Raw genomic sequence first — 72,089 nt, 5'->3', positions numbered from 1 at the left:
GCAGAGTAGTGCATGTGTTTGGAGTTCCTCTGTAGTGGCTGGAGGCCCTGGTGTGCCTTTCTCTTTCTTTCTCTGCTTGCAAATAAATAAGTAAATAAAAGTATTTTTTAAGGGGGCTGGAGAGATGGCTTAGTGGTTAAGGCGCTTGCCTGCAAAGCCAAAGGACCTCGGTTCGATTCCCCAGTACCCATAAGCCAGTGCATGCATCTGGAGTTCATTTGCAGTGGCTGGGAGCCCTGGTGTGCCCATTCCTTCTCTCTCTTGCTCGCTCTCACTCTCGGTCTCGCTCTCCTCCTTCTGACTCTTTCCCTGTCTTAAATATAAAAAAAAAAAAAAAGTATTTTTTAAAAAGGGTTATGACATTTGGGATTCTGCTGATCCAGAACACACACACACACACACACAGACTTCACAAATGTAATCACATTAAACCCATCTGTTGTCTCCAACATTTCTTTCACAATTTTGTGGGCACTTAGTTACTGGCCATGCTGTCTTTTACACTATGGTCAGCACTTCTTGCACATGCACACTTGTTCTGCATCAGGAGTCTACCAGGCCACTGAGGAAGTTGGGAAAATATGTTTTTTAATTTATTTGCAAGGGGGGGGGAGAAGAGAGAGAGAGAAGACAGACAGAGAGCACGGGTGTACCATGAACTCCAGATGCATGTGCCACTGTACATCTGGCTTTATGTGGGTACTGAGGAATCAAATCTAGGTCATTAGGGTTTGCAGGCAAATGTATTAACTGCTAAGCCATCTCCTCCAGCCCCCAAGTTATATTTTAAATCTTTACTTATTTCCTGTGTGTGCACACATTCGTGTGTATGAATGCAGGAGCACATGTGCCATGGTGAGCATGTGGAGGTAAGAGGCTTTTGGGTGGGTCCTCATCTTGTGAGGTTTCTCACTCATCACTGTTCCCAAGCTTTCAGGAAATTCAACCTGTTTCTGTATCCCTTTTCCCCATAAGTATACTGAGATTACAGAAGCCCACCATAGCTTCTGTCTTTTACATGGGAGTCTGAGGGCGCAAACTCAGAGCTGCATAGCAAGCTTTGTATGAACTGAGCCATTTCCCCAGACCCCTTTTTCTTTTTTCATGTTATTGACTATTTGTACTTCATCTTTTTTTGTTTGCTTGTTTGTTTGTTTTTCAAGGTAGGATCTCACTATAGCTCAGGCTGATCTTGAATTCACTATGTAGTTTCAGGGTGGCCTCAAACTCACAGCGATCCTTTGACCTCTGTCTTCAGAGAGCTGGCATTAAAGAAGCATGCCACCACACTTGGCTTGTATTTCATCTTTTGAGAACCAACTTTTCATTTTATTCTTACCTTGATTGGTTGGACTGCTTCATTTACACACACACACACACACACACACACGCGCGCGCGCACATGCACACACACCCTAGAATTAATCCTGTCAGATATATGATTAGCAAAGATTTCCTATTATTCTATTTATTTTACTTCCTTTGCTTACAGTGGCCAAAGTGTGAATTGTAGGCATTATTTCTTGAGTAACTAGAGTCTTTTCAGAAAGTTCTTGCCTATGTGTATACCAGCTTTAGGTTTTACATTAAAGTCTTTGGCCAATTTGGAGCTAATATTTGTTTATTTATTTTGGTTTTTTGAGGTCGGGTCTCTAGCCCAGGCTGACCTGGAATTCACTATGGAGTCTCAGGGTGGCCTCGAACTCACAGCGATCCTCCTACCTCTGCCTCCCAAGTGCTGGGATTAAAGGTGTGCGCCACCACGCCCAGCTTTGGAGCTGATATTTATTTACTTGCATGTGCACATGTATGTGTACAACAGAGCAGGAGTTGAGGTTACAGGACAACCCTTGAAATGTCTATGAGCTTCCTTCTTTGAGACAGGGTCTCTTGTTATTGCAAACAAGCCTGTCCCGGGAACTTCTGATCCTCCTAGCTCCACCTCCCACTGGGATCACAGATACATGTACCACTTTGTGTATAGCATGGTGGTACACACCCTTAATTTCAGTGCTCAAGAAGCTGAGGCTGGACAGATGGCTCAGCAGTTAAGTTGCTTGCCTGCAAAACCTAACAACCTGAGTTCAATTCCACAGTACCCATGTAAAGGCAAATGCACAAAGTCACCCATGCATCTAGAGTTCGCTTGCAGCAGCTAAGGGCCCTGGTGTGCCCATTCTCTTTCTTTTTTCTGTCTCTCTGTGCTTGCAAATAAATAAAAATAAAAATATTAAAAAAAAAAATAAGCTAGTGCTGAAAGACCATGAGTCTGATGCCAGCCTAGGCTATACAGGCAGAACCAGTTTATAAAACAACAAAATGCAAAAAAAAGACAAATGCATTTACTTATTTTTAATAATAATTACACTTTAAAAACAATATATTGCAATATTTACCAGCATATTTATATAAATATGAGTCAACAATCTATATACATAGGCTACATATACTTTGTAATTATGTACACAATCTCATATACATAAATTTATACAGTATCTAACAATCTCCAGAGAAGTCACCTACAATCCATGTGCCTGGACTGAGCACATTTTTAACATAAACAAAAATAAAAAGATTCTTACTTCTCAGAAACAAATGGTGAAAATATAAATATATGAAGATGAGGTATACTAAGGAACTTGTTACATCCAAGATATTTAACTTTGTTCCATGCCAGCCATAAGTGACAATGCTAGAGATTCCACTGTGGAAGAATAAAAATAAAGTTAAAAATAGGTATGTGTTCAAATGTTTAAAAAATGCTGGAAACATTTTTATATTAAAATGCTAATGTTTTACTATATATTACAAGACTCCTCACCTATTAACTATAAGTGGAAGTAGTCAATATGACATTTCTATTTCAGATAACTTTAATTTTTAAAATTAAAAAATGGTATTTCACTGAAAAAAAAACATTTGTTCCATATAGCATTAACACCTGGAGCCAGCTCATAGCACAATGGCATGTTTTAATTTATAAATGGCATTAACTTCCATAACCCTCACCCAGTGCAAATATGGACAAATGCATCACCCACACATAACACAGTATTTATTCAATGTCTGGTTCCTCTTAGTGAGGAATCAAAATATGCAATCAAAATATGCAGAATGGAGAACAGATTAACATTGTATACATTCTTTACAAAAAAATACTCGGCAGAGTTATTACTTAGTTTTGCTTCCAGACTAATCACTTTCTTTTCTTTATAACTCACCCCATAAGCCTCTCCTGTCTACTTAACACTTTGTGTTCTGAATTGTAAAGTTTACTACCTGTAATGAGAGGAAGCCTTGAAGAGTTTTGAAACTGCTAAAAAACATCCTATCTTTTGGAAAGGCTACACAGGATAGTAGAGCGACACATTTAGTCTGCGACCTGCTGCATTCAGCTTTAGGAATCACTGGTGTAGCCAGTCATGCATTAGAAAGCATGATCTTCAGGCTCAGTGATATTTGATATTCACTTCAGTGTCATTCTGAAACACTTATCAAAGCATGGCTGAGGGACTTTGCAGTTTTGAAACAGTGGGAAATTCAAATTCTTCATCTGATCAAGAAGAAACAATGACAAAGATATAGCTGCAAGAAAATTCTAGAACTAGCAATATTGTAACATACTCACAATGGGGAAAAGATCCTCTACAGACAGCTTTGTTTAAAATGGTTACAAGAAACATGTGGCAGTTTTTAAAATCAGATTCCATTTTCTCAATAGATTCCATTCTAAGAAAGAAAGAAAATTTCAACTTATGTTAAGCTCACAGGTACTAATATACAAACTACAAAATAATCTTTTCGTTCTGTTCTGGTTTTTTGTTTTGTTTTGTTTTGTTTTTGAGGTAGGGTCTCACTCTAGCTCAGGCAGACCTGGAATTCACCATGTATTCTCAGGGTGGCCTCTAATGCACAGCGATCTTCCTACTTCTTCCTCTTGAGTGCTGGGATTAAAGGCATGAGCCACCACAACCAGCTTAGCATGTATTTTTTTTTGGGGGGGGGGCTCCTGAGCCTCTCTGACCAACAGGGTGGCCTCAAATTTGTGGCAATCCTCCTATTTCTGCCTCCCAAGTGCAGAAGTTAAAGGCACGTACCATGACACCCGGCTAATAATCTTTTTGTTGTTGTTTGGTAGGGTCTTTTTTTTTTTAATTGTTTATTTTTTTATTTGAGAGTGACAGACAGAGAGAGAAAGAGGCAGAGAAAGAGGCAGAGAAAGAGAGAATGGGCATGCCAGGGCCTCCAGCCACTGTAAACAAATTCCAGATGTGAGTGCCCCCTTGTGCATCTGGCTAACGTGGGTCCTGGGGAATCGAGCCTCGAACTGGGGTCCTTAGGCTTCACAGGCAAGCGCTTAACCGCTAAGCCATCTCTCCAGCCTTTTTTTTGGTAGGGTCTCAACCAGGCTGACCTGAAATTCCCTATGTAGTCTCAGGCTTGGCTTGAACTCACATTGATTTTCCTATCTCTGTTTCCCAAGTGCTGGGATCAAAGGTGTACACTACCATGCCCAGCTTTTTTTTTAACATGGGTGCTAGGGATTGGACTCAGGTCCTCATGCTTGCAAGGGAAGCACTTTACCCACTGAGCTATCTCCCCAGTCCCATAATAATCTTTTTAAAATAGCTTTTTATTATTTATTTACGCACGCGCGCGTGTGTGGAGGTGCACCAGGGCCTCTTACTGTTGCTAGCACAAATGAATGCCAGATGCTTTGTCACTTTATTTTTTTATGACAGGAAGAGAGAGAGAGCAAAAGAGAGAATTGGCATGCTAGGGCTTCCAGCCCCTGCAACCGAACTCCAGAACACGTGTGCTACTTTGTGCACATGTGTCGTAGCTTCCTAAGTGGCTAGAAATACATCCTACCTAACTTTAGGATAAACATTTTCAGTCTTATGGAAAGGGGCTGGGAATGCAGCTCAGCTGGTAGTTTTCTCAGCATGCCCAGAGCCCAGGGCTCAGTCTCTAGCACCACATAAAGCTGGGTGTGGCAGTGCATGCCTATAATCCCAGGATTCAGCAGGTAGAGGGAAGGTAATCCTCACCTATATACCATATTCAAAGCCAGCCTGAGATACATGGGATCCTGTCTCCAAAATTTTAAAGAGGGGCTTGTTAGTCCTTGAGAGGCCCGGACACAAGGCCTAGTGGGACTTCCTGAGCCGAGCTAAAGTTTGGCGACCTGTCTCTGGTCAGCTAGGACTCAGCAAGACGCCTAATGGCTTCTTGCCTGCTATCTCCGTGCAGAAGTTGGAATTATCATTTCAATAGTCACGGTTTACTATTGGCCCTTACCTCTCCCCCATCCTAGAATCCCCGCCTTCGTTCCCAACATTATATAGCCAACCACATGTAACAATAAAGCGAATTTCTGCTTCAAGAAGACTCCCGACGCAGTGTGGTTTTTCTCCGGTGACTAGGAGAGGTTCTGAGTCGTCCGACGTTCACCCTCTTCCTCAACCCCTTGGGAGGAACCAGCGGGCCTGGTCCTTCCTCAGCACTACCCATCAGGGGCTAAGGAGATATTTCAGTGGTTAAAGGTGCTTGTTTGGATGCCTGCTGGCTCAAATTCAACTCCACAGCACCCATGAGAAATGAAACAAAGTGGCACATCTGGAGTTCATTTGCAGTGGCAGAAGGCTCTGCCACACCAACTCTCTCAAATAGATAAATATATATTTTAGGTTTTTTTTTTTCTATTTTTACTTTATAGAAGGGGTCCAGGGCTGGAGAGATGGCTTAGTGGCTAAGCGCTTGCCTGTGAAGCCTAAGGATCCTGGTTCGAGGCTCGATTCCCCACAACCCACGTTAGCCAGATGCACAAGGGGGAGCCCGCGTCTGGAGTTCATTTGCAGTGGCTGGAGGCCCTGGTGCACCCATTCTCTCTCTCTCCCCGTCTCTTTCTCTGTCTGTGGTTCTCAAATAAATAATAAAAATAAACAAAAAAAATTTAAAAAAGAGAAGGGGTCCAAACAACAAAACAGTAGAGGAGGTCTTATTAAGTAGAAAGATTTCTTGGGTCCTTAACTATCCACTGACTTTAGGACATAAGCCTTTCCACACAACACAACTGAATACTAGCTTAAAAGTAAAATATGTAGTATCTTTTTTTTTTTGTAAACATGTGTAGTATGTGCAGTGGTGGTGGTGTGTGGCATCTGTATATGTATGTTCAGGTACTCTCACAGGTTCATGGAAGCCACAGGAGAATATCTGCCTAGCACATTTTCTTGAGAGGGGAGTCCCTCTCTGAATGCAGAGCTGAATGTTTGTGAGCCCCAGCAGTTCTCTGATCTCTGCTCCCCACAGGTCTGTGGTTACATGCATGGCCATGCCCTGGTGGGTCCTAGGGAATCAAACTCAGCTGGTCTCATGTCCTCACACTTGTAGGAAGCAGTCGCTGATGTTTCTCCCCAGATCCACAGTATGTTTTAAAGCCCATTTAGCATAGAACTTTGGACAATAATCCAGCATGATGCACAAAACTGATTTTAAATGATTTAGCAAGTGGAAAGCAGGTGGGAGGAGGCATGACCTAAGACTGGTCATCCTCAGACACTGCTGCAGGGGCCACACCGGATTGTTATGCTGCCTTCTCTACTGCTGCACATGTTTGAAGGTATCGATGATGAATATAATTTAAGAATATTTGCTCTCCAACATTCTTTGGGGGGGGGGATGGGCACCTTGGGCCTCTTGCTGCTGCAAATGAACTCTAGGTTCACATGCCATTTTGTGCATCTGGCTTTACATAGGAAATTGAACCTGGGACTGTAGGCTGAAAAAGCAAGTGGTTTTAGCAGCCAAACCATCTCCATGTCCCTATTCCAGAACTGCACAATTCTTGATGCTTATAGTTCAAGTTAACATATTTAAATCTATTTTTTCTTTGTCTCTCTACCTCTCTCCTTTTCTTCCCTTCCTCTTTACTTTTCTTTAAAAAAATATTTTTATATTTTATTTATTTGAGAGAGAGGAAGAAAGAGAGAGAGAAACAGAGAATGGGCATGCCAGGGCCTCCAACAGCTATAACCCACTACAGACTCATGCACCCTTTGTGCATCTGCCTTACATGGGTCCTGGGGAATCAAACCTGGGTCCTTTGCCTTTGCAGGCAAGCACCTTAACTGCTAAGCCATCTCTACAGCCCTTATTTATTTTGTTTCTTGTTTTTTAAAGTAAGGTCTTGCTCTAGCCCAAGCTGATCTAGAATGTACTATGTAGTCTCAGGGTGGCCTCAAACTCACAGTGATCCTCCTACCTCTGCCTCCTAAGTGCTGAGATTAAAGGCGTGCACTACCACAATCAGCTTATTTTTTATTTTTTAGTAATACATTGAACTCTGGGCCTTCCTTCTTTTCTTTTAAGGCAGGGTCCAAGCTGACCTAGAATTCATTCTGTGGCACAGGCTGGCCTCAAAAACTTTATCTCAAGCTGGAGAGATGGCTTAGCAGTTAAGGTGTTGGCCTGCAAAGCCAAAGAAGCCAGGTTTGATTCCCTAGGACCCATGTAAGACAGATGCACAAGGGCACATGTGTCTGAAGTTCATTTGCACTAGCTACAGGCCCTGGCATGCCCATTCTCTCTCTTTCTTCTCTCTGTGCTTGCAAATAAAAATAAAAATAAAAATAAAAAACTTGATCTCCTACTAGGAATGCTGGATTTGATCTACTTCCCCCAGCTCTCAAATTATATTTTAAATCATTCTTTACAGTAGTATATGATGTTCAAGATGGTGGTGAAAAAAGACTCTGTAAATGAAACTAGTTAGAAGGGAAACTGAACAGTCATGATACAGATGACCACAAAAGACATACTTACTGCCACGTGCCCAGGCCTGCCTGCCAACCTTCTGCAAACATGAGTGCTAAGTTCAAAACCTTCATGATGGCTTCCTTTACAAAGCTGACCTGAAAATCAAAGTCATGGGCAAAACATGGGATTTGTAACTATGTTTGGATACCAACACCAACACTCACCTAATTAAGTCACAGTAAAAGCACGTCACTGCAGTGACAGTCTTCTATCTGTATGGAAGGGAACTAGGATTGGAACTAAGCCTGCCTGGGGTGCAACCCTGCATGACTCTGCACAGTATACAAGGGACTAGAAGTATGGGGGGGGGCAGTAGAACAAGCTCCCATCCTGGGATGCCTTTTAGATTGACAGTGAACTGAGAGCAGGTAGTTCCAATGGTGGTAAAATTTCTCAGTCCCACATATTCATACTGAGTGGGCACACCTTTACTATACAACTGCAGACCTATGTTTCTGATTAGACCAAAGTTCAATACAGTTCTCAAGGTTTCCTTAGACATAATTCCCAGCAGTGAGATAGACATTTGTAATCTTGTTTAATCTGGTCCTTTCTAAGAGAAAAATTTACAGGGCAGTAGCTTTATAATTTAGGATTCCAAAGCAGGCAGACATTCCCACCTGCCCAACTTCCCTTCCACCTAACTGGGCACACCTGAGCTACCTTACATACCTTTTCTCTCAGTAGACATCGATCATGGATGGTTGATAAATATCTGTAATGAATTTTAATCAACTGATCTAAATCCTTGGCTTCCTCGACTTGATGCTGAAACTCCAGTCCTGTACTGTGAAGAATCTTGGAAGTTAAAAAAAAAAAAAAAAAAGCTTAATTAGCCCCTATCCGCTAAACACCAAACTTTCTAACAGCTTCTTCTATTTCTGTCAAACTCTTCCTTCAATTATCACACCCTTCTTTCTTCTTTTTTTTTGTAATTGTATTGGAATTGAACTCAAGACTTCATACATGCTAGACAACCATTTTACCACAGAGCTTCACCCCGTCCCATTATACCCTTCTTTAAAAGATGACTGAACACTTTGCTGTTCAGATCCTTGCACACTGGTAGGGTCAGTCTTTGGACAGCCGCTTGCACACTACCTTTAGATTAAGACATCCTAGTGAGAAGGGATAAGTTCATCAAGCCATACAGAAAATGCACTGAAGAAAAAACACTGTTCATCTGGTGTATACCTAAGTACTCTTTTAACAATATAAATAGTTCCAATGAACTTAAGTTTTAGTATGTTCCATTTTTCATACATGGCACTGGTCTTTCTCTAAAAGAACATAATGTACTTCAAGCAGGAAAAATGCAGACTAGATAAAAAATATTATGCTCCGACTTACTGCTTTTCATAATTAAGTGCTTGAAACTGACTTTGTGAAGCCCTACTAGGATGGCAGCTGGGTAAGCAGAGCTCTTGGGCTGCTTCTTCATGTCTAAAGTACAGGCTTCAGGGTCACTTCATCTTAACAAGATGGGTTTAGAGTTTACACAGCAGAGGTGGTTTTTTTCTGGAAGTAGGGTCTAACTCTAGCAAAGGATGAGGTGAAATGCACTTTAGTCCCAAACGGGCTTTGAACTCAAAGTGATCCTCCTATCTCTGCCCCATGAGTGCTGGGATTAAAGGTCTGTGCTACCACACACCTTTATTTTTTTTAAAGCAAATTTTAAATTCCAAGTGATCACTGTCCTTTAATAATATGCTACAGTTCTGAACTCCACTTTCAGAACTTCATCTTGTACTTGGTTTTAGATGTGTAAGAAAAGCAGTTTCATTAATTTTGTAGAAAATTATTATTTAAAAAAATTTTTTTAAAGTGACACTCTTTTTTTTCAAGGTAGGGTTTCACTCTAGTCTAGGCTGACCTGGAATTCACTCTGTATTTTCAGGGTGGCCTTGAATTCATGGTGATCCTCCTACCACTGCCTCCTGTGTGCTGGGATTAAAGGCGTGCACCACCAGCACGGCTAGAAAATTATTTCTTAAGGAAAAGTAAAAAAAAAAAAAAAAAATCTGGTTGTACTTTCATCTAACACAACATCCATACTGATGATTTTAGCTATTACTAAACACTGACACTACTATCTATCCAGTGCCAGCTGTCAGCAGTGATGGATTTATTAGCATGATATGGAACATATTCTGAAGAGGAGCTTTAGTGCACCCATCCTAATGGGTAGGGACAGAAAGAACTGAAGTTTTCAGACATCTGTATTGTTAGGTTTAAAACTCATTACCTAAGTGCTGGGATTAGCACTTAGAAGAGGTAGAAGGATCTCTGAGTTCAAGGTCAGCCTGGAATTAGAGTGAGATCCAGGTCAGCCTGAGCTAGAATGAGACTCTACTTGAAAACAAAAGAAAACCATCCCCCCACCCACTGTCATGCTGCTTTATGATCAATTAATATGTCCCATTTTTTCATAATCTATATTTTGTGGCTCCTTTGTATTATTAAACATAAAAGTGATTCTTTTAAGAAAACAGAACTGGGCTGGAGAGATGGCTTAGCAATTAAGCGCTTGCCTGTGAAGCCTGAGGACCCCAGTTCGAGGCTTGATTCTCCAGGACCCATGTTAGCCAGATGCACAAGGAGGCGCACGCATCTGGAGATCGGTTTGCAGTGGCTGGAGGCCCTGGTACACCCATTCTCTCTCTCTCTGTCACTCTCAAATAAGTAAAAATAAAAAAAAAAAAATTAAAAAAAAAAAAAAAGAAAACAGAACTGTGGTGATGGACAAACACTAACCCTGGTCATGATGTAGTTATGTAGACTGTTCACAAAATGCATGAGCTTCACCCTCAGGAGGAACATGCGGTGGATCTGCTGTCTTATTGGTTCTTTTGGTGGGCCAAACTGGGCAAGTGTGTCTTGTTCATGTGACATGCCTTCTTTGACTTGGGGTCTTTCAGCAGGATTAGCCAGTTCTACAAAAAAAAAAAAAAAAAAAAAAGAGCAAAATAAATAGAAAGGGAATTAATTGAAGCCCCGGTGCACCATTACATGAGAGGGAATTTTAAAGGAAGAGACCTTAGAAGTGCTGGGAACACTCTAGCAGGAGCACGTGAGGGACTCAACATCAGTATTCTGGGAAGGTGAGATGGAAAAAGTTCCCTGTGGCTGGGGATACAGGTCACTTGATAAGAGTGCTTGCCTAGCATGCACAAGACCCTGGATTCAATCCCTAGTACCACATAAAAACCAGGCTTGGTAGTGTATGTCTATAAACCTGGCACCCTCAAGACAGAGGCAGGAGAATGGGTAGTTCAAGGCCAGCCTGGTCTACAATGACTGTCTCATAGACAAGTAAAAAATAGGGACTGGGGTGATAGCTCAGAAGACAAAGCTTGAGTACACAATTTTGATCCTCACACCCCATGTAAACAGCCAGAAGCCACAACAGGCTCCTATAATCCCAGCACACTGATGGCATGATGAGAAGTGGAGGCAGAATTTCCAGAAAGGTCCAAGTGAGCAGCAAAGACCATCACCAGAGAAAAGATCCAGAAAGAAATACCTTGCCTCAAGTAAGGAGGAAAGGTAAAGATTAAACCAAAATTTGTTCTTTGACATCCACATGTGTGCCATGGCAAGCACATACCCACATTCTCATAGGCACATACACAAATAAAAAAAAAAAATCTAATTTTTTAAAAAAAGTAAATAGATGTTCCCTATTACATGTTTTATTACTGTCATGAAACATGTAAAAATCCCATTAACCTCTCATTAAAAATGTTTACACATCCCAAGAGTAATATTTAGAATCAGTTACTGTATTTCAGATGAACTTGATATGAGCTTTTAGTATTTCATTTATACACCTGAAGTGTGCAAAACTGTTGTATACAGGCCAGTTTGGTATTTTATTTTTATGATTATTTTTTCACCAGTAGTGGTGGTGCACGCCTTTAATCCCAGCACTTAGGAGGCAGAGGTAGGAGGATAGCCAAGAGTTCGAGGCCACCCTGAGACTACATGGTTAATTCTAGGTCAGCCTGGATAGGAGTAAGACCCTACCTTGAAACCCCCCCCACCAAAAAAATTCATCAACTTATTTTTTCTAAGACCAAATATAAATTATAATTTACATATTGATGACAAATCTTACCACCAAATAGTAAAACATCCAAACTATATTTTGCCCATTTTATTTGCAATAGGAGAAGGAATACTTGATTATAAATTTTTTGACATTCCAAACTTATAACAATGTCCACAGGCCAGGGCACCTATGAAGACAACAATAGTAAGTTAATATAAAAGGTAGCCTAGTACTTGCATTTTAGTTTTAAAAAACACAATGTTCATCAAAGAAATACTAGCACTTACCTTGTAGCTCAGGGTCAGGCCATCTAAGATATGAACAGGTAGTTTCTTCTTAGCTGTGTCAACATTTTCAAAAGATATAGACAGCCTAAATAAATAAATAAATACAGTTTCAGTTTTAGTTTGTGATATTATGAGTATATAAAAATGCTCTCTTAATATATGGCCACCCTGATACTACATACTGAATTCTAGGCCAGTCTGAGCTACAGTGAGACCCTACCTTGAAAAAAAAAGTACAAATCAGGGATTTGTTAAAGGTTTGGATTCCTAGCACTCACATGAAATCTGGATGCAGTAGGAGCAACTGTAATCCCAGCCCACCTATGATAAGGGCAAGACAGGAGGGTAGAGACAGGAGAATCCTGGACGCCTACAGCTCAGCTGGCCTAGTGTTCACAGTAGAGGACAACAATGGACCCTGCCGCAAACAAGGTGGAGGCTGTCCTCTGACCAAATGTACACTGTGTGCACCTGCGCTTTTACACACATACAAAGATAACTTTTACAAAACCAAAACCTCTAGGATTAATGTGAGGATAAGATGACAAATGTATTGTGCTTTGGGTATATAATATCTTGTATAGATTTATGAAATTATGAATGTTTGGTCTGAATGAGCTATTTTGAGAGGTTTTGGAAGCTTAAGGGTAGGCTGTGCTCTAGTCCATTAGGGATGTGTCCTTGGGGCGTATTTTCCCTGGCCACTTCTTGGCTTGCTTCCTATCTCATCTTTGCATCCTCTCCTTCATGGTGTGAGGTGTTCCCTTGCCATCTGTTCTGAAACTTTGGAAATTATGAACCAAAATGAACTCTTCCCCCCTTGAAGTTTTTTTTTGGTCAGATATTTTGGTCGCATCAACAAAAACTAACTAATAGGGCTGAAGAGATGGTTTAGTGGTTAAAGTGCTTGCCTGTGATGCCTAAGGATCCAGGTTTCGTTCTCTAGGATCCACTTAGGCCAGATGCACAAGGTGATGCATGTGTCTGGAGTTAACTTCCAGTGGCTGGAGGTCCTAGTATGCACCTTCTCTCTCTTTCTTTACCTCATTCTCTCTCTGCCTCTCAAATAAGTATGCATTTTTTTAAAAAACTAATAAAATCTGTAAAACTTCATAGCTGAGGGCTGTAGAGATGGCTTAGTGTTAAGGTGCTTGCCTGTGAAGCCTAAGAATTCATGTTTGAATCTTCAGGTCCCATGTAGCCAGATGCATAGTGACACAAGTGCACAATGTTTCACATACACACAAGGGGACGCACACTCTGGAAGGGGGCTTCACAGTGGCCAAAGGCCCTGGCACGCCCATTCTTTCTCTCAAGACAAAAAGAAAGAAAGAAAGGAAGGAAGGAAGAAAGGAAGGGAGGGAGGGAGGGAGGGAGAAAGGAAGGAAGGAGGGAAAGATGGATGCTGAGTGTGGTGGTGCACACCTTTAATCTTAAATCCTAGCACTTGGGAGCAGAGGTGGGAGGACTGCCATGAGTTCGAGGCCACCCTGAGAATACAACATAGTGAAGTCTAGGTCAGCTTTGGCTAAAGTGAGACCCTACCTCAAAAAACAAAACAAAACAAAAAAATTCGTAGGTAACATCCTGGCACATGGTTTACTTTATACTTCTTAAAGTGAAAGGTATCTTTATATGTTACCGTGAACTGTCTTCAGGGTAGCGCTGGCCTACTGCTTCTTGGAGTTGGACGTTAAGAAAAGACACATTTTGCCAGCTTTCCTTTTCTCGTATTTTATCAAAAATGGATGTGTAGAAGTCATACATGGTATCTCCACCTTCCATCAAGAAAAAATTCCTCATGGCTTGCAAGTACTCTACCAACCTGAAAGGAGAGGAGCAACAGAGCATGTGCTAAGCATCTACGGCAGGTTCTGGAACAATGCCAGGTATGCACAGCACTGACAATCTTTTCTCAGATAGATATATACATGACATTTACTAAAATTAGAATTAATTTTAACTCCACTTATAGTAATTAAAATTAACTTAATTAGCCTAAATTACTTAAAATTAACCCCCCTTAAAAGACTTTTTCAATTATATAAAAGTATGTTTTCCTTTAATAACAAGAACTTTTTTTCCTGCAACACAGAAAACTGGGAAAAGTCAAAAAATGAGAAGGATAAAAATTAGTTCAGCTGGGCGTGCTGGCGAAGGCCTTTAATCCTGGTACTTGGGAGGCAGAGTAGGAGGAATCTGAGGTCATCCTGAGACTACATAGTGAATTCCAGGTCAACCTGGACTAGAACAAGACCCTACCTTGAAAAAACAAACAAACAAAAATTAGTTCAAATACTACTAACCAAAGTGAATTTCTACTTACTTAATATTTAGAGTATTTAATTCTAGTCTTTTCCCCTATGTGCTAGGAAGAAAAATAGACTCTACCATATTATATACCCTGTTTATTACACTCTACATCGACCTAATTTCTATGAACTTTATAAAGGCTATCCATGGTTAAAGAGTGAGTCATCTGTAGTAAATTCAGGTTTTTCTGATAGCATATTTGTGGTGGGCATTTCTGCACATGGATTTTGAGAGTCTCTTTCTTTTGGGATACATTCTCAGAAATGAAGGATTTATAACTAAGTTGAAATTTTGATGTGCTCAAAAAGACTGTTTACTATTCATCTGTTCTCAAAAGTTGACCTGAAATACAGATTTTTAAAAACAGTATCACAAGCATTACATTTAATACCCAGCAACCGAAAATCAGACTGTCTTTAAAGTACAATCAACTACTGAATATTTCCAAAGCTAAATTACTGCTTTTTATTTTACCTGTAATCTCTTTTGAGGGTTTGCATTAGATTTCCACAGCAATGCAGATACTGCTTATCAATATGAGGATAGAGACAAGACCTCAGTGTTAATTCGAAAGTCTGGCATGTCACAGACTCTGACGACCTATCCATACATATGTCACCACCAGCAAACGTCTCATGAAAGTCACTCTGCTCCAAATACAACCTTCAATATTAAAACACAAGTTTTACTTTTAACTACTGTCCACAGAATCCACAGAAATCAATACCCAAAGTCCCAATCTTACAGTTAGTCGTCAGATGGTCAATTATTACATAAGGTGGAAATCTTTCTCCCTAGACAGCCTGTCTTTTCTTTTTTTTTCTTTCTTAAATTTACTTATTTGAGAGAGATTAAGAGAGGGAGGGAGGAAATAGGTATATCTGACTTTCCATGCATACTGAGATATCAAACCTGGACTGGATGGCTTCATAGGCAAGTGCCTTTAACCTCTGAGCCATCTCCGCAGCCCGTGAGACAGCCTTTTGAAATGCTGCTTTAGGGCTAGGTACTTAGTTGGTCCTCCTACTATTGCTGCATACCATGCGTACTAGCCATCAGACAATAAGACATCTCTTGGGCACTGATGACTTATTCTAGGAGTTAAGTGCCTGAAAGTATCCTGATTCCAAGATGGAATCACGGAGGGAGAAACTGAGTCATTGTGTGCCTGAAGCCTGCCCAGATACTGTGGCAATCTGGGGGAGCAGAGGGCACAGAAACAGTCTATTACAAATAAGGAGAAGGTAAATTATGTATCTGAAATAGGAGAACACACCACCTTTTCACTTGCTGTTCATTAGGAATTATATAGGTGAACACAAAACTTTCTTGTATGCTGTTTATTAGAATGGATAGAGTGTTTGTTTTCAAGGCTGGACAGCCCTACCCAGCAGAAACAACTACAAATCATTGCACAGCTGCATCCTGCATGTATGTTATCACCTTGCAAAGTTAATGGCCAACAGTGGATCATGAACATCATCCAGTTCAAGGTGCCTTTCAGCAATGGACTGCATCTTAATTAGGTTCTCTTTGGTAGCCTGTTGCTCAGTAAGGACCTGGGCAGTGGAATCTTCCCCATGCTGAAGTCGCAACCGCACAGATTCCAGAAAAAGGGTATATAAACTTTTTCTTTCAGCATCTGAAAGATAAATAAGTAGGATGAAATTTGTTCTTATAAGTAGTATTAATAAATATTGAATAATTACATCTTCACAGAGTCTGATATTTTTCCTATATAACCTATGTTAAACAACTGAAAAGTACCTGGTTAAATATCATACTATGTAATCTAATTTTATTCTAAAGATAGTAATATTTGAAGTATAGCACTTACAAGTTACTATCACACTACATAAAGCACTATGGTAAAACTTACAGGAGCTAATTCCATTGAAAAAGACACTGCTCACCCTGTCTGATAAAGCTTACCTGCCAGTTAAAAAGAAAATCTTCCACAAAGGAAAAATAAGGTAGATACATATAAAAATATAAAAATAATAAGGTAGATAATAAGATGATGGCAACAAAAAATGATTAGTGTAACACCAAGATGATATATAAGCCAAACAAAGAAGGTGAATACATTTCAAGCCATTTTAGTCTACTAATAAAAGTTTATTAAAATATATCACTTAAACTGCATCCAAAAGGCCAAGAATTATATCAAGATTTTCTTGAAGGGTTGTGGAGATAGCTCCATGGCTAAAGTTGCTTGCTTGAAAAGCCTGCCAACCTGGTTTTCATTCCCCAGTATATACTTAAAGCCAGATGCACAAAGTGGCACATGCATTTGGCATTTTTTTACAGTGTTAAGAGGCCCTGATGTGGGATTTTCATTCTCTCTCCATCATAAACAAAATACATAATTATTTTTTTTGAAATCTATGAATATATCTGGGCTGCTCTTAGCAAATTCAAACCTGCCAGGTTCTACAGTCCTTAAAAGCTAACTATTGTATCACATTGAGAAAGGACAGGTTGGGCTAGAGAGATGGCTCAGCAGTTAAGGTGCTGGCCTGCAAAGACTAAGGACCAGGGTTCAATTCCCCAGTAACCATGTAAACCACATGCACAAGGTAGTACATGCATATGGAGTTCATTGGCAGTGGCTAGAGGCCCAGGCACGCCCATTCTCTCTCTCACAAATAAATATTTCAAAAGATTTTGTGTGTTTGTGTGTGTGGTTTTTTTGAGGTAGGGTTTCACTTTAGCTCAGGCTGACCTGGAACTCACTATAGTCTCAGGGTGGCCTGAACTCACAGTGATCCTCCTATGTCTTCCTTCCGAGTGCTCGGATTAAAGATGTGCACCACCACACCTGGCTCTCAAAAGACTTTTTTGTTTGTTTGTTTTGTTTTCGAGGTAGGGTCTCACTCTGGTCCAGGCTGATCTGGAATTAACTCTGTCATCTCAGGGTGGCCTTGAACTTATGACAATCCTCCTAACTCTGTCTCCCAAGTGCTGGGATTGAAGGTGTACACCAAAAAGGGACCAGTCCTAAAAAACTAAGTGCCAAAAAATAAAAAATGCAGAACTTATCACTAACTTTTTAAACAGAGTATTAAGAGTTTCCATTGACAATAACTGGCTTTTCCGTCAAGAACAGGAAATCATCCAATTATGATGATAATTTCCATTAAAATAAAAGGTTTTCATTGTTTTGAGGCTAGAAAATCATCAGGTATCTAGGAGGACAGAGGTAAACAAGGGCAGTGATTAAAGGCACTTCCTTGCAAAGCCTGCCAGCCTAGGTTCAATTCCCCAGTAGCCACATAAAGCCAAATGCACAAAGTGGCAAATACATCCGGAGTTCATTTGCAGTGGTAAGAGGCCGTGGTGTGTCCATGCTCATTTTCTTTTTGCAAACAAATACAAATATTTAAAATAAAATTGAACAGGAGCAGTTCAAGACTGGTGGAAAAGGGACAGGCTACCTCTGGCTGTGGCCTGACACACAGTGCTCTCCGCACATCTCAGGTTCTTCAGCAGTTGCATGGACTTGCCGGCCATGATGATCTGCTTCAGGACAGGCTTGAGGAAGGACACCATGGTATGCTGCCTACTGGAGGGGCTCTGGTCACTGCCAGAACTCGCACTAGCATTGTCACTCATTTTTTCTTCATTTTCTGTCTTTTCTGATACACTGTACAATGTGTAAGTTGCATACCAGAAGTCTCTGTGATTTACTGGAACATTTTTGTTCCTACAAAGAGTCAAAAGAATTTTAAATTTTAACTTAAATATTCTTTTAAAACACCAGTATACCTTGTTCTAGTGTGGGCATGTTGTTTAGGCATTCCAAATTATAGTGACATCAATTATTAGTAAAATGAAGTGTTCAAGAAAAATGGGCCATTTTCACGTAACCCCAGTTTAACATGGCAAAGTAAATACTTTGAATAGTATGGTGAGACAGAATTTAAGTAGAAATGGTTTCCAAATTATAATTAGTTAAACAAAATATATCTTATTTTATATAAAAGTTTGGTCCTTTTATAATTTCCAGGTTTTCTACCTCATCCCCCACACAGAGGGCAATGACTCTTTTTGTTCTGTTTCTTGTTGCAATACATACTAGAAAGTTTTACTACACAAATTCTTTTTTTTTTTGTTTTGTTTTGTTTTGTGATTCAAGTGCTCACTCTAGCCCAAGCTGACCTGGAATTCACTATGTAGTCTCAGTGTGGCCTCAGACTCACATCGATCCTCCTACCTCTGCTTCCCAAGTGCTAGGATTAAAGGCATGTGCCACTACAACCAGTCTACCTTTTTTTTTTTTCATGCTAGGAATTATACCCAATGCCTTGTACCTGTTAAGCACATGCTATAGCTCTGAACCTCATAGATAAATAACTGGAGTACTTTGTTTTGTTTTTCAGAGTAGGGTTTCACTCTAGCCCAGGCTGACCTGGAACTCACTTTGTAGTCCCAGGCTGGCCTTGAAACTCAGATTAATCCTCCTACCCCTGCCTCTCAAGTGCTGAGATTAAAGATGTGTGCCAACATGCTTGGCCACTAGAGTGCTTTTAGTAATGAAGTGATAGCTACTTACTAACTTAGAACACTTTCATAAATACTGTCATGTAAGATTGATAAAACAGGACCTAACAGACCTAAGACTCCATTGAGCACATGTTAATCTTCCAGGCTCTGAGGACTTACACTTCTCTTTTCTGAGGAGTACCATGGACAGAAACCACATATCTCAACAGGCTACATAACTGAAAACTGAACTAAGAGTACAAACAGTAGGATTGAGAGATGGCTTAGCCATTAAAAGCACTTGCTTGCAAGCCTGCCAACCTGAGTTCAATCCTCTCCAGCAACAACATAAGCTGGATGCAAAATGGCACATGCATCTGTGATCCCAATGTGTCCATGATAATGGGAGGTAGAGCCAGGAGAATCCCAAAGCTCAAGGGTAGATTGGTACACACAGTAACAAAACAGGAGAGATCACGATTCTGTACTTGGGAGGCCGAGGTAGGAGGATCACTGTGAGTTCAAGGCCACCCTGAAACTAGAGTGAGTTCCAGGTCAGCTTGGGCTACAGCAAGACCCTACTGTAGAGGACAAACACCCCAAGATTGTCCTCTGACCTCCACACAAGTGCCATGGCACATGCATGTGTGCACGCACATATACACCCCCACATGGAACACAAATACCCTTTCAGTGAAGTTTATCTGTTCAGAAAAATCATGGTGAATTATCATAAATGGATTAGTTTTCTTTATCAGTTTACAAAATACTATGCTAAGATAAAAAGTAGCTTATTGTAAGAAATCAATGAATTATATAAGCCTATTCTATATTATTTTCATATCTTAGTAATAAATTTTTTGAAGCAGGGTCTCACTCTATCCCAGGCTGACCTGGAACTCACTCTGTTGTCCAGGCTACCCTCGAGCTCATGGCAATTCTACCTCAGCCTCCTGAGTGCTGGGATTAAGGTGTGTACCACCATGGCCAGCACTGTGAATGGGTTCTCATCTTTTTCGGGTTTTTTGAGGCAACATTTTACTCTAGCCAAGGTTGACCTTGAACTCATGGTAATCCTATCTCAGTCTCTCAAGTGCTAACAGGTGTGAACCACCATGCCCAGTTTTAGTAATAATTTATAATGGAAATAGTTTGAAATATTTGATATTACCTAAGTCCATCTTATAAGAAGCACTATACATCTAAGTCATTCTGAAATATAATTTGCTATGAAAAATCTGAGAACATAAAACTCAATGATAGTTTAAAAAATAATTTATTCATTTGCAAGAGAGAGAGAGAGAGAGAGAGAGGGAGAGAATGGGCTCAACAGAGGCTTTAGCCACTGCCAGTGAATGCCAAATGTATGTGACACTTTGGGCTTTATGTGGGCACTGGGGAATAGAACCAGGGTCATTAGGCTTTGCAACCCTCAAAGATATTTTTAGTTGGCTGGGACCTGTAAGCTCTATAAAGATGCACAGAACACCCCTATGCTATGGTGGGAACACAACTCTTATCAATTTGAACTACACTCCCTCGGTATCATGTGAAACTAGTGAAAGCATTCAATTTTGATGTGGGATTAAGTAAGTCAGCACGCTGCATCCCCTGTATTCCATGCACTGATTTACCTCTGTATGATGAACTCCCTTGCTCCATCCCACAGGTGTCCGTGCACAATCCATTCATCCACAGTCTGCAGGTAAGGCCGCACTGTTTCCACCCACAGAGAGAACAAGAGGGAGACCTAAGGATAAGAGAGTTCATGGTCAATGCTCAAAGCTCATATTACATGGTTAGGATGAGCATTAAATAATTCCAGAATGCAGGCTGGAGAGATGGCTTAGCAGTTAAGGTGCTTGCCTGCAAGGCCAAAGGATCCAGGCTCAACTCCCCAGGACCAACATAAGCCGGGTGCACAAGGGGGCACATGCATCTGGAGTTCATTTGCAATGGCTGAAGGCCTTGGTGTGCCCATTCTCTCTCTCTCTGCCCCCCCCCCTGCCTATTTCTGTATCTCTCTCTCTCTTAAATAAAAAAATAAAATAAAAAAACAGAGCTTATCTGATGATTGTTAGTATTATAAAAAAATTCCAGAATGACTTTTTGTTTTTCTTGTTTTTTTTTTTTTTTTTTTTTTTTGAGGTAGGGTTTTACTCCAGCTCAGGCTGACCTGGAATCCACTATGTAATCTCCGACTGGCCTCAAACTCACGGTGATCCTCCTATATCTGACTCCCGAGTGCTGGGATTAAAGACATGTGCCACCATGTCAGCCCTTTCTGTATTTTTTAAAACAAAGAAATTAAAATGCCCCAAACATACTTTACAAGATGCTTATGAAAAACTGACCTGAGTATAGGATGAAGATATGATTTGCCATTTGTTTAAGAACCCTTGTGAAAGTACAAATCAGAGATGTCAACCTGGGACAGCCTAGGCAGAAGGGTATGTTTACCAAGTACCACTAGGAGGACTTTTCATCCATCAGGAATGATGCCATACATATCTGGTTCCCAGCAGGGAAAAATCTGCATAGCTGGAAGCAATCAACCTCCTCTATGTACTGTATTGTTACACCCACAGATGGACACACACCTTGGCACACAGAATCAGACCAGCAGCTTTCTAGTTTAGTTTCTAGTTAGATTTGTACTTTTTAGAAATTGTGGTCAAGTATATGAAACAAAGTTTGTCACCTTAGCTCTTTTCTTAGATAGGGTCTAGCCAGGATGGTTTCAAACACAATCTTCCTGCCTCAACCTAAGTCAACACACCCAGTGCCATTTTAACCATTTTTAAAAAATATTTATCTATAAAGAGAAACAGAAAGGGAGGGAAAGACAGAACAGGTCCTTGTAAGTGAACTCCAGATACATGCACCACATTGTACATGTGGCTTTATGTACTTATTGGGGAATTGAACATGAGTTAGTAGGCTTTGCAAGCAAGTACCTTGACAGCTAAGCCACCTTGACCATTTTTATTTATTTATTTGAGAGAGAGAGAATGGGTGCACCAGGGCCTCTAGCCACTGCAGACAGACTCTAGTCACATGCATCACCTTGTACATCTGGCTTACAAGGGTCTTGGGTAATTGGACCTAGGCCTTTAGCTTTGCAGGCAAGCACCTTAACTGCTAAGCCATCTCTCCAGCCTATTTTTAAATGTATGTTCACTGGTATTAAACATGTTCACATTTTTACTAAAAAAAAAACCAAAAAACCTCAAAAACTCTCCACAGTGTAACACTGAAATCACACATTAGATAACTCCCCATCCTCCTTCCTCAGTCCCTGGTAGTCATCATTACAGTTTCTATAACAATGAGTATCATTCTTTTTAAAAAAAAAATTTTTGTTTATTTTTATTTGTTCATCTGAGAGCGACAGAGAGAGAAAGAGGCAGATAGAGAGAGAATGGGCACGCCAGGGGTTCCAGCCACTGTAAACGAACTCCAGACGCATGCGCCCCCTTGTGCATCTGGCTAATGTGGGTCCTGGGGAACCAAGCCTTGAACCAGGGTCCTCAAGCTTCATGGGCAAGCGCTTAACCACTAAGCCATCTCTCCAGTCCATCATTCTTTTTTTTTTTTGGTGGTTGTTGTTGTTGTTTCTCAAGGTAGGGGTCTCACTCTAGCCCAGGCTGGCCTCAAACTCATAGTGATTCTCCTACTTCTGCCTCCCAAGTGATGGAATTAAAGAAGTGCACCACCACACACAGATCATGACTACATTAGATACCACACATTATAGATCTGTGTTTTTATGTCAAAAAGATTATAAATATATATATAAGACAGGTAAGTATTTTTCATATCCTTGTCTCGTGCTTCTGATTATTTTGGCAGTTAGAGCTAAAAAGCCAGTTTCACCAGGCATGCTAGCACACACCTTTAATTCTAGCACTTGAGAGGGAGAGGCAGGAGATTCTCCCAGAGTTAGAGACCACACTGAGCCTACATACAGAATTCCAGATCAACATGAGCTAGAGTGAGACCCTACCTCGAGAAACTAAAAAAATAAAATAAAATAAAAAAATATAGCCAGTCAGTTTCCACTAGCCTTAAACTAGGACAGGCTATCCACTCTTTCACCATGTACTGGTCCAACATACAGTTTGTTCTGAGGCTTCTCCAACATTGTCATATTCAAGAATGGCCTTGTACAGCGTGTTAAGCAGATGAGATGCCCGGACAACATTCCGAGTATCAGGCGGAACTTCTGCTACTCCGGTACTGAACACTTTGTGCAAAACTTTGAGCTGAGCCAGTCGAGGAGACAACTTGTCCACTACTATTGCAAGAGTTATTGTGGTATCTGCAAAAATCAATGAATCAAATTGAATAGCAAGGAAAAAACCTGTATTACCAACATATGAAAAAAACAACACACTAAGACATCCCTTTGACTTAGGGAAAGCCATGCACAACTGGGGGGTCATGGGATTTAATCTCACACCATAAGGAGCTCATTACCTTAAGTATAAAGAACTCCTGTAAATCAAGGATAAAGCAATGCTTGAGCAGAAATATAATGTATCAAGGAACTGACAGCTCAGAGAAAAAGAACAAATAATTCTTAGAGAAAAAGACACTCAACTTGCCTAGAATGAAAGAACACAAATTAAACCCACACAAGGTAAATTTGCCATGGATTACTAGTCTAGTGAACAGGCGGGTGACTACGAAGGGTTGGCTCAAACAAGTTTCCATGTGATGGTGGCATAATTCCTCATCCTGAATATCACAGTGGCTGTATGATCAATATCTGTGATGAAATAGCAAAGATCACACAGATGCTATGCGCCATTGCCCACAGCATGTAATACTGGTGAAAGCCACGATGTGTCTGTAATCTGGCTAATGTGCTGTGCCATGTCAGTTTCCTTGTTCAGCCAATACTGTAATTATGTAAAGTTTCACTACTTGGAGAAGCAAGAAGATATGGAAGTTCTATACCACCCTGTCCGGTAGAAGACAATAAAGGGGGAGGGAAAATATTGGTTGATAATTTTATCCTTGTCATATTGGTGAAGACTGAAAAGTTTAATAACACACTTGGCAAGAATGTGACAAGTGTGTAAATTTTTCCATCTGTATCTCACTGCAGAACAATGTGGCAAAATCCAGTAAATAATATGTCAACACTTATTATCTGCCCATAGAAAATAGGCTGTATGTGTGTAACTACTGCAATCTATAAGTGGTAGTCACCTGCTGTGCTGGTAATAGCAGAGTGAAAACCATCCAAATGTCCACCACAGGGAACTGGGCTACAATACAGCCCAAAGCAGCTTGTAAAAAGAATAGTACAAAAGAAGCAGCAGTTCAGAAGGAGGGGGGTTGATAGGCTTAGGAACAGGTACAGGAAGAAAAATTTTCACTGTATGTTGTTCTATACTTTTAGAATTTTTAGAGACATTAATAGTTTAAAAATATAAATTTCAAACTACTTTTTTTACTTTTAAAATAGTTTATTTATTTGAGGAGAGAAAGAGAAGAGAGGGAAAGAACAAGAATTTGGGTGTGCCCGGGCCTCCAGCTGCTGCAAACAGTTCCAGATGTATGCACCACCTTGTGCATCTGGCTTACGTGGGTCTTGGGGAATCAAACCTGGGTCCTTTGGCTTTGTAGGCAAGCACCTTCACTGCTAAGCCATCTTTCTAGCCCTCAAACAACTTTTTATATGAATTATTCATGAGAAGTTGTCATGTAATTTCGACACTTCAAGTCAACAGATAATACAATAGCACTCAAATAAATATAAATATAAATAAAAAATAATAAAATAGCACTCAAAAAAAAGTTAGAGCTTATGAGTTAAAAAACAACTCACACATACCATTATTGATGATGGTCTTCTCAATCTCTGTAAGTTCCTCTTTGAAGCTGATGAAGTATTTGTAGAGTGCCCACATGAAAGCCTGGTAAGTTCTAAAGGGAGCCTCAGGTGACTTCTTGGATACAGAACCATTTCCAGGTGGCGGGCTCGCAGAGCTGTGTCCCATGACATCATCAATGAACTCCTGGAGCCGGAACACAACCTGGCCGTATGCTGCTATTTGTTCCAGCACAGATAGTAAACAATTCTACAACAAAAATCCAGTGAAATTACTTAAAGTTGGCTTTCTATAAATACTAAAATTCATTTTTCCTTCACTGTCAAATGCTGTTTTTTAAAAAATATTTTTATTATTTGCAGACAGGAAGAGATAAGACAACAAGAGAGAATGGGTGTGCCACGGTCTCCTAGCAGTTGCAACAAACTCCAGATCCATGTGCCACTGTGTCTTTGGCTTTACATGGGTACTGGAGAATCGAACTTGGGTCATTAGGCTTTACAGGCAAGTGTTTTAACAGCTGAGCTATCCCTCTAGCCTCCAAATATTGTTTTTATGAGTTTTAAACAAAGTAATATAATGATAAGTGTGGTAATTTGAATGTATGGCCCCATAGACTCAGGTGTTTTATTAAAATTGAGCTTCTAACTTCAGCCCCTAGCTGGCAGATCCTGGCTAAAGCAGTGTGTCACTGGGGGTGGATCTGAGTCTAGCGCTACTAGGTGTATTCAGGTGGTTTGTGCTTGCTAATATTGGTTTTTGCTTGCTGCAGTTGTTTCTCTGCTTGGATCTAAAGAAGTAACCAACTTCTTCCATCATTGATGTAGCTTCCCCTGGCTTTTGTAAGCCTGAAATAAATGTCTTCTTGCCAAAAGCTGTGTCTAGTTGAATGTTTGTTCCAGCAACAAGAAGCTGACTGTAACAGTGAGTATAGTTTATATTCAAAAGAGACAGTGGATATTGATTTCTACATACCATAGAATTAAAAAATAACTATACAAAATGATTACAGCATATAGCTTTTCCAATATAGAATGGAAAAAGGGCAGGGGAAGAGAATGCAAATCAAAATTAAATATGCCAAAAATAATGCTACAAAAATGGCTAAGCAGTAATGATACACAACTTAGTTTTGTTTGGATCTTAACTATATTAAATAATTAATTTTAATACTGTAAAATGTTCTCAAGTTATATTACCAACATTTATATAAATTATATTATTTGGTCTAATTTTTTTTTCTTTTTTGTTTTTTTAGAGGAAGGATCTCACTCTAGCCCAGGCTGACTTGGAACTTACTCTGTAGTCCCAGGCTGGCCTCAAACTCATGGTGATCTTCCTACCTCTGCCTCCCAAGTGCTGGAATTAAAGGCATGTGCCACCACATCTGGCTATTTAGTCTAAGTCTTAAGTCACAATAAATGCAAATAACTTACATGTGTCAAATGAGTTACTATAATATTGTTTCTCACAGTTACTTTCCCATCAATCAACTGAAATATAAAGAGCTTTTTTACTCCTGAAAGTAACCTGAAATGAAATGAAACAAACAAACAAAAAAATGTACTTTTAAATCCAGTAAATATTCACAACAGTATGTCTAAGAAATTTTTATTTAAGATTCAGGACTAAGAGACACAATGGGTCAGATGACAAGAAAATAGAAGATATCAAAGTTTTCATGAGAGAGACTTCAGTCAAGATACTTATTTCAACACTGTTTCAGATAGCAGCATAACATGCAAAGTACCTCTTGCACATACTTGAGGACGCAGAGGCCATCCTGTGTATACAACAGTCAGAAGGACAGCATTATGTTTTATGATGAGAGCATATGGGCCTGGGGGCTCAGCAGGTATACCCCCATGTGCTGCGTTAAGATACCCAACCCCAGCACTGGCACAGGCAACTCTCACTGACAGCCTCCATAGCAAAAGCAGTAAGCAGCAAGCCTTGTTTTGAACTCAGACATTTTAAAATAAGGCTGGGAAGATGGCTCTGCGCTTAAAGGCATTTGCTTGCAAAATCTGCTGGCTAGGTTCAATTCCCAAGCCATCCACATAAGACAGATGCAAAAAAAGTGGCACAAGGGCCTGACACTCATTTGCAGCAGCAAGAGGTTCTGATATAACCCCACCTACCCCATGCAAATAAATAAAAATGTTCTAACATAACCCTAAGTTACTTCAAATGAAAAACAATGTATCCAATTCTCCCAATCTCAAGTCAAATCTGAAATTTCAGCTTCATCTCTAATGACTTATTGCAAGTTTGCATGTGGAACCCCCTCCAAGTACTTCCTTTCCAGAAAGTTTATGCTAACTTACAAAAGCTTCCTCGTTAATACACTTACCATAGCGTTTCCCGAATAACCTGTGTCTCAGAGACAACCACCCTGTCATCTGGAACATACAGTGGATCACTGCTGTACAGGTGCTGGTCCCTATTAAACAGGAAACATTGAAGATCAATAAAAAAAGTTTCTAGGTCAAATAACTTGCCTCAACAAAAACATGCAATTTTATACTCTTAATAATAAAAAAACTTAGCCGGCGTGGTGGCGCACGCCTTTAATCCCAGCACTCGGGAGGCAGAGGTAGGAGGATCGCCGGGAGTTCAAGGCCACCCTGAGACTACACAGTAAATTCCAGGTCAGACTGAGCCAGAGTGAGACCCTGCCTCGAAAAACCAAAAAAAAAAAAAAAAAAAAAATAATAATAATTAAAAAACTTAACCAAATTGCTTGAGTGCCCTCCATATTCATTTTCCTCCTTTACTAAAATATATTCTTAGAGAAGTATTTTCGGAGCAATTCCAGTCATTAAATTTATCACAGAGGTAGGCAGATGCTTAAAATTACAATGTTTTTTGAATTCTGGACGCTGCCTTTTTTTGTATGTGTTATGTACGTATTTGTATGTGTGGGGGATACATGTGTGCATGTATGTGTGGAGACCAGAGGTTGACATCAGTTGTCTTCCTTGATTACTCTCTGCTTTATTCTTTCAGACAGGATCTCAAGCTGAACCAAGAGAGCTCACTGATTCACTTAGAATGCCTACCCAGTGAGCCCCAGGAATTTCCTCTCCCTGCTTCCCCACTATGCTCAGAATTTTTATGTGGGTGGCCAGCTCTTAACTCAGGTCCTCATACTTACATAGCAAGGACTTTACCCCCTGAGGTATCTCACCAACTCTAGTTAGTCTGTTTTTACAGTAAATGCATTAAAACAGAAATTAAATAATGGGCCAATATGTAACAATCCACACTGAAAATGAAAAAAGTATAATTAATAATTTCATTACTTTAAGTAAATTACTAATTAAAAACTGTTCAAGGGGTCTAGGGTTTACTCAGTGGTAGATAGCTTGCACAAGGCCCTGGACTCAATCCCCAGCACAGCAAAAGTGTGTGTTTCATTTGAATTATTCAACACTAGCATGTTTACATTTCAAGGAAGTGCTTGATGTTTAGCTTCTCACCAGACAGCAGCTAAGTTGGAGTGCAAATGTAAACTATGTAGGATCCGGGAGCGCCTGGCTGTCCAGTACTGGTGGACCACATGCTGCTCCAGCCAGCTTCGGGCATCTGGCTCATCTGTTGAAAGACATGTAGTAAGTATGGATTTTAATAGTGTAGTGCTTGTATTAGTACCTTTCACTATGACCAAAAGTACAGTCCCCTTGGGAAGAGACCCTGTCCAGGAGTCCTTCCCATTGTCACTGCTTGGTCTATGAAGTACAGGACCAGGCTAGATTTAATCAAATTGTCACAAAGAAGATATGCCTTTAATCCCAGCAATTGGGAGGCAGAGTTAGGAGGATTGCCATGAGTTCGAGGTCACCCTTAGACTACACAGTGAATTCCAGGTCAGCTTGGGCTAGAGTGAGACCCTACCTTGAAAAACCAAAAAAAAAAAAAAAAAAAAAAAGAAGAAGAAGAAGAAAGAAATGGAAGTGGAAATAACAGATATGAAACATGCAATCAACAAACTATTAAATTTAATGCTAGAGTTCTCAAAATAGTGGACATTATTTAGACATGGTCAGCCAATCTCTCAAGAATAATCTGGGAAATGCTAAATAAAGTTATAAGAAAGGCAATAAATTCTATACACAACTAGGAACAAGGACAAGCTAGGAAAATTCTCTCCCCTTAGCAGTAGAGCTACTCAATCAGTTGGAGCAGAGGCGAGACCTTGCTTTACAAAACCTTCTTCTGTAGCAGTGGTGCAACAGCCTAAAACTTTGTGACCAACCACGATACTCAGAGCACATGTCATAGATACACAATGACACAGTGTCACAGGACCACACACTGACACCTGACACAAGTGTCACAGATAAAATAAAAATTTACAGCTGGGCGTGGTGGCACACGCCTTTAATCCCAGCACTAAGGAGGCAGAGGGAGGAGAATCACCATGAGTTTGAGGACACCCTGAGACTACATAGTGACTGCCAGGTCAGCCTGGACTAGAGTGAAAGCCTACCTCGAACACCCCCCCAAAAAATTACTTATTCATGATAACAGCTATATAATTTAAAAGGAGAACACACCGACCAGCAAGTTTCATAAGAATTCAGCTAATTAGAACTACTATCTATAATTAAGCTGACAGAAAAAGAGAAATGGCTGTGTAAGAATCAGAATCAGAAATAACAGAAGTATAAGATGAAATGAATGTACAATAGAATGGTCTAATCTATACACTTTCAGATTTTTCTACAGTTCCTACCAATTCAATTGCTCATTAATAGTTGAAAAAGTAAGCATTCCAAGTATAACATGAATTGCATATATCTTTCCTTCAATTTAGTTATTACCTTCAGGAAGGATACTCTTTTTCTAATACAAAATAAGCAAACATTTAAAAGAGAGTTATCAGAAATATTAAAAATTGAATTCTACAAAATAGGAATGGAACTATTTGGAAAGGAGAAATTCAGTGGAAAGAAGATGGGAAGAGAGGACAAAACAAAGTAATGGAAGGGGGTTATGATCAAAACATACTATGTGTATGAAAATTGCCAATAAAAAGATTTAAAAAATTACAGTCTAAATTTTATAGCAAAACCTTTTTTTAGCAGCACCAGGGACAAATCCAGGGCAGTGAAAGTTCTTGGGCACATACAGAAAGTCGACTCATAATTTATGATTGTTTTGATAAGGATGGCAGTTTGCATAGATCCTGTTCAATGGAATCAATCTTTAGGGACCTCTTCTTGGAAAACACTAGAACCAACCACACACAATACCTGTCCAGCAGACCTGAAGGCCCAGTTTTCTCTTTGGATCTGGATCTTCTAATGGGGTCCTGTCAACCTGTATCCCAGAGTCTTCCCTGCTCAGAGGCTGCTGTGCATCTTCATCACCACTGTCTTCAGACCAGTTCTGTTCAAAGAGGAAAAGACCTTGCCCTTAAACTACAACTAGATTGAACAGCAACATGGACAGAAATGCAAAAGCAAAAGGAAATTTCATTTCTTCAAAGTTTCTGTAATGGGGCTGGGCAGGTGGGTCAGTGGTCAAAAAACATTTGCTTGCAAAGCTTGCTAACCCAAGTTTGATTCCCCAGTGTAAATTAAATATAAAGCCAGATACACACAGTAGTGCATGCATGCAAAGTTTGTTGGCAGCAATAAGAGGCACTGGTGGGTCCATGCATTCATTTTCTCCCTCTGTCTGTCTCTCTCGCCATATATATACATATATATATATGTATACATATACATACATACATACATACATACATATATATATATCTGCTTGCACATAAATAATTAATTTTTTTAAAGTTTCCATAATGGAAACAGAATGATTTCAGGTAGTCAAAATCCCAAAATTTCAATATCACTACTTCTTCAGAGATACTTATATTTCCTTTTTATTTTTCTAATTTGGTACAGAATCTCAATAAATCAGCTGTAATTCACCTTTCTAGATTAACGAAGACTGCTCTTGTTTTAACTAAGACATTACAGGGCAGAAGGACATATTACAGTGGTCTATTTCATGTGGGAATGTTGTTTATGTTTTCATAGCAAAACCACAGCTACTTACTGGTGTCTCCACATTTGGGCCAATGTCAATTTCTTCACCTTCCATCAAGTATTTTCCCCAGTCAAAATCATCTTTCTTTTCTAAAATGTAACAAAAGAGCTTTATCAGTTTTTCATAAACATGTGGAAAGAACTCAAAATATTCAAAACTACAGGAGAAAATCTATATAAAACTAAAAATGAAATACAGTCAAAAAACAATGCTCAAAAATACTGAGGTACTTAGGGCTGGGGATATAGCTCAGATGGCAGAGTGAATGCCTAGCATACACATAGCAGAGCCCTAGGTTTAATCCCCAGTACTGCCTAAACCAGTAGTGGAGGCACAGAGCTGTAGTCCCAGCATTCAGGAAGAGGCAGGAGGATCAGAAGCTCAAGGTCATCCTTTCCTATGTAGAAAATTTGAGGCTAGCCTGGGATACATAAGATCCTGTCTCCAAGAAGGAAAAACAAGGGAAATACTTAATAAATTGGAATTCCAATACCTCACATTTTAATTAAATTAACTCATCTTCAAAAGAGAATTTTCTCTTTATGTAATGAAGGTAGTTTAACTTATAAAGCCAGAGCTTACTTTTTTTTTTGGTTTTTCAAGGTAGGGTCTCACTTTAGCTCAGGCTGAGCTGGAATTCACTAAGTAGTCTCAGGGTGGCTCAAATGCATGGTGATATTACTACCTCTGCCTCCTGAGTGCTGGGATTAAAGGCGTGTGCTACCATGGCCGGCTCACAGCTTACATTTTAAGGAATTTTTTTCCTTGGAGGTAGAGTCTCAGTGTAGCCTAGGCTGACCTGGAATTCACTATGTAGTCTCAAACTCATGGTGATCCTTCTACCTTTGTCTCCCTAGTGCTGGAATTAAAGGCATGTGCCACCACACCCAGCTTTTAAGTAAAATTTTGCAACTGTATCCAAAGCAACCAAATAATTCAGTTTCATAGATTTTTTAAAAATAATTTTAAATAAAAATTTCAATGTCTAAAAGTAATGAAATCAGTTTCTATCTGGTAACATACCCACTTCTTTATCTCTTGGAGTTTCCACATAGTTGAAGTTTGAAGGAGAATCAGACAGACACAGGAGGAGTGAGAGGATGGAATAATGTGCATCTGTCTTTAAAATAGAAAATAAAGAACATGAACTGCTGAGGCCAGTGACAGACAGTAGTATTCCTTGTTACTTTCCTGTTCTGAGAAAGCATGAGTTATTCCAAAATAAATTCTAACTTCTCAACTTTCTTCATCATTCAGATGTTCAAACAGAAGGAACTTAAAGGCATATGAAGGCTGGAGGGATTGCTTAGTGGTTAAGGTGCTTGCCTGCAAAGCCAAAAGACCTAGGTTTGATTCCCCAGGACCCACGTAAGCCAGATGCACAAGGTAGCACATGCATCTAGAGTTCATTTGCAATGGCTAGAAGCCCTAGTGCACCTATTCTCTCTATCTCTCTCATACACACACTCTGCCTCTTTCCCTCTCTCAAATAAATAAATTAATTAATTAAAGGCATATGAAGTCTAAATTCTATATTTCTAACAAGTATAAAACATTTAAGTGGGTGAGCATTCTTTTTTTAAGTATATTTTTATTTATTTGAGAGAGGGAGGGGGGAGAAAGAGAGCAAGCGGGAGAGAGAGATTGAGAGAGAGAAAAAATGGGTATACCAGGGTCTCCAGCCACTACAAACAAACTCCAGACACATGTGCCACCTTATGTATCTGGCTTACAGAGGTCCTAGGGAATCAAACATGGGTCCTTTGGCTCTGCAGGCAAGTGCCTTAACTGCTAAGCCATCTCTCCAGCCTGTAGATGAGCCTTTATCCTCAAAATAACTATATCTTTCACTGGAAAATGATAATTTAGTTTGGCTAAAAGTAGATTGTTCTCATGGCAAACTGTATCCCAAGGTTTGAACATATCCAATCATTTGATCAATTTCTTACTAATAATATCATTTTTTTCCGAATCCTTTGTTAGCACAAACTTATACTAATTATAAAACAGAAAACTATTTTATAATTATCAGTTTACTTGTATAATAAACTCCTAAAAGGTAAAATGCTAAATGAAAGTATGCTTGCACTTGTAATTTTAGGGAGGAATATAAAATAACCTCTATAAAGATTACACATTTGCACTCAGTATAAATACTGCATATATATAATTTGCTAAGAGTATAAACTTATGTTTCCCGTGCCTTTTATTACTCAGACAAGTAAAAAGTGTTATCTCGTTATTGTTTTCTTTTGCATCTATGTTAGAAAAGAATAGGTACTTTTAAAAAATATTTATTCATTTATTTATTTGAGAGCGACAGACACAGACAGAAAGACAGATAGAGGGAGAGAGAGAGAATGGGCGCGCCAGGGCTTCCAGCCTCTGCAAACGAACTCCAGACAGGTGCGCCCCCTTGTGCATCTGGCTAATGTGGACCTGGGGAATCGAGCCTTGAACCGGGGTCCTTAGGCTTCACAGGCAAGTGCTTAACCACTACGCCATCTCTCCAGCCCAAGAATAGGTACTTTTAATAAGCTTAAGTCTTTTGATTTTTCTTTGTTGAAAACCAACTCATGCAATTGCCAGGAATTTTCAAGTCTTAATACTTTGTTATAATTTACACTGACTCTCACACATCACTCCTATTTACTAAATTATAATAATACCTTCACATGTTGGCATTTCTATGATGAGGAGTATATTTTAACTTTTTCAAGTTTCAATTTTTGAGTCTTTCCTTATTTACAGTATTGATTTCTTTTCTTTAGATTATGGGATTTATTTTAGGGAAGAGTTAAGATAAGAGGGACTGCAAAACAGGAATTCTCTCAATGCTAAAGTATCCAGTAAGCCCAGTACTCAGGAAGCAAAGTGGTGGTTTGATTCAGGTGTCCCCATAAACTTAGAACGCTAGGTTTCCAGATGATGGAGATTTGGGAATTAATGCCTCTTGGAGGCATTGTGGTGTTTAGGGGCAAGGTGATGGCTGTTATAGCCAGCGTCCCCTTGCCAATGTTTGGAACAGTCTTCTGTTGCTATTGTCCATCTGATATTGGCCAGGAGGTGATGTCTACCCTCTGCTCATGCTGTTGTTTTCCCTGTCATCATGGGGCTTCCCCTTGAGTTTGTAAGCCAAAATAAACCATCCCCATCACCACACAAGCTGCTTTGGTTGGGTGTTTTCTGGCAGCAATGAAAAGCTGAATACAACATTGAGTCAGGAGGACTGCCATGAGTTTGAGTCCAGCCTGAGCTATAGTAATACCTTGCCTTAAAAAAAAAAAAATCCAAACATTACAAAGAATAAATGGAACAAAAATAAATGATTGACAAACTAACCAAAGAAAGAGAAGGCCAAATTAAGAAAATTAAAGATAAACAGGGAAATATTACAATAGGTATCAGTGAAATTCAGAAAATCATTAGGATATACCTTAAAAATTTACATTCTACTCAATTAAAAAAATCTAAAAGAAATAAAAAAATTCTACATGCATGCATATGATTGACCAAAATCAAATCAAGATAAGCAATTTAAACAGATTTATAATAAGCACTGAGATTAAAGCAGTAATTAAAAAAAAATCTCCCAAGCTGAAACAGTCCAGGCCCAGATAGATTCAGACTGTAAATCAGACCTTAACAAAAAACAGCAATGCTCAACTGGATGTGGTGGCACATGCCTTTAATCCCAGCACTTGGGAGGCAGAGGTAGGAGGATCGTTGTGAGTTCAAGGCCACCCTGAGACTACACAGTGAATTTCAGGTCAGTGTGGACTAGAGTGAAACCCTACCTCAAAACCATCTCTCCCAAAAAAACCCACCAATGCTTCTCAAACTATTCCATAAAATAGGAAAGGAATGAACACTACCAAGCTCTTTTTTTTCCCTGACACTAAAACCAGAAGACACACATAAAAAGGAAATCATAAGCCAATCTCCCTGGTAAATATAAATGTAAAAATTCTCAATAAAATACCTGCAAAGTGAATCCAAGGACACAACAGAAAGATCCTTCCCCATGATCAAGATGTCTTTACTCCAAAGATGTAGCAATGGTTCAACATATGCAAGAATAAATGTACTATGTCACACGGAACCATGGGCAGAAATTACATGATAATCAGTATATCGGTAGATACTGAAAAGCACTTTGACAAAACCCAATATCCCTTTATGATAAAAGCCCTGAAGAAACTAGGAATGAAAGGAACATACCTCAGCATAAACTAATATAGCCCTTGTGTATGTATGTACAAGAGACGTAGCCTAGGACCTTGTATGTTAGCAAGTGCTCTACAACTGTGCTATATCCTCATCCCTCTAAAGATGTTCTTTCTAAAGTTACCATATAAAACCTCATTAAGGTATTTTCATACATATATATCATTATATTTAGTTCTCATCACCCCCTCCCCCCACTTCTTTTCCTCCTTATCCCCTGCCCCTCTCTGATGGTCCCCTTCTCCCCAACCTTCTGTCAAGCTCTCCTTATGACACAAATTTCCAGAAAATCTTGCTCAAATGTTGCTCTGAAGACTAAATGAATACATGTACAATCAATGGTTAACTCAGCAGACCTGTGTGGGCAAACCCAGAGGATACTAAACCCTGGAAGGGTTTCTGGGGTTTCAACATTAAGCCCTTTAATATCCTGCTGAGATGTGCTTGTATGCCAGAGGCCTTGGGACACACTGTATCAGCTTGATGTGACAGTTTATGTTAAAAACAAGACTTATGGTGAATGTATGTTTTCACATGTTTGAAGCCTTTAGTTTGACTTTGCATGGGGGGGATTGGAGTGGGGTGGGGGACAGTCAGCCATATGAGTGCTTTTTGCTTATTTGATGGTTCCCAATAACATAAACTCTGGACTCTAAAGCTCAGGTAAGCTGCCCTGGTTAGCAACACTTTGCATGTGCCACCATGCATTGTTATGAGGAGAATTAACTGTGTAATTAATTGTAGGTCATCCCCCTGGGAAAGAACACTTGAAGCTTGTTCTTGGTTTGTGTGCCACACATCTTCTCCCTTTCTTGACTGCGATCGGTATCCTTTCATTGTAATAAACCATAACAGGGAGGATATCAGTGTTCTCACTTCTATAATCCTTGCAGCGAACCACTGCACCCAATGACAGCCTTGTGACCTGCCAACACAGTATCAAAGTACATCTGTCAGCTAGTCAACAGTTGTCACTGAGTGCTGAGATGTCATCTGAAATTTGAAGAGACCCAGACAGTGCTATTACTGATGCCAAAGGCTGATCTCCACAGCCATGGCAGATGTGTGAGATGAAGAGACATGAGCATGCTGCTTCTTTCCTGACAAGCCTGAGGAACACTGAAGTCAATTTCAAGGAGAACCTATCAGGGGACAGTACTAAAATAGAATCTTTAAATATGAACAGAAACAAGCTGGCAGCAGTCATACTGGAAAGAATGAGGTACACAATGGAGATCTCATAATTGAAGGCGTACCTTTACTCCCTCTATGCTGGAAAGTGATGCATTTAGAAACTTCTCAGTGAGTCTCCTCCAACTAGTAGCTTTGCTGAGATCAGAATGAATAACAAATTTTTCATGGATTCTAAAACACAAAGTAGTAATGCTTTATTAACTTAAAGATCTTTAAGAAAACACACACTAATGAATATATAGAGAGAGCTGACATACCCTTCTATTGTTTTTTCTATTTTGTGACTGTTGACATCCAAGAAACGATGAAATCTAGTAAAGATAAAATACAGTTTTTATGCCAATTCTGTCATACGTACAATTGGGTTATAGCTGTCCACATCCTCCTATATACTTGATATTCCTCACAACTTTATTCTCTGGCTCCTTTGTGTTCCTACAGGCCCAGTGTCTATATTCAGCAAAACATATTTTCCTACTCTTGCTTTTTTTTTTTTTCCTTTCTTTTTGACAAGGTTTTGCTATGTATCCCAGACTGGCCTGGAACACAAATTATAGCCAAAGAGTGACCCTTCTGTCTCAGTGCCAGGTGCTAAGTGCCAGGATTACAGGCATGTGCTTTCCTTTTATTTTATGAGAGAAAAAGTGAGCGAGTGTGTGTGAGAGAGATAAAAAGAGAGCGAGAGAATTGATGTGCTAGGGCCTCCAACCACTGCAATCAAACTTCATATGCATATGCCACCTTGTGCTCATGTACAACCTTGCACTTGCATCACCTTGTACATCTGGCTTACAAGAGATCTTGGGAGTCAAACATGGATCCTTAGGCTTCGCAGGCAAGTGCCTTAACCACTAAGCCATTTCTCTAGCCCTGCTTCTCTTTTTAATTTTTATTTATTTGGTGCATGAGTGTGCACATTCATCTGTGCAGGTGTCTGTGCAAGCTCATTTGTGCAGGTGTGTATGCCATAGTGTGGAGGCCAGAGGACAACTTTCTGGTTGGTCCCTGCTTTCTACCTTGTTTGATACAATGTTTCTCATAATTTAGCATTCAGCAAGCTTCTGGGAAAGTCTTCTGTCTCTACCTCCCTTCTCACTGTAGGCACATTGGGGTTACAGAAGCCCATCATGGCTATTGCATTTTACATGCGGTCCGGTAATCCTAACACAGGCACTCAGAGTTGAATGGAAAGTGCTTTATCCAATGTGACATCTTCCCAGTCCCTTAATAACAGAGAAGCCCAGTGAAGAATAAGGACCACTCCTCCAAGAAATGTTAAATGGAGTAAGTGAAATACAAAGGAAAATAAATCAAATATATTTATCAAATACTTCAAATTGTTGTGACATACTAAGAAATGTTTATTAAAACATTAAATAAGATCTGGCAGTGGGTCCAATAGCTATCATTAAAGTAACAACAAACAATTATTTGGAAATATTTGCAACAACTATTAAATGCTGTGAAAATTACATGATTTCTACAGGTGACAAAGACATGCATATGCTTGTATTACTGTGGTTTGTAATCTTCATTAATAATTGATGAAAATGATACCTTCCTTTCAAATAGATCTTAGTGTGATCACCCCCCCCCCCAAATTCAGAAATACGTGAATCCTACCTTTAGATCCTTGGTTAAGAATCACTATTACAGAAGCTAGGAAGATGGCTCAGTGGTTAAAGGAACTTCCTTGTGAAGCCCAACAGCTTGGGTTCAATTCTCAAACAAGTGTCTTTAACCACTGATCAATCCAGCCACTGGGTTCAATTCTCAATGTACCCACATAAGCTAAACACAAAAAGTGGCACAAGTATCTGGCATTCCTTTGCAGCAGCAATAGGCCCTGGTGAACCCATGCACACACCCATATACACGTCCAAGCAGAGTCTCTAAGGGTTAGAAAATGGCCACAATTTTTAAAAATGTAAACATGAACCATTCATTTTTCTGACAGATGAAAGCATTATAAAATTATAACAACAATCACTCAATCCTTATTTTCCATTGTTAAGTAACAAGCCAGCAATCTGTACTTAAATAAAATACAATATTCAATAACATCCAATTCTACTTCAATAAGTGTAGCATTGTATCATAATTCAATTTTTCAATCTGTAAAAAGAGATATAACATTGTCTTTCTCAGCTCTAAAATGATCATCTGTTCCTGTCATTTAGAAATTTTAATAGAAAAAATTACTTGGGATACAATTACTGTGTATGATCTATATTCATCATTGCTATTTTTATAAAGTAAAATTATAGCTTGAGTTTTTCTCAGAAACTTGAAATATCTTAAATGAAACTGAGGGCCCTGCATTCCCATCATAAACCAAGTAGATACCTTACACCTATGCGATTGTATAGCAACCAAGATGAGAAACTGCCACTCACTATTCAAGCAGATTTTTCCTGGGCATACTGTATGTAGCTTAGAAGTAAAGCCTGAGTTTGGCATGTATGAGACATTGGATTCAATCCCCGCAGCACACAGAGAAGATTTTTACTCAAGTTAAACAGGTAAAATATTAATACTAACATTCTTTTACTAACCTATTATGAGTAAAGATCATACAAGCATTGTGAATTTAATTTTCTGTTAAAAAAAAAAAAAAACAACGGACGTATCTACATACCTAAACAGTTACTAAGAACCTGTGTTATGGTGACTTCGAATAGGGTGCATTCTAGATTATTTACATTCTACCTGGAGGTGAAAGTGGAAGTGACAAACAGCAAACCAGATAAATTTGTTTTGGAAAAAGGACGCAGGATCAAGGGAGATTGGCAAGCAGCGTGAGCCGAGAATACAATTTGTAAGTGTGCATACTTTTCTTCTAAAAATCCATTTCCTCAGCCCGTCAAAACTGACCTACGGGGCGCAATGTACTGAGCCAAACGCGATGGGCACGGCAGGGAGAACACACATAGCCCAGCTCCCCAGGGTGCAACTCAGCGGCCAGCACACTCCCTAGCTCGCGCTGCGGCCCGGGGAAGGTCCCCGGCCCGGCCGCCCCCACGCCCTCCGCGCTCCCGCGCACCGCCGCCCTCCCCGCGCCGGATCGGCGCTGCACCCACACCTGAAGTTGGACCAAGCGAAGTTCAGAGCCGTTTGGAAGTTGGGGTCCTCCTCGTCCTGGAGGCCAGTGACACGCCGAATGAGCTCCCGCACATCGCGCTCCTGCTGTCGGTCTAGCCGGTTCCAGGTGCACCCTGGTCGGGCCATATCAGCACGCTCGCAGAGACGGGTTGGTACGAAGGAAACCGTTCTCGCGAGAGTTTCGGTGAGGAGTGACGAGTCTTCACATGGAATGGACTGTTCTCGCGAGAGTTCAGAGACAATTCCCGCCAGAGTTCGCTAGTCCTCTGGCTTTGGATTCTTGGTGCCTTGTTCCTTTGTGGTGTCCAGATAAGACCTTCTAGGCTCACCTTGGTAAATTTGAGTGTCCTCAGAGTTAGCTGTCACATTATTATTAATCAGACTAGGGCATGGGAGATGGCTATGTGGTAAAGGCACTTGCCTACAAAGCCAAAGAGCCCAGGTTAGATTCCTGGGTACCCACCTAAGCCAGATGCATAAAGGGGTGCACGCGTCTGGAGTTCTTTGCAGTGGCTGGAGGCTCTGGCGCGCCCATTCTCTCTGTCCCTATCTACCTCTTTCTCATAAATTTAAAAGAAATCAGATTAATAAGGAATTCTAGTGTGCCTTGGTTTAAGTTCTGATGCTTAATTTTTTTTTTAATGAGCAAGAGAGAGAATTGACACTCCAGGGCCTCTAGCCACTGAAATTGAACTCCAGAGTCATGGGTCACTCCCTTGTGCGTCTGGCTTATGTGGGTTCTGAGTTGTCAAACGTGGGTCCTTAGGCTTTGCAGGCAAGCACTTTAATTGCCAATCCATCTTCCCAGCTCTCTGATGCTTTATTTATTTATTTTAAATTTATTTTACTATCTTGGACTACAAATTACCATGGTTTTGTAGCCAAGACAACTAGTTGAGCAAATATAAAATATAAATATATATTATAAAATATATAAATATAAAATATAAAAATAATACAGAGATAATTAGGTCTACCTCTACCATTGAAATATACCAAGGGGTTGAAGGTGTGGTAGTAGTAGAATGTTTGCTGCACATGCAGGAGGCCTTGGGATTTGATCTTTTTAAAATACTTGTTTGAGGGCTGGACAGATGGCTTAGCAGTTAAGGCACTTGCCTGCAAAGCCAAAGAACCCAAGGTTTGATTCCCCAGGACTCATGTAAGCAAGATGCACAAGGTGGTACATGTGTCGGGAATTCATTTGCAGTAGCTGGAGGCCCTGGCATGCCCATTCTATCTGCCTTCCTCTCTCTCCTTCTTTCTCCCTCTCAAATAAATAAGAAAAACATATTTATTTATTTATTTGAGAGAGAAAGAGAATATGAGTGTGTCAGGGCCTCCAGCCACTGCAAATGAACTCCAGATGCATGCATCATCTTGTGCATCTGGTTTTACGTGGATACTGCAGAATCAAACCTGGGTCCCTTTGGCTTTGAAAGCAAGCTCCTTAACTGCTAAGCTATCTCTCCAGCCTGGGATTTGGTCTTTGATCATCATAAACACACACACACACTCACACCCCACTTTGTATCACTTCAACCATTACCATCTTTTTAAAGCCACTATCACCTCCTATCTTCATTATTGCAATACCCTAACTCATCTTCCTTCTATTTTTTTTTTAAACAGTGTCTCACTATGTATCCCAGGTTGGTGTGCAGTCATGTTCCTCTTGCCTCTGCCTACAAGATTATATGCATGTGCCCAGCCTCCTTCTTCTACCTTAAGCCTCCTATAGTCATAGAAACCAAAACAATTCTTTTAAAATCTAAAGTAGAGAGGGATGAGGGAAGGAGGACAAGATGGTAATAGGAAATTATGATCAAAATATATTATGCACAAGTATATGACTGGTCATTAAAAAATAATAAAAAGGGGGATGGCTTGAGAGATGGGAGAGTGGTTAAGGCACTTACTGATAAAACGTAAAGACCCAGGTTCAATTCCCCAGTATCCCTGTAAGCCAGATGCTGCACATGGTGGCACATGCATCTTGAGTTTGTTTGCAGTGGCGGGAGGCCCTGATGTGCCCATTCTTTCTCTCTTTATCTGCCCCTCTCTCTCTCACTCTCAAAAATACATTACTTAAATGTAGAAAGGTTATTGCACATGGAACAAGACAAATATTTATGAAATATCTTTAAAATAAGTATGTTTGGCAAAGATCATAAAAATTTTATTTCTTTGACCATGACCAGAGTCCATACTCGAATGATAACTCTAATGCTAACCCAAACATTAACCTTAACCTAACCCTAATCCCAAACTCTAATTTCTAACACTAATCTTAACTCCTAACCTAAACCCTAACCCAGAGCCTTAACCCTAACATTAGCATTCTAACACTCTTCTTCCCTAACCCTAAAGCCCTAACTTTAATCCTAACCTAACCACTATCCCAATCCTAATGTCTAACACTTAACTCTGCCCCTGACTCTAATCTCTAACCCTAACCCTGACAAGGCCATGAAGGCTTGGATATGGAAGCTGTTTCCTAAATTACTACAAAAGCTTTCTCATCTGGGGGAATCTTGATGTGCCATGTAGTGGCCAGCATTATTGATCTGGAAGCAGGTACATGGGTCAAATTGTATTTTTACAAAGAAATCACTTTTTCTCTGTGAGAATATGAGGATAAAATTGAGGTCATACTAAATTTAGGTCAAATATCATCAGAGAGGATACATTTACATGCATCCTGCCAATGGTGCAGCAGGCATCCTTGAAGGTGACATATATCTGTTTACAGCCATGAGACCCGTCTCACCACACTGATTCTCCTGAAGTGAGCTGAGGTATGCCTGGAGAAGAGACCCTTCTGACTTTCAGAGCCAATCCTATTCCTTTTGGTTGGGCTGAACTGACTTTGAAGGGAGACCCACAAGCCAAACAAAACCCATCAGTCTATCATGAAGGAAAGGGGGAGAGAGACTCACTCATGGAGAAAGCAAATACCTGATTACCTAGTGACATTTACTTGGATCAGGAACACTCCTCATTTCCTGTTCTTGGCCTGCCTCCCCATATACAATGGGAGAAAACTAGAGGAAAGTGGTGAGATTCCATCCAGGTCAGGTCCTCTAGGCATAGGGATGGCAGTTTCCATGTGCTGGACCTGTGGTTCCTGATTATGTGAGGAAAATAGGAGGCTGTAGGACATTGAAACTTGAACACACTAAAGGGAACAGAGCCAGGCACCATAAGCTTCATGGTGACATTTGAATGTTTTTTCTGAGGGAAGTTATGTTTGTTTGAGTCTATTCAAAATTTTGAATTGTGACTTGGTATGAGGGAAGTTGGTGTTTTTATGACATTTTCTCTAGCATCCAGGTTATCTAACTTGTTGGGGTATGCTAATTCGTAAGACCTTCACACTCACTATTTTTTATTTCTGATTTTATTTTTGTTAGTCAATCTAGGCAACATCTGGACTACTCTAGTAATCTTTTCAAATAAAACTTTCAGATGTCCTGATTTCTCAGTTTGTTTCTCTCTGGTCTATACTTCCTTTTTCATTTCTATTGCTAATTTAGATTAATTTTTTTGTTGTTGTTTGTTTTTGTTTTTGAAGGTAGTGTTGTAGTGTCTCTAGCCTAGGCTGACCTGGAATTCACTGTATAGTCTCAGGGTGGCCTTGACCTTACAGTGATCCTCCTACCTCAGCTCTCCTAAGTACTGGGATTAAAGCTGTGTGCCACCGTGCCCAGACTTTCCTGTTCTTTGGGTTGCAAAGTTAGGGTTTTGGTTTGAGATCTTTGGTCATGTGAGTTCATGTAGTTGTCAGACAGCTCCTTGGCACAGTTCAAACTCATGCCATAAGGCTTGTTGTGTCAAAGTTTCTCTACTTCTCTGTGTTTAAAATTTTTATTTATTTATTTATTTATTTATTTATTTGAGTGCAACAGACAGCAGACAGAGAGAGAGAGAGAGAGAGAGAGAGAAAATGGGCATGCCAGGGCCTCCAGCCACTGCAAACGAACACCAGATGCGTGTGCCCTCTTGTGCATCTGGCTAATGTGGGTCCTGGGGAATCAAACCTGGAACTGGGGTCCTTAGGCCTCACAGGCAAGCGCTTATCCACTAAGCCATCTCTCCAGCCCCTTCTCTGTGTTTTAATTGCCCTTGAGATTTCTGAGGCACTGTAACAGAACCCTGAAACAATGGACCCTAAAGAAAGTCAAATCATTTCATGAATGATGAGAGAGCAAGTGGGATCTCCGATACTGGAGCAGGCTCTTGGGAAGAGTTCACTATAAAGACAGCTTTTCTCACAGCTAAATCCACACTTGCACATACCCTGGCTTCATCTTCCCTATAAAATTGTAACCAGGATACAGGAAAGGCAGAAACTAGGAGTTTTTCTACCCCACTTCTTGCAAGGAGAGAGAAGAGAGAGACATACAGTGAGAGAGAATGGGTGTACTAGGGCCTCTAGCCACTGTAAATGTTCTCTAGATGCATGTGCCCCTTGTGCATCTGGCTAACGTGGGTGTTGGGGAATCAAACCTGGGGCCTTTGGCTTCATAGGCAAGCACCTTAACCACTAATCCATCTCTCCAGCCCTGGTTGCATTTCTTTTTTGTGGTTGTATCAGTCAGTTTTCACCACTGTGGACTTTTAAGTTTTTCTTTGATCTTATTTTTCTCAAATTTTTTGAGGCAAGCCCAAAATACTGGCTTTTTATTTTTTAATGTGATAGAGCAAGAGTGAGAGTGAGCAACCAAGCAAGCAAGAGAGAGAGAATTGGTCCACCAGGACCTCCAGCCACTGTAATTGAACACCAGATGTGTGTGCCACCTTGTGTATGTGTGACATTGCATACGTGTGTCACCTTCTGTATCTGGCTTACATGGGATCTGCAGAGTCAAACATGAGTCCTTTGGCTTCACAAGCAAGTGCCTTAATCACTAAATCATCTCTCCAGCCCCTTATTTTTCATAACTTTTAAAAACTTTATTGACAAGTTCCATAAGTATAGACAGTATACCATGATCGTAATCCTCTCTCACCACTCTTTCCATTTTTCCCCTCCCAAATCTTCCCTCCACTGAATCCCTCCTTTCTCCTTTGGGTTTTGATTTCCTACTTTCTCCCATAACAGTTAAAGAAAACACTTTGTATGATATCCTTTAAAAATCTACTGAGGTTGGGCTGGAGAGATGGCTTAGCAGTTAAGCGCTTGCCTGTGAAGCCTAAGGACCCCGGTTTGAGGCTCGGTTCCCCAGGTCCCACGTTAGCCAGATGCACAAGGGGGCGCACGCTCTTGAGTTCGTTTGCAGAGGCTGGAAGCCCTGGCGCGCCCATTCTCTCTCTCTCCCTCTATCTGTCTTTCTCTCTGTGTCTGTCGTTCTCAAAAAAAAAAAAAAAAAAAATCTACTGAGGCGTAAATTGTTGCCTGGTCAATGGTCTATCGTGGAGGAAGTCTCACATCCTCTTGAAGAACATGCATTCTGTTATTTTAAAGTAAAATTCCTGTCAGATATCACTGGCCTTTTCAGTTGTTCTGGTATTGCATTATATTTATCTTTTGTTTGATTTCCTTATCATGGATAGCATGTTGCTAGGGTCATACTCTGGCCTTCTGTCAGCCACCTAATCTTTGTGATCCCTGTCAAATGAACTCAGTTAAGACAGACAGCATAGTGCAGAAGGCAGGCAGAGAAAATTAAAGCATAACATGAGTGGCAAGAGAGATAGATGGCTCAGTGGTTTAAATGTGCTTGCTTCCCAAGCCTGCTGGCTTAGGGTCAGTCCCCCAGCATCTATGTAAAGCCCCACCTAGAGTTTGTTTGCAGTGCCAAGATGCCCTGTGTGCCCATGTTCTCCCTAAATGAATGAATCAATAATAACATGAGGCACTCTCAAGGGTGAGTGTCATAAATGGCCAGAGAGACCACTGTGGAAGAAGAGATTGTTAGAAGTGGCCAAGGGGACCATTCTGGAAGAAAACATTTTCCAGGGGTTAAGTGGAAATAGCCAAGTAGATTATTGTGTTAACCTATGTGTTTAGATAGGCTTTATGCCCTTTCCTAGGGTCTTCAGAACAGATAGCTTCCTTGAGGACTGTTCTGTTCATGGGATTGTTAGGCCCACTTAGATTAACTCTTCAGGGAGGGGACAATGGGATGCCTCTGTTTTTACCAGGAAGTCTCCTGTTAGTAATGTTAATGTCTAACTGGCAGTTTAGAAAGTTATGTCTCCATGCAGGACCAAAGTGCCACTGTTGTGTGACTTTTCCTAGGGAGAGGTGGACAAACAACTCCTCACTGAGGTAGGGCACAAGCACCAGACCAAAGTCATGATTCCATCCATGATGAGGTTCATGAACCAATGTGTTCACTGGGGTTACTTGCAGGAGCATATATAAGGGTTACTTTATAGGAGGATGGATAACTCAAATCTCAAATCTCATTCTAGTATGGGTGATGACTTATGAAAACTGTGCCCCACACCCACAAGCAAAAATATAATAAAGTTATGGTCACATATTTAATTAGTAGTTCCAGTCACTGAAGGTGGGGGTAACAGCTGCAGCTCCGTGTCATCATGACATCTGCAGATCATCCCACCTTTCCTCTTTCTCTAACTTGGAGTGTGAGTGACCCTGCCCTTCCCACCTCCTCCTTGAGTGCAAAATGTCAGCTGCCTAAGGATGACAAGCATTCAAGGAAGATGGGTAGCAGAAGTCACAGCATGCCTGTCACTCTGTGCTGCTGTCAGTAAAGGATATACCCTCACAATCCATCCCCTTACTATTGTCCTATGTCTGCTCATTTCATATGCAATAAGTTTGGGGTTACTGATGGAAGCCTGACCTCCAAGGGTTCACTGGTGGGGCAGCACATCCTCACAGGGTCTGTCATCTGAATGCTCCTACAGTGAGCCACCCAAAGGTAACCACACGTGGCACACAGTACATTAAAGCATCACAGACTAGCCCAGTTGTCCCAAGCAAAGTTAAGACAGATTGAAAATGTAGCCCCTAGGAAGCTCTGTGGAAGTCCTCTGTAGGACAGCCATGTGCCATCCCCTTCAGAGACCACAAAGATGGCAGAAGTAGCTGTGTAAATGTGAGCCTAGTATTCAATTCAGCAAAGCTTAGGAAAACTTCAGCTGCTCAGTGAACCCAAGGAGAACTCCATCTCCTCTTTTCTACAACACTGCCCTCTAGCCTCTCACTCTCCAGTCTTTCTATGCTTGCTTCACTGAGGCCATCCATCAACCTGGACACACTGGGACCCCAGATTCCATGGCCAATACCAACAGATGCAGTACCTCACATGAGTCAGTGGCATGGACTAAGCAGACATTCCACAGCAAGCAGTGTTATACAGATCCATAGCTGCAGATTGTGCACCTTCCTGCCTCTGTCATCAGTCTTCAGTGGCCACTGTTGATTTTGCTGCCTGCCCCATGGCCCTGCCTCCCTAGCATCACTGCACACTGGTCCAATGAATCAGAAAGGGAAGGTACCCTTTTGTGTGTCATTGGCCCTACATTTCCAAGAAGCAAAAGGGTACAGAGATGGCAGAGGTGTGGCTTGGGATGGGCCATGGGGGGCAATCAGGCTAGGTAGCATGTCTCCATTCTGACCCTCTGTCCTCAGAACATTGTGGAGTAATGGTGGTATTGAAGCAGGTGACAGTATTCACATCCATCTATAGGGCATGACAACCATACTGTTAAGGGCCTGCCACTGTCTGCATCAGAATCCAGAACCATGGGAATGAGCACAAAGTGATACTTAACACTACCTAACAAGGAAACCCCCAGGCATACTGGGCAGCTTGCTTATGTGGCCAGAGCAATTTGGGGCCAGCAGTGACTGCTGGGTCAGGCCCTTGATCTTGCTATATGTTAATTAAACCAAGAGCTGGAGGAGGGGATAGTTCAGTCATGTTCCTATCTGAGAGTCATAGAAGGGATGGGCCAATTAGTCAGGGACTTCAGCACCAGATGGTGGTCACTGAGAGGATGAGTTCTGGGGATGTACAAAGGTGTTTCCCAGAGAGCTTGATGGGTGACTTAGCTGTGGCATGCCATGGCCATGTGCATACTGCTGAGGAAACAGGGCAGGTGGCTTTGTTCTGCTATCTGAGAGAAGACAGGTGAGTGTTAGGTTCATGACAGAACCCTTATTTGTTGCCTGTCTGCATGTTTCTGATTTACCAGAGTATCTATTATCCTAGAGTAGCCTACAGGTGTCCACTTCTCCAAGGGAGGAAATTTGAGTCTTAGAGATGCTAAGTAGTTTGTTCATGGGAACACAGTGAGTTTGACTCAGTGCACTACAGCTAGGCTTTTGACCCCAGCCATGATGCCCATTGTGGTAGCAGGATAAGTTCCTTGGAGTTCAGAGGTCAACCCCAGGACTCTCAGAGGCCATCCTTTTGGATGTCCCAAGTTCTGCAAGTTCTATTGATGACCAGTTTTACATGGAAGCTTACTTTCAGAATGTTTTCACCCTGTCTGCACTGGACAAGTATGAGGCAATGTGTGGCAGGTCAGCAGGCCAGGTCCAGGCATTGGTGGTGGGGAGCTATTTCCAGCCTATCTGTTCCCAGAGCTTGCTGCCAGGAAAGCATCAGAGCTGGCCAGACTGAGATTGCCTCTGAAGACAGAGGCCCTGTGTAAGCTCTGCTGGTGTCTACCCAGGGAAGGAGACAGGTGTTGTAATTGCCTCTTTTGCCCCTGCATCCAGTCAAAAAGGAAGTTGGCATTCTCTTGAGAGGTTATAGCCTTTGGTCCTGGGAACATGGAACTTTGTGCCCTCTTTGGAATGTTCTTCCTCTTGTTGCTGCTTGGCCACATCTTGCAGCATGTATCCAGGAGCTGTCTCATTTGACATCTGCTCTTCCTAGCCCCTTTTTCAGAGATGGTAGAGAAGGTCATTCTCATCCTTATGCTGAGGGGACTGGCACATGATGTCCAGTGGATATGTAGGCTCCACATGGACAGCAGGATGATGATAGACCAATTATTAATTAAGTCCTCCCTAACAAGATCTGGGGGGTTTAGGAGGCTGTCCTTGGGGCCATTTTCACAAGGAGTTGGGTAACTGTCGACATCACTGATTCAGCTCAGTGTGTATTATCACAGTGCAGAAAGAATACCCATGTCTCTATTCCCTTGAAGATGCATGAGCAGAGTAAGAAAGAGTCTCAGCAGGGACTGGAGAAGTGAAGTACACCTGTACCCACCTTCGGGACAGGAAGAAGAGTGCAGTGTCCCTGAACCCCTGACCCAGGGCACAATTAATGTGAATTAGCCTCTTCAGAAAATGAGGAACTTGTGGGTCATTCAGGTGGTCCATCTCTCAGGCACATGAGAAAGATAACATTAACAAAACTGAAATATTCGATTTAAATCCAACAAAATATACAAGATATGCCTTTAAAAACTTTAAAGCTTGGATGGGAGGAATCAATAAAAACATAAGTAAATGCTGACCTAGTCCTTGTTTTCTATCTATTTATTTATTTGACAGAGAAAGATGGAGGGAGGGAGAGAGAGAGAGATAGAGAAAGAGGGAGAGAATTGGCGTGCCAGGGCCTCTGGCCACTGCAAACTAACTCCAGACATGTGCGCCCTCTTGTGCATCTGGCTAATGAGGGTCCTGGGGAATTGAACCTGGGTCCTTAGGCTTTGCAGGCTAACACCTTAACTGCTAGCTAAGCCATCCCCCAGCCCCTATTCCTTGTTTTTAAGAAATACAATCATTATTACTAAAATAATGGATTTTTTTTAACTTGACCTATAAACTGAGCAGAATTTCAATCAAATCAAATATACCAACCATTTCTAAAACTGTAAGAGATAATATAAGACTGAAGAAAAACTTCAAGAACCTGAACATCTGATACCAAGAACTTATCACAAAGCCATAGTAGTATAGAAAATGTGGTATTGGAAAGCAGTAGATGATAGGTGGCATGGAGCTGAGGATTGTCAGAAGTATTGGGTATTTATCAAGCTTTCTGAGGGGCCCTCAGAGCAGTAGGCTCCCTTCCTATGTCATCTAGAATAGGACTTAACTTTTTCCATTAGCAACCTCTTTTCAACCAAAAAATTTTTTATATGGCTCAGGTATATAGGTATATAAAATAAGTATATTAACTAAACATTTACTGATAATAAATCATTAAGAAATTTATTTTAAAATAATTCTTTTTATATATTTATTAAAGACTAAAGCAAATTTCCACACCAAAGAGATGGATATATTTATTTACTTTTACAGAAGATTTAAATCTTGGATGAATATTTGATACATACCAGACATAGAGCATCTTCAGTGTTTTTCAGAATTGATTGACATTTTTATTTTATAATTGTCAATGCTGAGAACATTATTTTGCATGAATAAGTATGGCAGAAGTATGAGGATGGAGAGATAGCTCAGTGGTTAAAGACACTTGCTTATAAAGCCTGATAATCCTGGGTTCAATTTCCCAGTACCCATGAAAATCCAGATGCACAAAGTGGTACATATATTTGGAGTTTGCTTGCAGTATCAAGAGGCCCTGCAGGCCCATTCTTTCTTTTTCTATCTCTCTGCCTTTCTCTCTGCTTGCAAATAAATAAAAATATCATAATGGTGGAAGTATATTCAGGACCTTCAATTCAGACACAGGCTATGGAGACGGCTCCTTTGGTAAAGACTTTTCTATGCAAACATGAAGGCCCAAGTTCAGATTTCTAGCACCCAGGTAAAAAGCCAGGGACAGAGTCGAGGCCTGGAGGTTAAAGGCTTATTTATAAAGCCTGCTGGCTTGAGTTCAATTAATTCCCTGCACCCATGTAAAGCCAGATGTGCAAAAAGTGGCACATGCATCTGGCATTCATTTGCAGCAACAGGAAACCCTGTTGTGCCCATACGCACACATACACACAAATGAATAAATTAAAAAAATTAAATCTGGAAAGAAAAATGCTTGGCATGGTGGTGCACACCTTTAATCCCAGCACTCAGGAGGCAGAGGTAGAAAGATCACTGTGAGATCAAGGCCATCCTGGGACTACATAGTGAATTCCAGGTCAGCCTGGGCTAGAATGAGAACCTACCTCAAAAAACCATACCAGCCAAACAAACAAAACTACATCTGGGCACAGGACTGGAGAGATGGCTTAGAGTTAAAGTGCTTGCCTATGAAGCCTAAGGACTCATGTTCGACTTGCCAGATCCCATGTAAGCCAGAGGCACAAGGTGACACAGGCACACACAACATTGCACTTGCACACAAGGTGGTGCATGCATCTGGAGTTCTATTACAACAGCTGGAGGCCCATGCACACCAATTCTCTCTCTCTCTCTCTCTCTCTCTCTCTCTCTCTCCCTCTTGCATAAAAAAAGTCACTCAGTAGGGCTTGCCTCAAAAAAAAAAAAAAAAAAGGTGGGCACAATGGCATGTGCCTATAACCCCAGTGCTGGGGGTACAGAGACAGGAGGTTTCCCACAGCTCACTAGTCAACTATTATAGCATAATTGGTGAGCTCCAGGTCCAGTGAGAGACCCTGCCTCACAAAATAAGATGGAGAGTGATTCAGGAAGACACCCAGTGCCAAACTTTAGTACCATACACATGTACACACACATGCACATACACTCACATGTATGCTACACAGACCCATACACAAAAGGAATTGGAAATTATGTCCTAATCTCTAAGCAAAATTTATTTAACAGTTTTTATGAAATTCAAGTTATACATGTGTGTCAGTTCATAACTCAGCAAATTATTTTGAACTTTTTAATAGATAGCCAATGTTTTTATTTCCAATTGAGCATGGCTTATGAATCCAACATAACTTTTAAGAATCAATATTTGAAGGGAAGTATTTATGAAACTGTATCTATGCAATTGGGGAAGGTGATTTTCACTTATAAAATCATTTGTAGCTGTCAAACATTTTTAAGGAACCATTTTCACCCTATTGTTCCTTATGTTAGCTTTTTCACTAAGACTTTCAAGTTGTTTAGCATAAGTTTCACAATATTTTTGAAGCAATGTGTTTAAATCACTGGGTTTTTCAAAAATATCTAAAATGGGCTGGAGAGATGGCTTAGTGGTTAGGCGCTTGGCCTGTGAAGCCTAAGGACCCCGGTTCGAGGCTCTATTCCCCAGGACCCATGTTAGCCAGATGCACAAGGGGCTGCACGCATCTGGAGTTTGTTTGCAGTGGCTGGAGGCCCTGGCGCACCCATTCTCTCTCTCTTTCTCTCTGCCTCTTTCTGTCTGTCTCTCTCTAATAAATAAATAAATAAAAAATTTAAAAAAATATCTAAAATATCTTTGAATTCATTTTGAAAAAATAATAACAAAATCAGATTTCTGCTCAACCAAAAATAAAATAACATCTTTTAGTTTCAATAAGATCACTAACCTATACCCTCTTGAAAACCACCTGCATGTAACAACAAGCTTCTGTGAATACAGTCCATGACTTTGCAGAGGTGTGAAAACAAATGGCTGGAAGCAGCAAGACTTTTCAGGTTTGCATTGCTAGTAGAAATCACCCAACCAAGAACAGCTTGTGGGAAAAGGTTTATTTTGGCTTACAGGCTCGAGGGGAAGCTCCATGATGGCAGGAGGAACAATGACATGGGCAGAGGTGGACAACATAAGGTGGACAGCAGGAACAGGAGAGTGTGCCAGACACTGGCTTGGGGAAACTAGCTATAACACCCATAGGCCTGCCCCCAACAATACACTGCCTCCAGGATGCATCAATTCCAAATTTCCATCAGCTGGGAACCTAGCATTTAGAACACCTAAGTTTATGGGGGACACCTGAGTCCAACTACCACACATGCCATAAAATGATATATATTCACTGGCACCAACTTTAACTTTTGCTGCAATCCAACATTTTTGCCCATCATTGCTGCCACCCCATCTGTGCAGACACCAGTACCATCTTTCCTCTGTAAACTTTCATTTGGGATAAATCTATCAAATTTGAGATAAGTATCTAATCCTGTGTGCCTTTAAATGATGATAAAAACAGTAATTCTCATGAATGTGTCCTTCATAAACATAGCTTGCCTCTAGTAACAAGTATGCCATGTTAAAAATGTCAGCTGTTTTGGGCTGGAGAGATGGCTTAATGGTTAAGGTGCTTGCCTAAAAAGCCAGAGGACCACCCTGGTTTGATTCCCCAGGACCCACGTAAGCCAAATGCACAAGTGGCACATGTGTCTGGAGTTCGTTTGCAGTGGCTGGAGGCCCTGGTGTGCCCATTCTCTCTCTCTCTTTTTTGAGATAGGGTCTCAATATAGCCCAGGCTGACCTGGAATTCACTATGGAGTCTCAGGGTGGGCTCAAACTCATAGTGATTTTCCTACCTCTGCCTCCCGAGTGCTGGGATTAAAGGTGTGTGCCACCATGCCCGGCACCATTCTCTCTCTCTTATCTGCCTCTGTCAAAGAAATAAAAAAAAATTTTTTTAAATGCCAGTTATTTCATCTAAGTAGATTGCAAATTTTCTATCTTCTCCTCCCACCCAAACTCCAGTGATTCTTATCTCTTGGGTCTGTTCCCTACAGTACTAGGATTACCGATGGATGTGGCCATGCTTAAGTGGGTCCTGGGGATCGAACTCAAATAGTTTCTCAGGCCTCCTAGGTCCTCATGCATGCACAGGAAGTGGTCTTAGCCACTGAAGTATCTCTCAACCCTTCATGAACTATTCTTGACATCTTAGTAGCATCAGGTAATATGACTTATTCTACTAAGTAGGGCTTTTTACAATTAAGTAAGTTTCATAGCATGCAAATAACTACTTTTCATTGACAGTAACAAATATCAAAATATTCATCTTTATGTGGTGATTTTATTTGTGGGAGGGACTGGACCTAGGGCTTCATGCCTGCTTGGCATGCATTCTACCACCAAATTTCATTCCTAGTACAAAGGGCTAATTTGGTTTACTTTCACTTATTTGAAGGTTTACTTTTTTTTTTATTTTTTTTATTTTTCTAGGTAGGGTCTCACTCTAGCCCAGGCTGACCTGGAATTCACTATGGAGTCTCAGGGTGGCCTTGAACTCATGGCAATCCTCCTACCTCTGCCTCCCGAGTGCTGGGATTAAAGGCGTGCACCACCATGCCCAGCCGAAGGTTTACTTTTTTAGTCCAGGCTAACCTGAAACTCCCTCTGTAGCTCAGTCTGGCCTTGAATTCACGATCCTCCCACCTCAGCCTCCTGAGTACTGGGGATATAGATGTAAGTCACCATACCTGACTTTATTTAAATATTTTTAAAAGTCATTCAAAATATTCCTTTGGTTTATTATAATACACTGCATTCTTGGTATTACAATGCCATTTAAATTTGGCTGGTGTCATGTTCTCTGCATCCAAAACTTCATTATAAATTAAGCAAAGAGGTTTTCCATACCACCATAGTTACTAAAAGTAAACATATATTATAAAAATGGTTCAACATATTTTCTTTTTTTCAAGGTAGGGTTTTGCTCTAGCCCTGGCTGACCTGGAATTCACTATGTAGTCTCAGGGTGGCCCTGAACTCATGGCGATCCTCCTACCTTTGCTTCCCAAGTGCCAGGATAAAGGCATGTGCCACCACGCCAGCCAAATTTTCTTTTGCTTGTCAGTTTAGGCTTACTACAATCTGGTAGCTAAGACTGTCACATTGCCACCAGTATTTTTACTTCTTCCATCTAGATTTAGGCCCTTATCCATAATAGTAAAATATTTTTGCCCTAAAACATAAATATGGATAATAATTTGTCAAAAAATCTGGGTTTAGGGCTGGAGAAATGGCTTAGCAGTTAAGGTGCTTGCCTGTAAAGCCTAAGGACCCAAGTTCAATTCCCCAGTGCCTTTGTAAGCCAGATACACAAGGTAGCACATGTGTCTGGAGTTCATTTGCAGTGACCAGAAGCCCTGACTTGCCAATTACCTATTTCTCAAATAAATAAAAAACTATTTTTAAAATCTGGATTTAACTCATCAAATTAATTTATGCTTAGCTTTAATTTTTTTTTTTTTTGTTTGTTTTTCGAGGTAGGGTTTCACTCTAGTCCAGGCTGACCTGGAATTTACTCTGTAATCTCAGGGTGGCCTCAAACTCATGGTGATCCTCCTACCTCTGCCTCCCAAGTACTGGGATTAAAGGTGTGCACCACCATGCCTAGCTTAGCTTTAAAAATTGATGTTCACACTTACATATGTACACAGCAGTTAGGAAATATTGTTGAAGGATAGTTGCCCTTACTTGCTGCAATCAAGCACTATTTCTACAAAACAAGATAACAGCAATTTATACCAAATTTTCTTCTTTTTTGTTTCTTTATTTTAGAAAGAGAGAGAGAGAGAGAGAGAGAGAGAGAGAGAGAGAGAGAGGGAAATAAGCAGGTAGAGAGAGAGAGACAGTGAGCACTCCAGGGCCTTCAGCCACTGCAAATGAACTCTAAACATATGCACCACCTTGTGCATCTGGTTTACATGGGTCCTGGGGAATCAGATTTAGGTCCTGTGGCTTTGCAGACAAGTACCATAACTGCTAAGCCATCTGTCATGCCCTAAACCAAATTTTCTAACATAATGCATTCCAAAGACATACTTAGTGGATATTTACATAGTGAAGAGTGGTAGCAGGAAAATATTTGATGCCATTGCTCTCCAGAATTGAACCATTATGTTTCTATAAACACTAAATACTTAATATGTACAATAATAATACTATACTTTCATTAGTAGTCTCAAATTTCAGCTGAGATATCCCAGGCAGTGTTTGTTGGTGCTGCATAGCATGATGACACACGCAGTGGCATACAGTGGAGCTACATGGCACGATGGTATGTGTGGCAGCATGCAGTGAAGTCACAGAATGTAACATGGAGGAGCATTGCCAGAACACCTCAGATTTGTTCTGCTTTTGATTTGGAATTAATCTTTGATTGTTTCATAATCAGAAATTTTTACTGTCAAAATTTTTTGTGACTCCTACATTCAGTTATGTGACCTCTGTCAGAGTTATGACCTAATTTAAAAAGTTTTAACTAGAACATTTAAGAAAAGGCTGTTTTGGCTGGAGAGGTGATGCTTCCTGCACAAGCACGAGAACTGAGGGGGTCTGAGACTGCTGAGTTCAATTCCCAGAACCCATGCAGATATTGGGCATGGCCTCCATGTTTGTAACCTGTCTCTCCCTGCAGAATTGCTAAGGCTGGCAAAGCTCTGGCATCAGTGAAGAAACCAGGCCTCCAATAAGCTCAAGGAAACAAGCAGATGAGCAATGGAGGGAGACACCTGATGGTCTCCTCAGGTCTTTGTGCACACACGAGACACCACATCTGCACACACTCATGCATGCACCACACATATAAGCCACACACACAGGCTTCATGACCCCACTGCACATCATGCACCCACATGTACATGAACCGGGAGGTCAGGTTCTGGTTCACTTTTTTTTTTTTTTTTTCAAGATAGGGTCTCACTCTAGCTCAGGCTGACCTGGAATTCACTATGGAGCATTATGGAGTCTCAGGGTGGCCTACTTTATGGTGATCCTCCTACTTCTGCCTCCCGAGTCCTGGGATTAAAGGCATGCGCCACCATGCCCGGCAGGTTCTGGTTCATTTTTGATAGATCACTTTTGCTTGGTGGGGAGTAGGAACTCATGAACATGATCAGAAATGTTGATCACTCTGGAAAGAAGAGCAAGTGAAACTGCCTGGCCCACTGGTGATCCACAGAGAGGGATAGATTCTTTTGCTAAAGTAGTCTTGATAACCAAATTACCTTAGACAATATTCTGACAGAACAGGGAGGGTGGTTCTGTTATTGAAAATACCTCTTGCAGTTACACTAACACTTGAACCAAAAAACATTCAAGAACAGGCATCAACAAATGCCCTCAGTGGCACAAGGAGTAAATATTGGTTCTTAGGAATGGTCATCTGGTTTTCCCAGGCCACTATCTATTTTTTCTGGGATAATAAAATTAGGAATAAAAATTTTAAAAGATCTCATTCATGGTTTATGTATAATTACATGTGCCTTAAAATGTTTGAGAAAAACAACTGAAAAAAGAACTCACAAGGAGACATCACAGACTGCCTCCAGTGATCCCAAGACCCACCTTACTCTGACACTGAGAGAATGTTACTCCTCTAATCAGAGAGGCACTATGCCTCCACCCAGATAGGAGAAACTTAAGAAGAACGTTCTCTGCCTATAAGTCCCTCTAAGAATAAGGAATAAAGTTTCTCAAGCCTGGCATGGTGACTCACACCTTTAATCTCAGCACTTGGGAGGCAGAGGTAGGAGGATCACTGTGAGCACAAAGCCAGCCTAGGATTATAGAGTGAGTTCCAGATCAGCCCTGGCTACAGTGAAACCCTACCTTGAAAAAAAAAAGACAAAGTTTTTTGGGCTGCAGAGATGGGTTAGCAGTTAAGGCTTTTGCCTGCAAGGCCTAATGACCTGGGTTTAATTCCCTAGTACTCATATAAAGCCAGATGTACAAAGTGATTCAAGCATCTGGAGTTTGTTTGCAGTGGTTGGAGAACCCAGCATGCCCATTCTCTTTCTGTTTGTCTCCCTTTTATCTGCTTGCAAATAAATAAATAAACTTTAAATTTTTTTCTCAAGGCTGGGGCATTTGTTAATAGCCACAGGAGTACAAATGATCTGTGGGAGGATGTGTTTGAACTTTCCTTCAAAGGTATACTTTCCTATGTTTTTAGTGCTGGGAACTGAGTTTAAATAAGTCAGTGTGTTGATTAAGTATTATTATCATATAATCTAGATTTTTCTGGTGAAGTTGTGTTTATTGGACTGCTCTCTCTCTTTCTCTCTCTGTGTGTGTTTGTTGTACACGCGTAGGTGTATGCATGTTCCTATGTGTATGGGCACATGTGTGTGCCCAAGCAAATAGTCACAGGGCTCCCTCTTAATTCTTAAGAACAATTTTAGTGAGCTGGTTGGTCAAATGTTTACTTTCTTGAGGCTGATAGATTCTGAGAGGTGTAGCCATGTGTCTGAGTAAACAAGCTCCCCCAATTTGCCAACTGTTCAGATGCTCATGATCCCATGGAGTTCCTTCAGAACCTCACAAACAGATATGGAGTGCATAAAATCCCGCAAAGGTTATACAGGTTAAGGTCTTAGTCTTGGAACAAAGCTTCCTGATTTGGAGCAAACCATTGGTAAATAACTGGTAGAATATGTTTCTGTTTTTTTTTTTTTTGGCCAGTGTTCTATAGGATCTACAGTTAACTTTGCAACTCTAAAAGTTCATAATGGAGTGACTTTGAACACTGAGTATCCCAAAATCCCATTTTCATATACCAGACACAAGGGGATGAGTGGGTGTGTGTGACTATTCCCCTGACAGCCTTGATCTACACATCCCAAAGAGAAAAGAGTTTCATAATGCTGATTTTCCTATATACAGAATCTGGATGAACTGCTGTTGGAGGGAAGTGTTATTTCAAATAATCTCTTAATTGTAGTAATATTAAGAGTCATGTGTAGAGGATGAAGGAAAGCTCAAGCTCTTCCATGGTGACATTAAAAAAAAAGTCTCAATCCCAGCACTCGGGAGGCAGAGGTAGGAGGATAGCCATGAGATCAAGGCCACCCTGAGACTACAGAATTAATTCCTGGTCAGCCTGGACCAGAGTGAGACCCTACCTCGAAAAAACAAAACAAAAAAAACTCTCATTATATATGGAATCCTGGGTGATCACTTTTATTTGCTATGTTACCTCAGAAAGCCCTTTATAACTCATAGTAAAGTCAAGCTCTGTGAAGACCAGTGGTCAGAACAATGATGAGTTGAGAGGGATTTGGAGTGTTGTGTCCAAAATTCTGTTAGATTCCCTGTTTTATTTAGCCAGGGCTTGGGAAATCCTGACCACAGAATTATCTTTTCATGAAACTATGAGAGAAGACCATGGTGCTGGTACAAAGATAAATCATGATAACCAATTTCCAGGGGAAGGACAGAGTTGCTTATGACCTGTGGAGACTGTCTCCCAACACACAATTTAAAGAGACCAATCAAATGACTAAGACAAAAGAGCTATATATTCTCTTACTCTGATTGTGGCAGTATGTAATTACAACCAGACACAAAGGAATATCAGCAGATGGAAAGTTGAGATGATGCAGGCTAGGAGAGAGGAGAGTAACAAGCTTAGCTTAACTCACCTAGATCCTTAGGTTTGAGTTCAGGTCCTGATTCACAGGAATTACTTGGCAGGCTCACGGGAGTTCATTGGCTTGTATGCCCTCTCTACCCTTGGTATGCTGAATCCAGAGAGTTATACCTTGTAATATCGAGACAGAGTGAATTGCCAATGGAATTAAATAAGGTCTTGTCCAGATTAGGTTAAAATGGTCTTGTGGGGATCCTGACTTTCAAAGTTTTAAGTGTACCCAATCTTCTGTGCTTCATCAGGGTGACATCTGATTCCAGGTGGATGGGAGGCTTTCGGGTTATCTATTTAATCACCTGCCCTGGATTCATCCATGCTGTATGGCCAGCTTAATGTCCATGTCTGGGTATGAGTTGGAGCCAGTTCCTCAAGGAAAAGTTGCCAAGGAGCAGAGCTTGAGTACATCAGAGCAACAGACAAGCTTTAGTCTAGCCTCATGGGTTTCTTTCTTTCTTTTTTTTTTTTAATTTTTATTAACATTTTCGATGATTATAAAATATATCCCATGGTAATTCCCTCCCTCCACACCCCCACACTTTCCCATTTGAAATTCCATTCTCCATCATATTACCTCCCCGTTACAATCATTGTAATTACATATATACAATATCAACCTATTAAGTATCCTCCTCCCTTCCTTTCTCCACCCTTTATGTCTCCTTTTCAACTTACTGGCCTCTGCTACTAAGTATTTTCATTCTCACACAGAAGCCCAGTCATCTGTAGCTAGGATCCACATATGAGAGAGAACATGTGGCGCTTGGCTTTCTGGGCCTGGGTTACCTCACTTAGTATAATACTTTCCAGGTCCATCCATTTTTCTGCAAATTTCATAACTTCATTTTTCTTTACCGCTGAGTAGAACTCCATTGTATAAATGTACCACATCTTCATTATCCACTCATCTGTTGAGGGACATCTAGGCTGGTTCCATTTCCCAGCTATTATAAATTGAGCAGCAATAAACATGGTTGAGCATGTACTTCTAAGGAAATGAGATGAGTCCTTTGGATATATGCCTAGGAGTGCTATAGCTGGGTCATATGGTAGATCAATCTCTAGCTGCTTTAGGAACCTCCACACTGTTTTCCACAATGGCTGGACCAGATTACATTCCCACCAGCAGTGCAGAAGGGTTCCTTTTTTTCCACATCCCCGCCAACATTTATGATCATTTGTTTTCATGATGGTGGCCAATCTGACAGGAGTGAGATGGAATCTCAATGTGGTTTTAATCTGCATTTCCCTGATGACTAGTGACGAAGAACATTGTTTTAGATGCTTATATGCCATTTGTATTTCTTCCTTTGAGAACTCTCTATTTAGCTCCATAGCCCATTTTTTGACTGGCTTGTTTGATTCCTTATTATTTAACTTTTTGAGTTCTTTGTATATCCTAGATATTAATCCTCTACCAGATATATAGCTGGCGAAGATTTTTTCCCATTCTGTAGGTTGCCTCTTTGCTTTTTTCACTGTGTCCTTTGCGGTGCAAAATCTTTGTAATTTCATTAGGTCCCAGTGGTTAATCTGTGGTTTTATTGCCTGAGCAATTGGGGTTGTATTCAGAAAGTCTTTGCCAAGACCAATATGTTGAAGTGTTTCCCCTACTTTTTCCTCTAGCAGTTTTAAAGTTTCCGGTCTGATGTTAAGGTCTTTAATCCATTTGGACTTAATTCTTGTGCATGGCGAGAGAGAAGAATCTATTTTTATCCTTCTGCAGATATTTATCCAGTTTTCAAAACACCATTTGCTGAAGAGGCTGTCTCTTCTCCAATGAGTATTTTTTGGCATTTTTATTGAATATCAGGTGGCTATAGCTACTTGGGCTTACATCTGGGTCCTCTATTCTGTTCCACTGATCTACATGTCTGTTTTTGTGCCAGTACCATGCTGTTTTTGTTACTATGGCTCTGTAGTATAGGTTAAAATCAGGTATGGTGATACCACCAGCCTCTTTTTTGTTGCTCAGTATTATTTTAGATATTCGAGGTTTTTTGTGATTCCAAATGAATTTTTGGATTGTTTTTTCTATTTCCATGAAGAAAGCCTTTGGAATTTTGATAGGGATTGCATTAAATGTGTAGATTGCTTTAGGTAAGATTGCCATTTTACGATATTGATTCTTCCAAGCCAGGAACAAGGGATGTTTCTCCACTTTCTAGTGTCTTCTGCAATTTCTCGCTTGAGTGTTTTAAAGTTCTCATTGTATAGATTCTTTACTTCCTTGGTTAGGTTTATTCCAAGGTATTTTATTTTTTTTGATGCAATTGTGAATGGGAGTGATTCTCTGATTTCATCCTCTGTGTATTTGTTGTTAGCATATATGAAGGCTACTGATTTCTGTGTATTTATTTTGTATCCTGCTACATTGCTGTAAGTTTTGATCAGCTCTAACAGCTTGCTAGTAGAGTCTTTAGGGTCCTTTATGTATAGAATCATGTCATCTGCAAATAATGATAACTTGATTTCTTCCTTTCCAATTTGTATCCCTTTTATGTGTGTCTCTTGCCTTATTGCTATGGCTAAGACTTCCAAAACGATATTAAATAGAAGTGGGGACAGTGGACACCCTTGTCTTGTTCCTGATTTTAGTGGAAAAGCTTCCAGTTTTTCCCCATTTAGTAATATGTTGGCTGTAGGCTTGTCATAAATAGCCTTTATTATATTGAGATATGTTCCTTCTATTCCCAGTCTCTGTAGGACTTTTATCATGAAGGGATGTTGGATTTTGTCAAATGCTTTCTCTGCGTCTAATGAGATGATCATGTGATTTTTGTCCTTCAACCCGTTTATGTAATGTATTACATTTATAGATTTGCGTATGTTGAACCATCCCTGCATCTCTGGGATAAAGCCTACTTGGTCAGGGTGAATGATCTTTTTGATATACTCTTGTATTCTGTTTGCCAATATTTTGTTGAGAATTTTTGCATCTATGTTCATGAGGGAGATTGGTCTGTAATTTTCTTTTTTTGTTCTATCTTTGCCTGGTTTTGGTATCAGGGTGATGCTGGCCTCATAGAAGGAGTTTGGTAGAATTCCTTCTTTTTCTATTTCCTGGAAAAGCTTAAGAAGCAATGGTGTTAGCTCTTCCTTAAAAGTCTGGTAAAATTCAGCAGTGAATCCATCCGGGCCTGGGCTTTTTTTAGTTGGGAGATTATTGATAACTGTTCGGATCTCCATGTTTGTTATAGGTCTATTTAAGTGATTAATCTCATTTTGATTTAATTTAGGTAGGTCATATAGATCAAGGAAATCATCCATTTCTTTCAGATTTTCATACTTTGTGGAGTATATGCTTTTATAATATGTCCCTATGATTTTTTGAATTTCTCTGGAATCTGTTGTGATGTTACCTTGTTCATCTCTGATTTTATTAATTTGTGTCTCTTCTCTCTTTCTTTTGGTCAGATTTGCTAAGGGAGCCTCATGGGTTTCTTGACACAAAGACAGGACAGTGGGTTTCCCAGAGAAAAGCTAGTCTCACCTCATAGTGGCTAGGGACTACCCAGAGGTGAGAACACAGAGGGGCAAAAACACAAGGGGGGCCCTGGAAAATCACTGCAGTCTGAGCAGTCCTCAGCCAGTGGAGGCTTTAGGCCATTGCCAAGGATCTAAAGCAGTTGCCCTTTCTGGGCAGATTTGAACAAGAACCCAGGACTCCTAGCAAGACCATCAAAGGAGGGCAGCTTCAAGCAGGTCCCACTCAAGGGAGGGGGGCCTCAGGCTCCTGAGAGTTGCCTCACAAGGAGGTTCCTGCTGAATAGCTGACACTAGTCAGGACCCCTTCCTTACCTGGATGACGGTTGGAAGGGATGGTTCCCACTTAAGTCCCCCCATCTCCTCTCCCGAGCCCAACTTGCTCCCTGCCAGAGCTCCATCTCGCCCAGCATGTGCTCCGCAGGTCCAACTCCTTTCTGTCCTTCTGAACCCAGAGGGCTGCTCCTGCAGGTTTCCATGCAGACAGTTTAACCAAAAAGGAGACAGACACAGTTGGGTTGTGGGAAGCACAGAACATTCCCGTCAAAGGACCAACCCCCAGAGTGTACACCTCAGGGGACCAGAGCTAGGGACACATAGACACAAGGCTGAGCTGCAGGGTGGAGCCAGGGCCTGCTGAAGGGGCTGAGGAGAGGTGCTGGGCTTGGGCCTCTCCACTGTCTCCCAGACACTTAATTTTTTTTTTTTCTAAAAAGCAGAAAGAAAAAATTTGATACTTTCATGCATGTATAGAATGCTTTTTTTTTGAAACAAGTTCTCACTGTAGCCACAGCTGACCTGGAACTCATTCTGTGGCCCAGGCTGGTCTTCAACTCACAGCAATTTTCCCACTACAGCTCCAGATCTGGAGAGTTCTCAGGTTCAAGACCTGGGATCTGAGGTGGAAGGGATGAGACACTGTGTTACAAGAACAACTGGTATCACATATATATGTAGCATTCCAGTCTCTACATATCTAATTTATTACACACTTGTAGAGATCATTTATAAATATAATACCTGTGGAACAAACATGGACAGCATCCCACAATTTGCCGAAGGCATTGCTTCTTTAATATATTGTAAATTAACTATCTGAAATGTTTGTGTGCATATATGTGTGCATGCACACGTGTGTGCACACATCAGGATCTCGTGCCATTGCAGATCTGCAAATAAATGTTGGTTAGGTGCACCACTTTTTGCATTTGACTTTACGTGGGTGCTGGGGAATTAAACTCAGGCCTTAGACGTAGCAAGCAAATGCCTTTAGTTGCTAAACCATCTCCCTGATCCTAGAAGTTATTTTTTGAACTTAAAAATACTGGATATTTTAGTGCATGCTTTTATTTTCTATGTCTGTATGTAGTGTTTCAGGAACATTATAATGAGGACTATAAATTGATAATGTTTAGACAATAAGTGATGTCATGGTTAATCATCATTGTCAATTAGACTGGGTTTATTTTTATTTATTTGAGAGAGACAGACACAGAGAGAAAGAGGCAGAATGAGAGAGAGATAAAGAGAGAGAGAATGGGTGCATCAGGGCCTCCAGCCAAGGCAAAAGAACTGCAGATGCTTGTGCCCCTTGTGCATCTGGCTAACATGGGTCCTAGGGAGTCGAGCCTCAAACCAGGGTTCTTGAGCTTCACAGGCAAGCACTTAGCCGCTAAGCCATTGCTCCAGCCCTAGACTGGGTTTTAGAATCACCTAGGAGGTACACTTTGGGGAGAGTCTGCAAGGCATTACTAGAGAGAGTTAACTGAGAGGGAAGATTCACCCTGAATGTGAGTAGCACAATTCCATGGACTGAAGTTGCAGACTGAATAGAACAGAAAGCAAATGGTGCAAAAACATTCACCTCTGGTACTTGACTGAAAAAACAATAGCCAGCCACCTCCACCACCATACCTTCCCTGCCAGGTTGGACTATACCCTCAAGCCACAAACCAAAATAAACCATTTCTCACATTGTTTTTATCCGTTATTTTGTCACCAACAATGGTAAAAGTAGACAATACACTTGTATTTTTCTTCTAACTAAGAAAACAATTAGCTTTCTTATGTCACCAGAGACATTTGATAAGAATATCTGTTCTCTCACAGAAACATTTTATTTTATTTTATTTTATTTATTTTTAAGTACACAGAACAAGAAATTTTTATTATTTTCAATGCTAGTGAATAAAGAATAACAAGCTTAGAGGAGGAGAGAGAAACTTCAGGGACCAAGGAGGATTTCTGGGCAGGTTTCAAACCTTCAAAATTTGATAGCATAATTGTTTATGCTTTCTTTTTACTCATTATTTTTACTAACAGTTCCTACATGTGAAGTTTAAAGTCTTTCCACCTATCATGTTAAACAGCAAGCAAAATTTCCCTAGTATAGAAAGATGTTAGAAAGTTTGTACTTTCACATACATTTAAATGTCTGAATTTAAACTTTTACAAATGGCATTTTAATTTTGACTTTTAAAAAGTCATAGTAAAATTTCCTGAATTATAGATCATACCTTTACGAATCATTTATAAATTTATAATTATAATTATACATGTACAATAAAATGTTCCTGTGCTCTTGGAAGCATATTTTAAGATAATAATATATGTGACACATATATAGACACATAGTTTGCTTAACCTTTTGTGAAAATGAAGAATGCTCAGCCTTAAACTGGTTTTGTTAATTAATCACTCTGACTTAGATCATAAAAAACAGAACTGGGAAAGTTTTCTTAACAGGCATTCAGTCCAAATAACTCAAGGTCTCTTGTGGACATATTTTTTTCTTATTCTATAATTAGATTCATGTATTGGCAGTTTGTCTTGTCCATGACTTACTCTTGGAAAAACATTTTTTTTGGGGGGGGGTTTCAAGGTAGGGTCTCACTCTAGCTCAGGCTGACCTGGAGTTCACTCTGCATTTTCAATGTGGCCTTGAACTCAGTGATCCTCCTACCTCTACCTCCCGAGTGCTGGGATTAAATGCGTGCGCCACCACGCCCGGCTTGGAACGACATCTTAATAGGGAAGTATATATGGAAGATATCTGCCAACGTAAGGAAAATAAGCTCTTTTTAAAGCCAAAACCTTGTATGTTAGGGCATCCTTGGAAACAAATTTCCTAAGAGCCCTTTCTTTTCATGATTCTTTTCCTTTTTCACAGCTGTGCAGCCACTATTGCCTTCTTATTCGGAGAAACAAAAGCCAACTGTTCTTTTCTTGCGCAGAACTATTTGGAATGAACCCAAACGATAGCGGAATGTCGGATGGCTCCCTCTCTCAAGTCGTTCCCTCCTCTTTTATCAGCAAGGAAACTGCTCTCTCTCAGTGATCTCGCCACAACCGAGCTCTTCGGTGGGACGACTGACCACCATCAGTGAGAAAAGCTCTTCGACGAAAGCAAACTGATCAAACGGGGTCTGCTCGTCGTGCAGAAACATCGACTTGGCTTCCTCCAGGGCGGCCGAGACCCCGCAGCCCGCGCGGTTCGGGGCTCCTCTTCCGGGAAGTCGTAGTCGTCTTCCCGGGCGTCAAAGTGGTCGCCCGCGTCCCCGCTCGGGAAGCCCGGGCCCGCGGCCTGCTCGCCGGGGCCGGGGCCGGGGCCGGGGCCGGGGCCGGGGCCGGGGCGGCGGTCCAGGCCGCGCCTCGCCTCGCGCGCCGCCCTCGGCTGCGGGGCCTGCTCCTCCAGGGGGCCTCGCTCCCGGCTCCCGGCTCCCGGCTCCCGGCTCCCGGCTCCCGGCTCCCGGCTCCCGGCTCCCGGCTCCCGGCTCCCGGCTCCCGGCTCCCGGCTCCCGGCTCCCGGCTCCCGGCTCCCGGCTCCCGGCTCCCGGCTCCCGGCTCCCGCCGCCTACCTCCATCTGCGGAAGGTCGCCTTCGCCAGGCATCACGTCCACCTGCAGGTCACTGCTCCCTTCGTACAGCTCCCACAGCTCTGCCATGGCCGACATGGTGCTAGCGGGTCACTCTCGCAAAACGCTGTCCTCACAGAAACATTTTAAAATATAGTGAAGTTACAGTATTTTAAAAAAAAGTTTTAAATTTTAGTAGTTTCTTTTATATCCTTACTCTTTTAATGTGAAATACTTGAATTATTGTCTCTTCCTTTGATTTCTTAGAAATGCTACAGTTCATGATGGCTAGAGAAGCCTAAATTGCCCAGACCTATAATCCCAGCTACACAGGGGGCTGAGATAGGAAGGTTGCAAGCTCACCTCTTGCCTGGACTACAGGGTGAGTACAGCCTGGGCAACAGTGAGATCCTGCCTCCACATAAGAAGAGTACTAAGGGGGCTGGAGAGGTGGCTTAGCGGTTAAGCGCTCGCCTGTGAAGCCTAAGGACCCGGTTCGAGGCTCGGTTCCCCAGGTCCCACGTTAGCCAGATGCACAAGGGGGCGCACGCGTCTGGAGTTCCTTTGCAGAGGCTGGAAGCCCTGGCGCGCCCATTCTCTCTCTCTCTCTCCCTCTGTCTTTCTCTCTGTGTCTGTCGCTCTCAAATAAATAAATAAAAAAGAACAAAAAAAATTAAAAAAAAAAGAAGAGTACTAAGGACATAGTTCAGCGTACAAAATATTATTTCCAAAAGAAGATAGTACAATACTGATTCTTCAAACTTTTGAGGTCATTTAATATTAGTATTTGGACTCTGGACTCAAATCCATTTGAGTTTTGAAAGATCCTCTCTCAGGCAATAGTATAAAAACTAACTGGTACTCATAAAGAAGAGGGGACACTTAATCAGGTCCCAGGTCACTTCTGTGTTCACCTCACTCTGCAGATCTGCAGAACACGGGACCCTAATGAGGCAGCCAGGACATTACACCACTTGAAGCCAAGTGATTTTTACCTTCAGACTCCATTTACTTTTTCATCACCCACTTCCTTTGTCCTTATCAAGTAGATAAAATTCTTCAAGAATATAGCAACCCACTTGAGAAAGCTTCTATAAGGGACTGGGGAGGTGGCTCAGTAAATAAAACACTTGCTGCTCAAGCCTGAGTACCTAGGTTCCACCCTCAGACCACATGTAAAAGCTGGAAGCCATTGTGCACTTCTGTAATCCCAACATGATAGTGCCTCAGTGGTGAGATGGGTGGCAGAGACAGAATTTCCTGAAAGCTCTCAGTAAGTAAAGCAAAAGGAATGAGAACAATAGAGAAAGGTCAAGAAAATTCCTGCCTCAAAATGAGGTGGAACAGCAAGGATAGACTTAAAAGTTGTCCTTGAAGCACTTGCCTGCTTAAGGACCCAGATTTGATTCTCCAGTAACCGTGTAAAGCCAGATGTACTACAAGGTGGTGCATGTGTCTGGAGTTTGTATGTAGTGGCTAGAGGCCCTGGCGCACCCTTTCTCCCTTCCTTCCTTCTTTCTTTCTCTCTCTCCCTCTTTCTCGTAAACTCTCATAAATAAAATAAAAAATATTAAAAAATAAAAGTTGTCCTGTCACCTTCACACCATGGCATGTGTGTGCCTGCACTCATGTGAACTCATACACATTCATATACACAAATAATAAATAAAGGGGCTAGAGAAATGGCTTAGCGGTTAAGGTGCTTGCTTGTGAAACCTAAGGACCCAGGTTTGATTCTCCAGGTGCCAGGTAAGCCAGATGCACATGGTGGCACATGTGTCTGGACTTTGTTTGCAGTGACTAGAGGCCCTGGTGCAACCATTCTCTCTCTCTCCCTCTGTCTCTAATCAATCAATAAATACATAAATAAAAATCAGAATTTTTTTAAAAAAGACCAAATAATAAATGAAGCAAAACCTCCATAAAATATTCTGTATTTAGGTTTATATATATTTTGTACTGGAGATTCACCATATGAACTGTGGTAAGTCTTCTGGGGTTCACATAGATATGTATTCTGGCTATCATTGGTGGGACATTAGGTTTGATGAAAGTTGAGGCATCAACTCAGAAGTGTCATTTAAATAAAATATAGTGTCTATTGATGCTTTTCTTATTATAAGACATGGATGGTCAGGACTGATGTTTTCATGGCATGGAGAACAATGAGGAGAGGTGCATAGACCCAAGGGGTGAAGGGATATCATGGCTAGATGGGTTGTGTCATATCCTATCTGAATGGCTATTGTTCTGTGGCCCATCATCTGAATGCTAATACTGAGAAGAGGTCACCCAGATAAGTACCAGGCTGCCAGAACCTGATAGGATGCATCCCATCCCTTCCACAAGCCCCTGCAACCACAATCACTCTCTCCCTTCCAGGCATATAGGCACATTAGCTCTTTCTCAGTCACCAAATTGAGCTTCTATCCTAGGGATTAGCACTGCTTTCTCTCTTTAGAGGTTCTATAGCAGTGAAAGACGACTAGAGACTAGAACTGACAAATTAGGATACTCTGAGAACACTTTGGGATTTTTAATTTTTATTTATTTATGAGAGAGAGACAGAGACAGAGAGAATGGGCACGCCAGGGCCTCTAGCCACTGCAAATGAACTCCAGATGCATGCACCACCATGTGCATCTGGCTCACGTGGGTTGTGGGAAATTGAACCTGGGTGCTTAGGCTTCACAAGAAAACACCCTAACTGCTAAATATCTCCCCAGTCCTCAACTTTGGGGTTTTTAAGGCAATGAGGAAAACCATTTATTGCTCTGTTTAGAAATGAACATGGATTATGTTGTGTAATAAGGCTGTGTGGATCTCATGTCTGTCATTCTTATATGACAGAGGGGCAGCAGCACTAGGAAACACTGTCCGCGAAGGTCAGTGTCGGCACCCTTCTCACCTTAAGGCCATGTTGTCTTTTGCACCTTTTTTCCCCCCTCATAATGTAACTGAGTTTGGATAAATATAAGGAATCTAACTGCTGTCGGTGTGTGAGGATCCTTCTTCTTTGATTTATGAGAGCATGTGTGGGAGAGAAAGCACTGGCACACCAGAGCCTTAGCCACTGCAAATGAACTTCAGACATGTGTGCCATCTTGTGCACAGATGCCACTTTTGCACTTGCATCACCTTGTGAATCTGGCTTATGTGGTTTCTGGGGAGTCAAACCTGGGTCCTTAGGTTTGCAGGCAAGTGTCTTATCTTACCTGCTAATCCATCTCCCTACTGTCATGCTTCTTTCCCCCTCTCCCTGCTCTAATTTGTATGAAAATGTTTTCCTGTGGTGGGAGAGATGGCTTGGCAGTTAAGGCACTTGTCTGCCAAGCCTAACAATGGGGGCTTGATTCCCCAGTACCTGTGTGAAGCTGGATGCACAACATGGCCAGGGTTGCCAGGGTCAGAGCTTGGGCTTTGGCATCCCTAAAAATGTAGGCTCATCTCCCTGTCCTCATCAGGACAATCAAAGAGACAAATAGTCATGAAAAGTAGCAAAAGGAAATTTATTCAATATGTCCACATTGGGGGAACAGAAAAGAAAACAAATAAAGAGGTCTGGTGGTCCCTCTCCTCAGTCCATCATGAGGATGTCACTGGTGGTCTTGGAATACTTCCAGGTTCTTGGCATTTTTCTCAAAGAATCGAAGAAAGGTGCACACAAGTAGTTAAGCAGCAAGACATTTCATTAAAAGCAAAGTAATAGTAGAAGTTTGAACACTGTGCCAAGGTACAGTGGGCCAATTGAGGGAAGAGTACTCAAGAGCCTCAAGAAGTGGTCTGGTTGGTATTTCATTTATAGGATTTTAAAGGGCGGGTCCTAAGGGCACAGTTTGAGTGATCCTCTTGTTTTTTTTTTTATTAATTTTTAAAATTTATTTGAGAGAGAGATAGGCAGAAATAGGCAGGGTGGGGGGAGAGAGGGAGAGAGAGAGAATGAGCAAGCCAGACAGAGAAAGAGAGAGAATGGGCATGCCAGGTCCCCCAGCCTCTGCAAATGAATTCCAGATGCGTGTGCCCCATTGTGCATCTGGCTTACGTAGGTCCTGGAGAATTGAACCTGGGTCCTTTGGCTTTGCAGGCAAGTGCCTTAACCGTTAAGCCATCTCTCCAGTCTGATCCTCTTGTTCTATTGACAGGGTTGGGTTATATAACATTTTCCCCTACTGCTTATGTTTCTTCCCATGATGTATCCAACCTTAATCATATGTATACCCAGTTATGCATAGGCATGATGGTAAACAGCAGCTTCTCCCTAGAAGTTCACTTAGAGGACATGGTTTGACTTAATGCAAATATACCCTTAACCAGTCCATGCTGGATGTCCCCCACTGGCTGTTCGAATCTCACCTATATAGGAACACATTTGAATAGGTGTTGGTCACAAATAATCGTCCTTATGGGGAGGTAAAACCTAATTCATTGTGTGAAAGAGGAGTGGATGGGGTGTACATGCACTTTAATACAGTTGGAGGTCCCAGGTTTCTTACAGGTTGCTGGGTGTGTTGTTTAGAAGGTTGTGTTTACTGCTCAAGCTAAGCAGTGTCCTGGGCAGCTAAACCCTTCCCTATGCTTGCCTGTCTCAAGGACACTGACATTAAGCTTCATTTTCAAGAGAGGATACGGAGGTATGCCTAACTAGGCAGTCCTGGTCAACAGGTGATCCCACCCAACACTGACCCATCAGTGTCTGGGCTCCAGTCACTCCTGCAGTCACAATTGTGTGAAATCCCTTTCTGGGAGAGTTCCTCCTCTAGGTGGCACCAGGCTTTAGTCTTTTTCTTTTCTCACATGAGATTCCTGTGAAAATTCTCATTCATTGAGGTCCATTGAATCCAAACTGAGAGCCAACGGAGGTTTGAGGACACAAATATCCCTCAAATTTAGGATATCTTTCTATTGGTCATTGCTGCTTTGGTGCTTCCCGTTTCAAAGTCCAAGCAACCTCCTTAGGAGACCAGATGGTGCCATTTGCTGTCACTCATGGGGAAAGGAGAGGCTTTGACACTCTCCTGGGTCTTCATTACCTTGCAAGACTCCAGTCCAGCCTGTGGTCTTGGGATCCACTGTGGTCCCTTGGAGGTCCCCCAGTGGCCGAACTCCTCGGTTGCTCTGTGACCTGCAAGTACTGGAGATGCTCATGAAAGACTCTCAGGCTGCATACCACAGAAGAGTCCTACATGGTACATGGGGCGCTGGGGTCGAAGTCCCTCTGTTGCAGTGGACTGGGCCTGCAGTGGGTAAATGGCTGCTTGGCACTGCTCCCGAGGCCATGTGGTCTCCGATGCTGGCACCCCACATCTACCCAGACTGTGAGGTGATGGATGATCTGGAGGCGCATCAGGAGAATCTGTCCAGTGGGCTTGGACTGCAGCTGGGCTCCCAATCCATCCTCCTTCCTGACTTTTGTTTGTTTTCTTCTGAGGATTCAGAACATAGGGAAGCCGGAGCCTATACCCATAGCCTAGACCCATAGCCGGCCCTGGAGCCTAGCTCCTCCGTTGGTTGGCAGTTAATTCATAAATTCCAACTCCCTGTAGCGTCCCCAAGCAGCATTAGCAATTGTTTGCTCCTCATGCTATATTCCAAGGAGACAGGCGGTCAGGTTTTATCCTCCAAGTACTATATGGAACTTTCTGCAAAGATCACTCACTCTTCCTTGATTAAAAAAAAAAAAAATCTGGCCGGGCGTGGTGGCGCATGCCTTTAAATCCCAGCACTGGGGAGGCAGAGGTAGGAGGCTCACTGGTAATTCGAGGCCAGCAAACCCGGCACACTCCTGAAGAGACTCACCTACCACTGCCAAGAGTGACATCAGACCCCTGTACCTGGCCGCCCTGGCTGCCTCGCGAGCGGCTCTGGAGGCAGGGGGCGGAGCCCGGGGCGGGTGTCCCGCTCGGTAACGCGCGGTGATTGGCCGCTCTGGGCGTGGCTGAGGCCCTGGCTGCCTCGCGAGCGGCTCTGGAGGCTGGGGGCGGAGCCCGGGGCGGGTGTCCCGCTCGGTAGCGCGCGGTGATTGGCCGCTCTGGGCGTGGCTGAGGCCCTGGCTGCCTCGCGAGCGGCTCTGGAGGCTGGGGGCGGAGCCCGGGGCGGGTGTCCCGCTCGGTAGCGCGCGGTGATTGGCCGCTCTGGGCGTGGCTGAGGCCCTGGCTGCCTCGCGAGTGGCTCTGGAGGC

General features: G+C 41.3%; 1 protein-coding gene and 1 pseudogene across 1 annotated transcript; both read right to left on the bottom strand.

The window, feature by feature from the left end:
* Positions 1-2,337: 2,337 nt before the first annotated feature.
* Positions 2,338-39,534, bottom strand: Tubgcp5 (tubulin gamma complex associated protein 5). Its single transcript, XM_004661939.2, has 23 exons — positions 39,358-39,534; positions 36,533-36,586; positions 36,338-36,446; positions 31,878-31,974; positions 30,864-30,943; positions 30,059-30,194; positions 28,283-28,397; positions 27,154-27,243; positions 26,237-26,330; positions 24,803-25,049; positions 23,076-23,278; positions 20,592-20,707; positions 17,910-18,178; positions 15,916-16,114; positions 14,947-15,135; positions 13,802-13,984; positions 12,160-12,244; positions 11,939-12,059; positions 10,576-10,754; positions 8,494-8,619; positions 7,828-7,916; positions 3,629-3,729; positions 2,338-2,704 (listed from the first exon to the last, which is right to left on the bottom strand). The coding sequence occupies exons 1-23, from the start codon at positions 39,501-39,503 to the stop codon at positions 2,658-2,660; spliced, it is 3,075 nt and encodes a 1,024-aa protein (XP_004661996.1). The 5' UTR covers positions 39,504-39,534; the 3' UTR covers positions 2,338-2,657.
* Positions 39,535-65,216: 25,682 nt separating this feature from the next.
* On the bottom strand, positions 65,217-66,010 carry LOC123459470 (annotated as a pseudogene).
* Between the last annotated feature and the right edge of the window lie 6,079 nt (positions 66,011-72,089).

This window comes from Jaculus jaculus, chromosome 3, assembly GCF_020740685.1.
Source record: "Jaculus jaculus isolate mJacJac1 chromosome 3, mJacJac1.mat.Y.cur, whole genome shotgun sequence".
NCBI lineage: Eukaryota > Metazoa > Chordata > Mammalia > Rodentia > Dipodidae > Jaculus > Jaculus jaculus.
This window is presented reverse-complemented; position numbering and strand designations above follow the sequence as displayed.

What these genes read in the sequence shown, in the direction of transcription:
- Tubgcp5 (XM_004661939.2), bottom strand. Translation starts at nt 39,503, where the DNA reads ATGGCCCGACCAGGGTGCACCTGGAACCGGCTAGACCGACAGCAGGAG. An exon ending in GAAGACCATCATCAATAATG is followed by an intron (nt 23,279 to 24,802) that starts GTATGTGTGAGT and finishes TGATTTTTGCAG; the next exon opens with ATACCACAATAACTCTTGCA. An exon ending in GAGAAGCCTCAGAACAAACT is followed by an intron (nt 20,708 to 23,075) that starts GTATGTTGGACC and finishes TCTTATCCTTAG; the next exon opens with GTCTCCCTCTTGTTCTCTCT.